Genomic DNA, 72,089 nt, shown 5'->3' with positions numbered 1-72,089 from the left:
TTATAACCATTTTTAAGCAAGACTATAAGCAACAAGATAGTTTCACAGTTAATAGTGAATGTTCTTGACTTAAAGAAAAGCACACAACACAAGAGTTGTGAGTTTAAGTTTTACTTAGGATTTTACTGAGAACCATAGCCCAAGACAGCTCTGAGGAACTGCTGTGAAAATGTTGGAAAAGAACCAGTATACATAAATATATATAAAATTTTTGGCTGGGAAATACATGTAGTCAAGCACACATCTTGGTAAAAGGTTACTGTTAGTCATAAAGAACAAATATCTCCAGTTAATGATCTTAGTGCTTTTCTACGTATGAAAAAACGCAAGACTCTGGAATCATTGGAATCCTTCCAGAAATATATATCTAACCATTTAGGGGCTGCTTATCCAAAACACAGAAGGCCTTATCTTGATTCCACCCAGAATTCTCCCTGGGGGGCAATGTCAGTTGGCAACTGCAGTAGGTTGACCCTTGTAGAACAGAGTGGTGAGCAATTTTCTCTATTCCTCTTTGTTCACAGTATACAAAAGAATATAGTCATGGTCACATTTTGCAGTACAAATACTATAATTCTGTTTGCTGCATTACCATGGTAAAATTTATAGTTGAGACTAACTTCATCCAGAAAAAAAGAAGATTTTATGTGTAGGATTTTTTCCGCTATTCTTCTTATTCTAGGAACTCAAAAAATGCATTTTATATCATAAAATAGCAATTGTTCTTTACACTTCAAAATATCATATAGTTATTTACTTCTCACAGCCCATTGAGGTAGGTTATATAATCCCAATTTTCATGTGAGTAAACTGAACCTGGGAAGACTGCTTGGCCCTCTCTGACAATCACAACTGTACTGTGACAGAGCTGAAGTGTAAACCCCAAATGGATTTCAAGACCTATGGTATAGTACTGCAGTAATTAAATGAGTGTGAAAACATCTTTAAATCTAATTCTAATGTGTTCCCAACTGGAAAAAAAATAGAGATACTCATAAAACTTTATAAGTCTAAATAGTCTAACACCATTTATAATTAAACTTACAGTTCAGAAAAATTTTCAAATAAAATTTTGTATATTACAGTTTGAATGTTGACTATGAATGAATACTTTATTTTTCTTAGTCAGTCAATAGTTATAAAGACAGTTTGCGGTTTCTAGTCAACATAGCCTTAAGGAACAGACAGAATCAAAATGTGCTTATTATTACAGAACTCAAATTTCAGCTTAATTTGCATTGATGTTGTCATGATTCCAAAGAAATATTTATCTCCTAACTATAATCTTAGGATAAGACAGATGATGTGAATGTAATGTTCTCCCTCAGATCTCATCCATAGTAATTAGTTGTATTAAAAAGAGCTGCTTAAAAGTGGAGAAATAGTTTGACTGAAGGCATAGTAATCTTATTCTACATTCATTAATAGAAAATAAAATCTACTTAAAATATAGAAATCTTCTAATTTGAAAAGAATTTGAATCATATAAGGGAAAGGAGTAGTGTGGGAAGAGAAACCATCCCAGCCTCAGTTGTCACAAAACTCAGTTCTGAGCCTGAACTTTTACCACCTAGTTGGTGACTTTGAGAATATCATGTAACTTCTTAAGCATCTTCTTGCTCAGCTATGAAAGAATTAAGAAGGAAGTTTATGGGAGTAGCTTTTAAAATTCTATGATTCTGTCACTGAGAAAAAGGATTACTCAAGTCCATGTATCTAAGCGATGGGGTTAATTTCTTTAGCATATTATAGGGCCATATAATTAGCTTGTCCTGCTCAACTTCTTCAGCAGGTATTTGGATGGAGATGTAGTCTGTTTATCAAATTTCTAGCTGCAACAAAGCCAGGGGAAAGAACTGAATTTAAGGGATGACAAAATTAAAGTCAAAAACAATTGATGGGCTGAAATAACAGGCCAACTCACATCATATGGGATCTGTCCTTATGTGCCTAATTCCTCAACTACACTTCAGGTGTTATACCATAACACTAGCTAATGGCAATGATGGTTATGCAAGCTTATTTGGGATTTGTACATCTATGACCCATCTCTTACTAATATATTTAACATCCTGCTCTTCTCTACCATTTTACATGACTTCCAAATAAAATTGAAGCCTGGAAATTCATTTTTTCTATGTCACCACCCTGTCTCTTGTGGTTCTTTAAAAATAAAGTCATTTAATTGGAAAAGTTATAAACTCATAGTCACCATCTTACTGTGAAAATATCTATGCAGTTCATAAACGTTATGTTTGTTTTTCAGCCTTCTTTCTCAGTCTCCTCAATGACCGTTTTAAATTTCCATATTGCCAAGCCACAGATCATCACTCTCCCTGCAGTCTCAGTGAATGAATTTATATCCTGCTTCTCTGAGAGAAATCATTACCCTTCAATGACATCTCTCAAAACTAACTTTCAGATTCTCATTAATTTATTATTTCTTCTTTCCATACCACAGAGAATATCTAAGCTACTAAGGGTCATTCTTCCACCAATGTGTTGGCTCTTACAGTAGATATCTCTTCTATATTGGATGTCCATCATGTTTAATATCCTTCTATATTTTATAAAATCACATGTTATGAGACTTGCCTCTGTAATGTAACACATGGCTCAAATTTCCACCTGCCTTACAACTTGGACATAAACGTGAGAGGTTCTACCAATCAGGAAAGTGAATTTTGTTTTTTTGCAGCTAAGAACACTAAAATAGTCATCACGTATTTCCCTGCTCCTTTACAGAAGGCTTAAAATGTTCACTCTCCTGTGCCCTCAATTTCTTCAATTCTGCTAGATCCTCTCAATAGCATTTAAACCACTTTAGTCTTCCCATTTAATATGTCATCCCAAGAATCCCATTACTCTTTAGCTACCACCCCATTGCTTTTCTCTCTTCTTCAAAGAAAACACTCATTTATTTGATCTGTTTTAATACTTCTGGTTTCTTACTTCCAAGCTCAGCCAAAAAAAGCTGATCCAGAGCCTTTACATTTTGAGGTTCTCTTTTACCAAAAGACTCCATTTTCTGTTTCTCTAATGCCACACTCCCTTGTGATACCTATTCTCTTAACTATCCCATTTCATTCCTGTTTGTTATTTTCTCTTCCTCTTCACAATTCCTTAGGTCCTGATCTTTCTTTTCTTTAAATTCCACTAAATTTCCACTGGATATATTTTCCAATTTCATTGTTCAGCTTCACCAGCAATATTCCCTTGAGTTTAAAATTTATACCTTCAAAATAAACCATACCTTTGAGCTTCAGGCCCATATGGTCAACACACATTATATAGGCTTCTTCATATGGATTCTCATACACCCACACACGCATACAGAGCCACCATCTGCCAATGTTTTTTATATATGATCTACCTATTTACTCCAATGCTGGACCCAATAAATCATACAATCAGAGGTCAATGCAGAGTTATCTAAGCCTATATCTAAGTAATATAAATATATATTCAGATAATGTACTAAATGTGTTTGTGTGTGTACAGTAAGCCTGCTCTATTAGAACCTTCAAGTTGCAAACTTTCCAGGATGTGAATTTGCATTCAGTTCAGTTCGGTTCAGTTCAGTCTCTCAGTCGTGTCCGACTCTTTGCAACCCCATAAATCGAAGCACGCCAGACCTCCCTGTCCATCACCAAAACCCGGAGTTCACCCAGACTCACGTCCATCAAGTCAGTGATGCCATCCAGCCATCTCATCTTCGGTCGTCCCCTTTTCTTCCTACCCCCAATCCCTCCCACCGTCAGAGTCTTTTCCAATGAGTCAACTCTCCGCATGAGGTGGCCAAAGTACAGGAGTTTCAGCTTCAGCATCATTCCCTCCAAAGAAATCCCAGGGCTGATCTCCTTCAGAATGGACTGGTTGGATTTCCTTGCAGTCCAAAGGACTCTCAAGAGTCGTCTCCAACACCATAGTTCAAAAGCCTCAATTCTTCTGCGCTCAGCCTTCTTCACAGTCCAACTCTCACATCATACATGACCACAGGAAAAGCAATGGCCTTGACTAGACGGACCTTTGTCGGCAAAGCAATGTCTCTGCTTCTGAATATGCCATCTAGGTTGGTCATAACTGTCCTTCCAAGGAGTAAGTGTCTTTTAATTTCATGGCTGCAGTCACCATCTGCAGTGATTTTGGAGCCCAGAAAAATAAAGTCTGACACTATTTCCACTGTTTTCCCATCTATTTCCCATGAAGTGATGGGACCGAATGCCATAATCTTGGTTCTCTGAATGTTGAGTTTTAAGCCAACTTTTTCACTCTCCACTTTCACTTTCATCAAGAGGCTTTTGAGTTCCTCTTCACTTTCTGCCATAAGGGTGGTGTCATCTGCATATCTGAGGTTATTGATATTTCTCCCAGCAATCTTGATACCAGCTTGTGCTTCTTCCAGCCCAGTGTTTCTCATGATGTACTCTATATATAAGTTAAATAAGCAGCATGACAATATACAGCCTTGATGTACTCCTTTTCCTATTTGGAACCAGTGTGTTGTTCCATGTCCAGTTCTAACTCTTGCTTCCTGACTTGCATACAGATTTCTCAGGAGGCAGGTCAGGTGGTCTGATATTCCCATCTCTTTCAGAAATTTCCACAGTTGATTGTGATCCACACAGTCAAAGGCTTTGACATAGTCAATAAAGCAGAAATAGATGCCTTTCTCGAACTCTCTTGCTTTTTTGATGATTCAGCGGATGATGGCAATTTGGTCTCTGGTTCCTCTGCCTTTTCTAAAACCAGCTTGAACATCAGGAAATTCACGGTTCACGTATTACTGAAGCCTGGCTTGGAGAATTTTGAGCATTACTTTACTAGTGTGTGAGATGAGTGCAATTGTGTGGTAGTTTGAGCACTCTTTGGTATTGCCTTTCTTTGGGATTGGAATGAAAACTGACCTTTCCCAGTCCTGTGGCCACTGTTGAGTTTTCCGAATATGCTGGCATATTGAGTGCCACATTTTCACAGCATCATCTTTCAGGATTTGAAATAGCTCAACTGGAATTCCATCACCTCCACTAGCTTTATTCATACTGATGCTTTCCAAGGCCCACTTGACTTCACTTACCAGGATGGCTGGCTCTAGGTCAGTGACCACACCGTCGTGATTATCTGGATCGTGAAGATCTTTTTGTACAGTTCTTCTGTGTATTCTTGCCACCTCTTCTTAATATCTTCTGCTTCTGTTAGGTCTATACCATTTCTGTCCTTTATTGAGCCCATCTTTGCATGAAATGTTCCTTTGGTATCTCTAATTTTCTTGAAGAGATTTCTAGTCTTTCCCATTCTGTTGTTTTCCTCTATTTCTTTGCATTGATCACTGAGGAAGGCTTTCTTATCTCTTCTTGCTATTCTTTGGAAATTTGCATTCAGATACTTATATTTTTCCTTTTCTCTTTTGCTTTTCACTTCCCTTCTTTTCACAGCTATTTGTAAGGCCTCCCCAGATAGCCATTTTGCTTTTCTGCATTTCTTTTCCATGGGAATGGTCTTGATCCCTGTCTCCTAGCTCATCAGGCACTCTATCTATCAGATCTAGGCCCTTAAATATATTTCTCACTTCCACTGTATAATCATAAGGGATTTGATTTAGGTCATACCTGAATGGTCTAGTGATTTTCCCTACTTTCTTCAATTTAAGTTTGAATTTGGTAATAAGGAGTTCATGATCTGAGCCACGGTCAGCCCCTGTCTGGTTTTTGTTGACTATATAGAGCTTCTCCATCTTTGGCTGCAAAGAACATAATCAGTCTGATTTCGGTGTTGACCATCTGGTGATGTCCATGTGTACAGTCTTCTCTTGTGTTGTTGAAAGAGGGTGTTTGCTATGACCAGTGCATTTTTTTGGCAAAACTCTATTAGTCTCTGCTCTGCTTCATTCCATATTCCAAGGCCAAATTTGCCTGTTATTCCAGGTGTTTCTTGACTTCCTACATTTGCCTTCCAGTCCCCTATAATGAAAAGGACATCTTTTTTGGGTGTTAGTTCTAAAAGGTCTTGTAGGTCTTCATAGAACCGTTCAACTTCAGCTTTTTCAGTGTTACTGGTTGGGGCATAGACTTGGATTGCCATGATATTGGATGGTTTGCCTTGGAAACGAACAGAGATCATTCTGTCGTTTTTGAGATTGTATCCAAGTACTGTAGTTCGGATTCTGTTGTTGACCATGTTGGCTACTCCATTTCTTCTGAGGGATTCCTACCCACAGTAGTAGATATAATGGTTATCTGAGTTAAATTCACCCATTCCAGTCCATTTCAGTTCGCTGATTCCTAGAATGTCAACATTCACTCTTGCCATCTCTTGTTTGACCACTTCCAATTTGCCTTGATTCATGAACCTCACATTCCAGGTTCCTATGCAATATTGCTCTTTACAGCATCAGACCTTGCTTCTATCACCAGTCACATCCACAGCTGGGTATTGTTTTTGCTTTGGCTCCATCCCTTCATTCTTTCTGGAGTTATTTCTCCACTGATCTCCAGTAGCATATTGGGCACCTACTGACCTGGGCAGTTCCTTTTTCAGTATCCTATCATTTTGCCTTTTCATACTGTTCATGGGGTTCTCAAGGCAAGAATACTGAAGTGGTTTGCCATTCCCTTCTCCAGTGGACCACATTCTGTCAGATCTCTCCACCATGATCCACCCGTCTTGGGTTGCCCCACAGGCATGGCTTAGTTTCATTGAGTTAGACAAGGCTGTGGTCCTAGTGTGATTAGATTAACTAGTTTTCTGTGAGTATGGTTTCAGTGTGTCTGCCCTCTGATGCCCTCTTGCAACACCTACCATCTTACTTGGGTTTCTCTTACCTTGGACATGGGGTATCTCTTCACGGCTGGTCCAGCAAAGCACAGCTGCTGTTCCTTACCTTGGATGAGGCGTATCTCCTCACCGCCGCCCTTCCTGACCTTCAACGTGGGATAGCGCCTCTAGGCCCTCCTGCGCCTGGGCAGCCACCACTCCTTGGACATGAGTTTGGTCCTTCCGGCCGCCACCCCTGGCCTCAGGTGTGGGGTTGGTCCTCCTGGCCGCCGCTCCTAGCCTCAGGCATGAGGGTGTGGGGTAGCTCCTCCCAGCCGCCGCCCCTGACCTCGGAATCGGGTAGCTCTTCTCTGCCTTTCCTGCGCCGTTGTAGCCTGGCACTCTTGGCCGCTGCCCCTGACCTTGGATGTGGGGTAACTCCTCTTGGCTGCCTCTCTTCGGGCATGGGGTCCTCCCGGCCCCTGACCTCGGACGTGGGGTAGCTCCTCTCAGCTGCGCTTAGTGCACCAGTCGCAGCATTAGCATGTCCAATCCCATAAGTTAGTTTACATATCTGGTGTACGTTGTTATCCTCTACAAGTGGTTACACTTCTGTATACTTTACTTCACAGTACTTCACAGAGTGCTATAGTTCAGTTCAGTTTAGTCCAGCAACTCAGTATGTCCGATTCTCTGCGACCCCATGAATCGCAGCACACCAGGCCTCCCTGTCCATCACCAACTCCCGGACTTCACTCAAACCCATGTGCATCGACTTGGTGATGCTATCCAGCCATCTCATCCTCTGTCGTCACCTTCTTCTACTGACCCCAATCCCTCCCAGCATCAAGATCTTTTGCAGTGAGTCAACTCTTCATGTGAGGTGGCCAGAGTATTGGAGTTTCAGCTTTAGCATCAGTCCTTCCAATGAACACCCAGAACTGATCTCCTTTAGGATGAGCAGGTTGGACCTCCTTGCAGTCTAAGGGCCTTTCAAGAGTCTTCTCCAACATCACAGTTCAAAAGCAACAATTTTTTGGTGCTCAGCTTTCTTCACAGTCCAACTCTCACAATCCATACATGACCACTGGAAAAAACATAACCTTGACTAGATGGACCTTTGTTGGCAAAGTAATGTCTCTGCTTTTGAATATGCTATCTAGGTTGGTCATAACTTTCCTTCCAAGGAGTAAGCGTCTTTTAATTTCATGACTGCAGTCACCATCTGCAGTGATTTTGGAGCCCCCAAAAATAAAGTCTGACACTGTTTCCCCATCTATTTCCCATGAAGTGATGGGACCAGATGCCATGATCTTTGTTTTCTGAATGTTGAGCTTTAAGCCAACTTTTTCACTCTCCACTTTCACTTTCATCAAGAGGCTTTTTAGTTCCTCTTTACTTTCTGCCATAAGGGTGGTGTCATCTGCATATCTGAGGTTATTGATATTTCTCCGAGCAATCTTGATTCCAGCTTGTGCTTCTTTCAGCCCAACATTTCTCTTGATGTGCTCTGAATATAAGTTAAATAAGCAGGGTGACAATATACAGCCATGACGTACTCCTTTTCCTATTTGGAACCAGTCTGTTGTTCCATGTCCACTTCTAACTGTTGCTTCTTGACCTGCATACAGATTTCTCAAGAGGCAGGTCAGGTGGTCTGATATTCCCATCTCTTTCAGAATTTTCCACAGTTGATTGTGATCCACACAGTCAAAGGCTTTGGCATAGTCAATAAAGCAGAAATAGATGCCTTTCTGGAACTCTCTTGCTTTTTCTATGATCCAGCTGATGTTGGCAATTTGATCTCTGGTTCCTCTGCCTTTTCTAAAACCAGTTTGAACATCTGGAAGTTCATGGTTCACATATTGCTGAAGCCTGGCTTGGAGAATTTTGAGCATTACTTTACTAGCGTGTGAGATGAGTGCAATTGTGTGGTAGTTTGAGCATTCTTTGTCATTGCCTTTCTTTGGGATTGGAATGAAAACTGACTTTTTCTAGTCCTGTGGCCACTGCTGAGTTTTCCAAATTTGCTGGCATATTGAGTGCCGAACTACACAGCATCATCTTTCAGGATTTGACATAGCTCAACTGGAATTCCATCACCTCCACTAGCTTTGCTCATAGTGATGTTTTCTAAGGCCCACTTGACTTCACATTCCAGGATGGCTGGCTCTAGGTCAGTGATCACACCACTAGGATTATCTTGGTCATGAAGATCTTTTTGTACAGTTCCTCTGTGTATTCTTGCCACCTCTTCTTAATATCTTCTGCTTCTGTTAGATCCATACCATTTTTGTCCTTTATCGAGCCCATCTTTGCATGAAATGTTCCCTTGGTATCTCTAATTTTCTTGAAGTGGTCTCTAGTCTTTCCCATTCTGTTGTTTTCCTCTATTTCTTTGCACTGATCACTGAGGAAGGCTTTCTTATCTCTCCTTGCTATTCTTTGGAACTCTGCATTCAAATGGAAATATCTTTCCTTTTGTCCTCTGCTTTCACTTCTCTTCTTTTAATTTTTTAAATTTAATTTAATTTAATTTTATTTTATTTTTTAACTTTACAATATTGTATTGGTTTTGCCATATATCAAAATTAATCTGCCACAGATATACATGTGTTCCCCATCCTGAACCCTCCTGCCTCCTCCCTCCCCATACTTCTGTTCTTTTCACAGCTATTTGTAAGACCTCCAAAGATAGCCATTTTGCTTTTTTGCATTTCTTTTCAATGGGGATGGTCTTGATCCCTGTCTCCTGTACAATGTCAGGAACTTCCTTCCATAGTGCATCAGGCACCTTGTTTATCAGGTCTAGTCCCTTAAATCTATTTCTCACTTCCACTGTATAATCATAAGGGATTTGATTTAGCTCATACCTGAATGGTCTAGTGGTTTCCCCTACTTTCTTCAATTTAAGTCTGAATTTGGCAATAAGCAGTTCATGATCTGAGCCACAGTCAGCTCCTGGTCTTGTTTTTGCTGACTGTATAGAGCGTCTTCCTTTTTGGCTGCAAAGAATACAATCATTCTGATTTCAGTGATGACCATCTGGTGATGTCCATATGTAGAGTCTTCTCTTGTGTTGTTGGAAGAGGGTATTTGTTATGACCAGTGTGTTTTCTTGGCAAAACTCTATTAGCCTTTGCCCTGCTTCATTCTGTATTCCAAGGCCAAATTTGCCTGTTACTCCAGGTGTTCCTTGACTTCCTACTTTGCATTCCAGTCCCCTATAATGAAAGGGCATCATTTTTTTGGTTCTATAGTACAGTATCTTTATTCCAAGCCCAGGGTGCCCAAAACCTAATGTAAAAGCAGCAATGATGTAGCTGGTATGGCTAAGGCAAGAGTCACAACAAAGGAAATGGCAAGGGGATTTCTTTATTTGAGGAGGCACTGTTTTTGAGGCACAGGACCCAAACATAGAACAATACATGAAAGTTTCAGCAACCATTCAGAATGCAATCAGTACTATCACCTATGTGATCTGTGTGTCATCTGTGATGAGAAAAAGAGCTACTACCAAAACATAACTGAATCATTTTTTAAGAAGGTATATAGAATTAAATCCAGGAATCTGTGCCATCAGCATTAGACATGAGAGAAATTGCAGCTTGTCTTCCATCTCCTATTGCTAATGATGCTCTAGCTCTACCATCTCCTTTCTCTTCTCCTTCCCCCAGTCAGTAACTCTTCTTGCCAGTTCACTTGATTGTGAACCCCTATATGTGAGCTATTGTACTGTAATCCTTAACATTTTAAGGTACTGTTCAGAACCTAACAGAAACAGAAGACCTTAAGAAGAGGTGGCGAGAATACACAGAAGAACTATACAGAAAAGATCTTAATGACCCAGATAACCATGATGATTTGATCACTCATCTAGAGTCAGATATCCTGGAGAGTAAAGCAAGTGGGCCTTAGAAAGCATCACTACGAAGAAAGTTAATGGAAGTGATGGAATTCCAGCTGAATTATTTCATATCCTAAAAGATGATGGCATTAAAATAGTGCACTCAACATGCTGGTGAATTTGGAAAATTCAGCAGTAGCCACAGGACTGGAAAATGTCAGTTTTCATTCCAATACCAAAGAAGGGCATTGCCAAAGAATGTTCAAACTACTGCACAATTGCACTCATCTCACATTCTAGCAAAATAATGCTTAGAACTCTCCAAGCCAGCCTTCAACAGTATGTTAATGAAGAACTTTCAGATATTCAAGCTGGATTTGGAAAAGACAGAGGAACCAGAGATAGAACTTCCAACATCTATTGGATCATGGAAAAAGCAAGAAAATTTCAGAAAAACAACTGATCTATTGACTACACTAAAGCCTTTGACTGTGTGGATCACAACAAACTGTGGAAAATTCTTCAAGTGATGGGAATACCAGACCACCTTAACTGCCTTCTGAAAATCTGTATGCAGTTTAAGAAGCAGCAGTTAGAACTGGACATGGAACAATAGACTGGTTCTAATTTGGGAAGGGAGTCCATCAACACTGTACATGGCCAGCTTGCTTTTTTTAACTTCAAGGCAGAGTGCTTCTCTTGTGGCTTCCCTTGTGGCTCAGCTGGTAAAGACTCTGCCTGCAATGTGGGACACCTGGGAGTCAATCCCTGGGTTGGGAAGATCCCTGGAGAAAGGAAAGGCTACCCACTCCAGTATTCTGGCTTGGAGAATTCCAGGGACCAGATATTCCATGGGGTTGCAAAGAGTCAGAGACAACTGAGCAACTTTCAATTTCACTTTCATGCAGATTACATCATGCAAAATGCTGGACTGGATGAATCACAAACTTGAATCATGATTGCCAGGAGAAATATTGATTACCTCAGACATGCACATGACACCACCCTTATGGCAGAAATTGAAGAGAAACTAAAGAGCCTCTTGATGAAAGTGAAAAAAGAGAGTGGAAAACCCAGCTTAAAACTCAACATTCAAAAAACTAAGGTCATGGCATCTGGTCCTATCACTTCATGGGAAACAGATGGAGAAACGATGGAAACAGTAACAAACGTTATTTTCTTGGGCTCCAAAATCACTGCAGATGGTGACTGCAGCCATGAAATTAAAAGACACTTGCTCCTTGGAAGAAAAGCTGTGACCAACATAGACAGCATATTAAAAAGCAGAGTTATTACTTTGCAGACAAAGTCCCATCTAGTCAGAGCTTGGAGGGAAAGATTGAAGGCAGGAGGAAAAAGGGACAACAGAGCATGAGTTGGTCAGATGGCATCACTCACTCGATGGACATGAATTTGAGCAAGCTCCAGGAGTTGGTGATGGACAGATCTGGCATGGTGCAGTTCATGGGTTCAGAAAGAGTCAGACACGACTGAGGGACTGAACTAAACTGAGCTATAATATTATAAGTGTTTATTTTTTGTATTTGTTTTTTTATGTATTATTTGCGTGAAAATTATTATGAACCAATTACTGTGAGTACCATATAGCCGATTGTGTTAGTTGGGTACTTAGGCTAATTTTTTTGGAGATTTTTGAACAAACTGGACTTATGAACACAGTCTCAGAAAGGAACTTGTTCATATGGAGAGCACTTCCCATGTGTATAAATATATATTTAATATTTTACTCCATTCTTTACCCCTGATATCTGCATTATTGATATGAAATAAAGTATAGAAAGACAAGGAAGTAAAAAAGTTTCTACATTTCCTCTATGCTTACAATTTTTAAAAAAGATTCTTTAGATTCTGTGTGCACAAAATGCCATTAATCACTGGGTTCATACTGTGTAGCACTTTACAATGTATTTTTATCTTTAATCCAACAGAAGTACATATCCAGTTATAGAAAGAAGACAAAGTGGGCCTACCAGCTAAACAGTATGTTTGCAATCTCTAGCTGTGATTTCAAAAAAGCTTCTTTGGAAGCAGATTTCTATCCCACTAGTTTTTAATGGGAAAGGGAAAATTGGTTTACGATATGAATTTTTAAACTTCCCCTTATTTTCATACCAATTGCTTGCCCCACACTTGAACCCAACAATTTCCCATATATTCAAGTGCTTTTGTACTCATAGTTCTTAGCCAGAATCAAAGCAGTTTGGCTGAATGAGACTGTGCTGTCATATGGGCCATAGATAAAAAAAACCAAGCACATAAGTGGAGGCAATACATGGACTTCCTAATGCATTTTTTTTTTTTCCCAGTTTTGAGCTTATTGAACTAAATGTCTGAACGTTTTTAGGTTTATCTCTGGATTTTGACCTTCATGTGTCCAAGTTTTTATTGAACTTTGAGGCATTTCAACTCATGTAGTTATATAGCTGAAATAGTATGCTCCTGTAGTTATAGTCAATTCCTTACTATTTGTAGTAATTTATTCCTTAACTTTTTCAGAATTGGTGATTATTTTCAATGCTTGATATAACTTCCTAATTATATCATTGATATTATATCAGAGACTTCAAAATTACTATGGGGTACATGCATGCTCAATTGTGTTCAGCTCTTTATCACCCCATGGATTATAGCCCTCCATGCTCCTCTGGCCATGGGATTTTCCAGGCAAGAATACTGGAGTGTGTTTCCATTTTCTTCTCTAGGGGATTTTCCTGCTCCAGAGATCGAATCCATGTCTCCTGTGCCTCTTACTTTGGCAGGCAGATTCTTCACCACTAGCACCACCTGGGAAGCCGCTAAATAACTATAGGTGGCTAAAAATTGTGTTCATATTATGTTGCTATCTAGTCCTTAAAAACGCCAATGCAAGTTATAAGAAAAATAAAGGAATATTAGAAGGACCAATAAATGAGACAAAGAGTTGAATAATGAAAACTAAATGAGAGACTTAGAATAACACGGAATGCCAAGTTGTAGTAGGGTTAGAAGAACAGACTATCTTATGCCTGTGATGCTTTCATAAAATTGTATCATGGGCTGAAGTTGAGGAGGAAAGATGTAGTAATGTTAGACTAATGAGCAGTGTTTCCAGAGATAGATATTTTATTTTCAAAGCTGGGAAAACACAAAACAGTTTACTTTCTTCCTTGAGTTCTTGCAAACATGTGTGTATGCATGGCACATGTGTGTGTGAATGCACACATATAATTTTTATCATCTACTTGTTACTTCTACATAGATACCACATTTGTATAACAGAATCAAATATACAGACTGACTCTATCACCCTTCCCACTGCTAATCCTTTTTCCTGAGTTTCCTGCTTTAGTTTCTATCCCTTCTGTTACTATCCAGATTACTCAGACTTGAAAGCATTACTTTCCCTATTGAGATCTCATTTCACCTTAACCTACAGTTTACCCATTTCCAAGTCCTGTCCCTTCTTATTCAGAATATCTTCCCCATCTGTTCCTCCTTTCTTTTACTATTGCTATCATCCTTGATTTGACCCTGAATTTCACCACCTGAGCTATTGCTATACTTGTTGAATCTGAATTCACTACATCTCACTCTTCCTAATGCAAGCTATCTGTACATTGCTGGGAGATTTGCATTCCTGAAGGTCTACTTTTCTGTTTCTTTGCTCATAAAAGTTTAGTATCGCTGGCTGCAGAATGAAGTTTCATCTCTCTATTCTGGCATGCCAGCCTATAGGAGGCTTCTCCAAGTCTATTTTCTGTTACATAGTCTGCCCTTCTGGTAACCTGAACTAGACTTTTCTCTCCAGGCTATTCCATTGTTGCCTTTACTCATGTTCTTACCTCTTTCTCATGATATAACATGCTCATTATTTGCTGAATGAACTAATCAATTAATTATTTCAATATTGTTTCCAGTTATAATGGAAGCTCAATGAATTAAGGATCTATATTTGATGCATTTGTATCCCCCCATATTTTGAGCAAAGTTGACTTGAAATACTTTTAAACAAACAACTGTTAAGTTATGTAATCTCGATTAAGCTCAACATTCAAAAAACTAAGATCATGGCATCCAGTCCCATCACTTCATGGCAAATAGATGGGAAAACAATGGAAACAGTGACAGACTATTTTCTTGTGCTCCAAAATCACTGCAGATGGTGACTGCAGCCATGAAATTAAAAGAAAATTACACCTTGGAAGAAAATCTATGACAAATCTAGGCAGCATATTAAAAATCAGAGACATTACTTTTCCAACAAATGTTTGTACAGTGAAAGCTATGTTTTTTCCAGTAATCATGTATGGAGAGTTGGAACATAAAGAAAGCTCAACACCAAAGAATAGATGCTTTTGAACTGTGGTGTTGGAGAAGAGTCCTGAGAGTCCCTTGGACTGCAAGGATATAAAACCAGTCAATCCTAAAGTAAATCAATCCTGAATATTCATTGGAAGGACTGATGCTGATGCCAGAGCTCCAATACTTTGACCATTTGATGCAAAGAACTGACTCATTGGAAAAGACCCTGATGCTGGGAAATACTGAAGGGGAAGACAGAGGATAAGATACTTGGATATCATCACCTACTCAGTAGACATGAGTTTGATCAAACTCTGGGAGATGGTGAAGGACAGGGAAGCCTAGAGCATTGCAGTCCATGGGATCACAAAGATTTGGACTCGACTGAGTGACTGAAAAACAACAACAACAATGAGACATAAGACCTGCACTGAGAAACTGCCAGACACTGATGAAAGACACTGAAGACTACACAAGCAGATGGAAAGGTACACCATGTTCGTGAATTGGAAAAATTAATGTTTTTACAATGACCAAACATTTTATGCAAAGCAATTTGCCTGTTCAATGCAATTCCCATCAAAATACTAATAGCACTGTTCAGAGAACTAGAACACAAAATTTTAAAATTTGTATGGAAATGTAAAAAACCTAGAGTAGTTAAAACAATCTTGAAAAAGAAAATAAACCTGAAGATATACCCCTCATTTCAAACAGTACTACAAAATTGAACAGTATGATACTCGCACAAAAACATACACATAGACGAATGTAACAGAGTAGAGAACTCAGATAAATTATCAAGAAAACAAAAAACCTACTTTATGACTAGAGAAGATATTCAATAAAAGCCTAATATCCATAATATACAAAGAACTGGTGCAATTCAACATTAAAAAAATAAAACATAAACAATCAAACTTAAAAAGGGGCAGAGACTTCTCTGGCAGTCAAGTGGCTAAGACTGAAAGGTTGTTGTTGAATCACCTGAAGACGCTGGGATTCTTGGCCCCAGAGGAGAATAATTCAATCCGGGGCCAGAGACGAGGCTTGATCTCTCAGAGCTTTTGTGTAATAAAGTTTTATTAAAGTATAAAGGAGATAGAGAAAGCTTCTGACATAGGCATCAGAAGGGGACATAAAGAGTACCCCCCGCTGCTAGTCTTCAGCTGGATGTTATATAGTTACTAGCAGTCTGTTAATGAAAGAAAGGAATGTCTTAAAACTCAGAATGGCACCAGGCCCCTCACCCATAACATGCATTTTGAGATAATCTTGGCATCAAATAGTTCATCCTGGGTCATAAAATGATTAACTTGAATCTTGAAGAAGGGCAGATCACCATACAAATAGTTTCGTTTACATAGATTAGAGGACCAATATCTGAGTATAACATACTGGTTTGTCAAGTAGGTTCTGAGCCAAGAGGCAGAACCAACTTGAAGACAGAGTTTGGGGTAAATGCACAGTACATTAGCACAAGCCAGGCTTCAGCAATACGTGAACTGTGAACTTCTAGATGTTCAAGCTGGTTGTAGAAAAGGCAGAGGAACCAGAGATCAAATTGCCAACATCCGCTGGATCATCAGAAAAGCAAGAGAGTTCCAGAAAAACATCTATTTCTGCTTGATTGACTATACCAAAGCCTTTGACTGTGTGGATCACAATAAACTGTGGAAAATTCTGAAAGACATGGGAATACTAGACTACCTTACCTGCCTCTTGAGAAATTTGTATGCAGGTCAAGAAGCAACAGTTAGAACTGGACATGGAACAACAGACTGGTTCCAAATAGGAAAAGGAGTACGTCAAGGCTGTATATTGTCACCCTCCTTATTTAACTTATATGCAGAGCACATCATGAGAAACGCTGGGCTGGAAGAAGCACAAGCTGGAATCAAGATTGCCGGGAGAAATATCAATAACCTCAGATATGCAGATGACACCACCCTTATGTCAGAAAGTGAAGAGGAACTAAAAAGCCTCTTGACAAAGGTGAAAGAGGAGAGTGGAAAAGTTGGCTTAAAACACAATATTCAGAAAACGAAGATCATGGCATCTGGTTCCATCACTTCATGGGAAATAGATAGGGAAACGGTGGAAACGTTTGTTTTTTGGGGCTCCAAAATCACTGCAGATGGTGACTGCTGCCATGAAATTAAAAGACGCTTACTCCTTGGAAGGAAAGTTATGACCAACCTAGATAGCATGTTCAAAAGCAGAGACATTACTTTGCCAACAAAGGTCTGTCTAGTCAAGGCTATGGTTTTTCCTGTGGTCATGTATGGATGTGAGTGTTGGACTGTGAAGAAAGTTGAGCGCCAAAGAATTGATGCTTTTGAACTGTGGTGTTGGAGAAGACTCTTGAGAGTCCCCTGGACTGCAAGGAGATCCAACCAGTCCATTCTGAAGGAGATCAGCCCTGGGATTTCTTTGGAAGGCATGTTGCTAAAGCTGAAACTCCAGTACTTTGGCCACCTCATGCGAATAGTTGACTCATTGGAAAAGACTCTGATGGTGGGAAGGATTGGGGGCAGGAGGAGAAGGGGATGACAGAGGATGAGATGGCTGGATGGCATCACTGACTTGATGGACGTGAGTCTGAGTGAACTCCGGGAGTTGGTAATGGACAGGGAGGCCTGGCATGCTGCGATTCATGGGGTTGCAAAGAGTAGGACACGACTGAGTGACTGAACTGATCTGAACTGAAGATTAACATTTCCATAAGAAAAAGGCATTGGTTAACTTCAGGTGAAACCAGGTGTCATTATGGCAACACAGTATTTTAAGAGAAACCTCCTTTTAAATTTGTATAGAGAAGGAAAAAATATTGTGTCTGTTTCCTCCTGCTGCTTAAGAGAGATAAAAATGTCTGACACTTGCAGGCTATTTCCTCCGTTTGGAGACCCCTGGCCTTCCTGCCTGTTACCCTCTCATTCCCCCCTTTTCTTTTAGGAGAATTATGTTGCCTAGGGAAAAGGGGCGTTGTTCTCATTCCATAACTGCTTCCGAGCTGACAAGGGACGTTGTCCCTAAATTGGTGAGGCAACATATTCTCCTAATCCTCATATTGAGGATATCTGATCCAGGGGCCCCAAATAGTAGTTGGAGGAAGCTGCAGCAGTAGCAGGAATTTGAGCAACCATTTGTAACTTAAAAGCTTTCATGCGGCTAGAAACAAATCCAGTTATACAGTTACAGACGCAAGGAGCAAACAGCAAAAACAAAACAATCAGAATTATTGTAATTAAGATAGTTGTCTACCATGGGGAACTAGTTAATCTTTCCCAAAGTGAGGCAATTGAGGCTTCAGGAGTATCCATGGCCCCAGTCATCTTGTTCATGTGTTTAATAAAATGAGTAACATTCGTGCTCATATCAGGTGTATATGTACAGCATTGTGTATGAATAATGGCACACATTTCTCCTTGTGCAGCTGCCAGAATATCTAAAGCCAATCTGTTTTGTAAAACCACCTTTCTAATTTGTGCTTGTTTAACATTAAGAGCTGAAATAGCCTTTTAAGAATCTTGTAATGCCTGTTGAAAAACTAGTGAAAGCATCCACTCGTAGCATAACATCTGTAGTTCCCAAAGAGGGAACAAACACTGCAGCCAAATAATCATACCAGTGAAATACAGATCTTGCCCACCGAGTTTTACGGTGGGGTAAATTAGCAGGCTTTTCTGGAAGCTCTGAAAATATAAAGCCGTGAATAAGGGCTAGACCCAGTGTGCATCTCCCTATCCAACCAGGGGAAAGCCATGCCCATAGGTAAGAGCCATATATCCAGTAAGTCCCGTTTGGAGCAAGCCAGTGTGACTGAGATATCCAGTCCCAATTCGTGCCTGGTCAGACAAAGGGAGGACCTCAACTGGGGTTGGAAAACACAGGAATGATTACATTGCATATTTCCTGAGGCAAAAATCCCAATTGTTTCCAATCATTGTAATTACGTTGTTGGCTGACTTTTGGGGATGGCTCTGTTTGTTCCCAACATATAGGGGCAGTATATATTAAATGTCATTTTTCAGGAGTTAGCCAAATAACCTCATCCCATATTTGATAAACATCAGGTAAAAAACCATTCGATCTAGACCTATTTTCCTTATGTGTAGCAAAATAGTCATTGAATCGAGACAATGTATAATCAAAATTTAAAGTCACATTATGTCCATAGTTAAAGTACAAAGTGTTGCACCAGTCCATTTTAGGGTTGGTAGATGTCATCAGATGAAGAAGAGGCATCGCATGTGATTGTTGTCGAAGGTATTCACAGACTTGGAGAAAGTCTTTTCCTTGAAGTGGTCCACCACGGGAAGCCTTCCACTAATGAAGAGGGGAGTGCTCCACAGACCCAGCAGTTAGACCGATTGTGGAATGCAGCGTAGGAGTGAGTCCAGGACAGGAAGGCATTGTCTTGAGGATTAAACAGCAGACTCAGGATTTTTGGAGTCAGCAGAAGTAGGCTCACATAGATTATCAGGCCCATCTGAAAAGTACAAAGTCAGAGCATAGAAAGTACAGATATAAAATGAAGTCACTTAGTCTCGGTCAGGTTGCTACCTCTTAATTCGAGTGTGATGTACCTACAAATCAATTCCTGGCACTTTGACAGCTGTGGGAGAAGAAAGAATAACCTGGTAAGGGCCTTCCCAGAGGGGCTCAAGGGATGGGCCCCCAGATCCCAATGTTTTTATGAGGACCTCTGTTCCTGGCTCAAATAGAGGCTTGCTTGACTCAGAGGCGGAGTCAGAAGTCGTCTCCCGGAGTTCTGTTAATGCCTGCTGAAAAGCTGAGAGCTGAGTTACATAACTAGTTAATTCCAAGTCTTCGGGGTCTATAACAAAGTCTGTGCATAAGAAAGACCTTCCATAAATACATTCAAAGGGGGACGTGTGTGTGTTAGTCACTCAGTCGTGTCCGACTCTTTGCGACCCCACAGACTGTAGCTCACCAGGCTTCTCTGTCCATGGAATTCTCCAGGCAAGAATACTGGAGTGGATTGCCATTCCATTCTCCAGAGGAACTTCCCAACCCAAGAATTGAACCCTGGTCTCCTGCATGGTAGGCAGATTCTTTACCGTTTGAGCTATGGGGAAGTTTCTTGGGGCAGTTCGAGCCCTCATTAAAGCTATGGGGAGGACTTTAATCCAATTGTCCCGTGTCTCTTGAGTTAATTTGCGCAAATGTCTTTTGATAATGTCATTAGCTCTGTCAGCCTTTCCTGAGGATTGGGGTCTCCAGGAACAGTGTAAGTGATATTCTATTCCTAGAGCTTTAGATACTCCCTGAGTTACAGCAGCTTTAAAGGCGGAGCCATTGTCACTGAAGGCTCCAAGGCAGCCCAAACCTGGGGATAATTTCATGGATTAAAATCTTTATAACCTCCTTAGTCTGTTCACTACAACAGGGGAAAGCCTCAATCCAACCAGTAAAAGTATCTACCCAAATTTGTAAGCAAGAATATCCATTAGCTTTTGGCATATGAGTAAAATCAATTTCCCAGTCCTCTCCAGGATACTTCACACTTCGTTGTAATCCAGATTTTGCTAGCTTTTCAGTCTTTGGGTTATTTTTCTGACAAACCTCACACCTTTTGATAATATTCTTTAAATTTTTCATTACATTTTAACATTCAAACAAACGAGAAGCCATTTGGTAAGTACTCTCTGCACCCAAATGAAAACTCTGATGTAAACCCTTAAGAATTTTCCACGGAGCATTTTCAGGAATTATTAATCGTCCATCCTCGGACTGCAACCATCCTTTATCAGTAACCTTGCTCCTCGTTTCTCATATCTTTCTAATTCTTCCTCAGTATATTGTGTTTTTTCCTGCTCCACAGGACGTGTCCAGATCAAAGCCCTCTGCAGTGAAAGGGTTTCGTAAAGTGCCGCTTTTCTGGCTTGACAATCAACCAACTGATTACCTTGGGCTACTTTACTCCCATCCCTGCTGCGCCCTTTGCAATGCATAACAGCTACTTCTTTAGGACAATATATAGCAGTTAAAAGTCTCTCGATCTCTCTGAAATACTTAATAGGTTCTCCCGTTGCTGTTTTAAACTTTCTTTCCATATTGCAGCATGAGCATATAAAGTCAAGTAAGCATACTTAGAATCAGTGTATATATTTACCTGCTACCCTTTGCTTAACTTTAGAGCTTGGGTCAGAGCCATAAGTTCCACTAACTGAGCACTGATTTCTTGGGGGGGAGATTTTGCTTCCAAAACCTGTTCGGCAGTCACCATGGCATAACCTGCTTTACGCTTTCCATCCCAAACAAGAGAACTGCCATCTGTAAATATTTCTATGTCAGGATTGTCTAATGGGGTATCCATTAGATCTTCCCGAGCTGCATAGTTTAAAGTGAGGAATTGGGAACAATCGTGATCAGGTGTTTCATTTTCCTTCTCAGGAAGGTAAGTGGCAGGATTTAAATTTCCACAAACTTTGAGTTTAGTTACGGGTCCTTCTAACAACCGTGACTGATATTTAAGAAGCCTACTGTCTGTCATCCAAATATTAACCTTAGAATTTAAGATTCCACTCACATCATGAGAAGTCAGTACAGTAAGTTTTCATCCATTAATTATTTTTAAAGCTTCAGGTGCTAATAAAGCCACTGCCCCAATTACTCTTAGGCAGTGGGGCCACCCACGTGAAATTATGTCTAATTCTCTGCTTAGATAAGCAATAGGTTGCTGGTAAAGCCCTTGGGGTTGTGTCAAAACTCCTAAGGCCATACCTTTTCTTTCAGTGACAAAAAAATTAAATTCTGACCCTGTGGGCAAGGTTAGAGCGGGAGCTTGCAGGACAGCAATCTGAAGAACCTTAAAAGCCTTTTGAGTTTCTGGAGACCAAACCAGTTTGTCAGTTTGGGCCTGCTGAGTTTCAGCTATAAGTTTATATAAAGGCTGGGCATGTTCCCCATAACCTGGAATCCAAATGCTACAGTAACCTATGATTCCCCCAAATCCTGTCAATTGTCTTAAAGTCATAGGTAGAGGATGATTTAGTATAGGTTTATTTCTCTCAGGGCCTATGGCGCTAGTCCCTTCTGATATGATTAGGCCCAGATATCTAACCGATTGTTGACAAAGCTGAGCCTTTTCTCTTGATGCCTTGTAACCACAGCCTGCCAGAAAGTTTAAGAAATCTTCTGAGGCTCGTGAACAAGCTTCCTCTGTTTCAACACAGAGCAAACTATCATGTACATGTTGTAACACCACTGCTTCAGAGCTATTAAAGTTTTGTAGATCCCGTGACAAACTTTGTTCAAACAAGTGAGGACTGTCACGAAATCCCTGGGGCAAAACTGTCCAGGTTAACTGTGCAGCTGGCTGCATAGGGTCTTCAAAAGCAAATAGAAATTGACTTTCTTCCACCAAAGGCACTGAATAGAAGACATCTTTCAAATCAACTACTGAGAAATATTTGGCTCGTTCAGGAATTTCAGACAATAGAGTATAAGGATTAGGCACCACGGGGTGTAAAGGAACTACAGCCTCATTTATTATATGTAAATCTTGAACTAGTCTCCATTTACCATTTGATTTCTTTATACCCAAAATAGGAGTGTTGCAAGGACTGTTACAGGGAATTAATAGTCCTTGCTCCTTTAAATTTTTGATGAAAAAAAGGCCACAGCTCCATCTCTATAGAGTTTCATCATTCTATTTTAATTATAAGAATGTCTTTCTGTCCTATTTTTTCCAAAACTCCCACAAATGAAAAATTTAGCAATAGTTTTATTTGTCTAAGGATGACTTTGTTGAAAATGTATGAAAAGTGTTATGACATAGAGAACTGAATGGGTGAATTTAATTCAGATGACCATTATATCCTTCCCTTAGAAGAAATGGAATAGCGCTTATTGGCAACAAGAGTCTAAAGTACAGTACTTGGGTGCAATCTCAAAAATAACAAAATGACCTTGGTTTGTTTCCAAGGAAAACCATTCAATATCACAGTAATCCAAGTCTATGTCCCAACTACGAATGCCAAAGAAGCTGAAGTTGAATGGTTCTGTGAAGACCTACAAGACCTTCCAGAACTCACATCAAAAAAAGAAGTCCTTTTCATCACAGAGGACTGGAATGCAAAAGTAAGAAGTCAAGAGATACCTGGAGTAACAGGCAAATTTGACCTTGAAGTACAGAATGAAGCAAGGCAAAGGCTAACAGAGTTTCACCAAAAGAATGCACTAGTCATAGAAAACACCCTCTTCCAACAACACAAGGAATGATTCTACACATGGAAATTGCAAAATGGTCAATATCAAACTGAGATTGATTATATTCTTTGCAGCCAAAGATGGAGAAGCTCTACACAACAAAAACAAGACTGGGATCTGACTGTGGCTCAGATCATGAGCTCCTAATTGCAAAATTCAGATTTAAATTGAAGAAAGTAGGGAAAACCACTGGAGAAGGCAATGGCAACCCACTCCAGTACTCTTGCCTGGAGAATCCCATGGATGGCGGAGCCTGGTGGCTGCCATCTATGGGGTCACACAGAGTTGGACACGACTGAAGCAACTTAGCAGCAGCAGCAGCAGCAGGGAAAGCCACTAGACCATTCAGGTATGACCTAAATCATATCCCTATGATTATACAGTGGATGTGACAAATAGATTTAAGGGATTAGATCTGATAGAGTACCTGAAGAACTATGGATGGATGTTCGTAACGTTGTATGGGACAAGGTGACCAAAACCATCACCAAGAAAAAGAAATACAAAAAGGCAAAATAGTTTTCTACAGAAGACTTACAAATAGCTGAGAAAAGGAGAGAAGCAAAACGCAAAGGAGAAAAGGAAAGATATACTCATTCAAATGCAGAGTTCCAAAGAATAGCAAGAAGAGATAAGAAAACCTTAAGTGAACAATGCAAAGAAATACATGAGAAAAATGGAATAGAACAGACTAGCAATCTCTTCAAGAAAATTAGAGATACAAAGGGAACATTTCATGCAAAAATGGACACAATAAAGGACAGAAACGGTGAGGACCTAACAGAAGCAGAAAATAAGAAGAGGTGGCAAGAATACACAGAAGAACTGTACAAAAGAGGTCTCAATAACACAGAAAACCACTACTGTGTGGTCACTCACCCAGAGCCAGACATCCTGGAGTATAAAGTCAAGTGGGCCTTAGGGAGCATTACTACCAACAAAGCTAGTGGAGGTGATGGAATTCCAGTTGAGCTATTTCATATCCTAAAAGATGATGGTGTTAAAGTGGTGCACTCAATATGCTGGTGAACTTGGAAAACTCAGCAGTGGCCACAGGACTGGAAAAGGTTAGTTTTTATTCCAGTCCCAAAGAAGGCAATGCAAAAAAAAAAAAAAAAGTTCAAAGTACAACAAGAGTCTGTATAAAGTGAAAAATCAGAGTAGGGCCAAGTTAAAGATGTGGGGCTAAAGTCCTAAAAAATTGCAGCTGGCCAAGTGTGTCTAAAGATTACACAAACGCTCACGAATCACAGTTGCCAGATGTAAAAAGTTAAAACATAGAACATTCAGTTAAGTTAGAATCTCAAATAAACAACACGTAGTTTTTTCATATAAGTTTATCTCATGCAATGTTTGGGACTTACTTACACTGAAAAATTATGTGTTATTTATCTGAAATTGAAATTTAACTGAGCATCCTATATTTTATATGACATCCTTACTGTAAGAAAAACAGTTTTAGACATCTGTTCTTCTTGGAGAGCAAAGGACTGTTTGTTTTTAACAGTATTGATGGCCACATCTAACACCTACTCTTTACCATGAACTCTATTTCCTTTCCACCCACTTCACCTTCTCTTCAAAGCTGAAAGTACCTAAAACAGAAGCTAGCTTGAGGGGAGACCCTAGGAGAAAAAGAACAGGAACTAGCTTCCTCCTGCCCCTAAAGACAGCTGATTTCAAGCGCTCTGCAGGCCTTGGCTAGTGGAGGGGGCTGCGGAAGTCAGGTCTCTGAAGGGAAACTTAAGTGCTGATAAATGTCTTAGCTTAGTTTATCTCTGTATCACTGTATAACTCAGAAAGAATGTAGGACTTACAGGCACTGCCAAGTTTTCCTCCAGAGATAGATAAAATTACCCCCATTGTGAGAGACACAAAACATAAGGTTGGATTTCTGACATCCCATGTATTACACTTGTTCAGTATATCAAGCACATATGACAATAAAATACTTTGCAAATTTTATGTGCTTCAAGATTTCATGAGATTAATTCATTTAAAATAATAATTGTAAAAGGATAACTCAAAACTTAGTAATACTACTTATAAAGTATTTAAGTATCATTAAAAATATTATATTACTGAATATGAATAGCCCCACTATGTAACAAATTTATAATCTCTTTGTGTTACAGAGTTTTAGCTTCTTTATTGAAGTGTGATTACATTAAATAAAATTCAAAAATTTTTAGTGTGTAATTTGATGTACTGCCATTTGGATCAGAATATTTTAAAAATCTAATGAAAACTGTTATTTCATATATGCAGGGACACAGATTTTTTTCTACACAATTTTAGGGTGCTTTATCACTCATTCAAAATTTTTGCTTAAAGTTTTTTCCTACAGACTGACTTAATTATTCAAGACAATGACTTTACAAATGTATTATACTTATATATCTAAATTTCTTGAGATTGGACCAAATATTTATTTTCTTAATTGATCAATTTATTTTAACTGGAGGATAATTACTTTACAATATTGTGATGGTTTTTGCCATACATCTACATGAATCAGCCACAGGTATACATGTGTGCCCCCACCCCCACCATCCTGAACCTCCCTCCCATTCCCTTCTACTCTATTCCTCTGGGTTGTCTCAGAGCACTGGCTTTGGGAGCCCTGTTTCATGCATCAAACTTGCACTGGTCATCTATTTTACATATGGTAACATACATGTTTCAATACTATTCCCTCAAAGCATCCCACCCTCACCTTCTTGTGCCAAATATTTATAAATATTAGTGTTACTGTTTTAATGAACGTTAACTATCAATGCTATATTCTCATCTACTTGATTAGCAATAGAATGCTATTAGAATATACTCATATAATTTTTTTTTAGATGTAGATTTATGTTTTCCATATTTCAATGGGGATTCCTACTTAGAACTGACTTTTTTACAACCCTGGAGAAGGAACATAACAGAATCATTAACATCTACTTGAGTATAACAACAAAGGCTTTGAATGGTACAATTCCCTACAGAGAGTATTAAAAGTTTGACCTTCTGTATTTCATGTTTCTTTCTCAAATGTTAACCTACTAAATTACTGAAGTATTCATTTAAATGTTTGGGAGAAACCTTTCTAGCCCAGTGTATGAAGTAATACTAAAGTGAAATGTTGGTTCTTTCTAGTTTTCTTTAAAATTTCTTCAATTTATGAGTTAGTTATGAATCATGACTTACAAACAGGCTCTGAACCAGCAAGAAAGATATAGCGAGCATATGTAAGTGATGGCATATGGCTATGGCAGGGAAACAGTAATGTGGAAAATGTTTCAGATGGCACATTTTTGTAACATAAATAACCAAACATGAAATGTATTCATGCTTGGTAACTTGGAAAAAGGCATTTCAAACATGGTATTCATTTAAAAATTGGGAAAATTCCTATTACTCTTAAAGCACTATCATAAAATTAGCTGTCTTTAAAAAAAATAGTATTAACAATATTTTTTTTTAAGGAAATACTTCCATGTGCAGGGTTCTCTACCTTATGGTCTCTGACATTTATGGATGAATACCACTAAAGTGTGTTGCTTGCAGTGTTCCAAATGTGACAATTGCTTTCTCTCTTTTGAAATGAATATACCATACTTCAAATACTTCCCTACGTTGGAGATGTTATGTCTTCAGTACTTGGTCCGATGATCCATTTCAAGGCAACTCATTTCCCAAGTGAGTTTCTCATCTACTTTAAAGTATTTTGGAAACTGATTCATCATTCTGTACTTTTAAACACAATTTAACCTCTTTTGTTATTTGAATATGAGAAAAATTCTTTAAAGTAGCATTTTTGGAAAACGAGATACAGTTAAAAGTTTTGAACATTAAGTTAAAACTGAGAATTTCTGTTATATTTTAGAAAGAAATTAATTATGTCAGCCTTGTTTATTTCCCAGGAGTGTAAGCACTCATGTTTAAGTAATGGCTTTAGAATACTTGATTATGTTATAAGAGAGAAGATTTTAAAAAAAAGAAAAACTGAGTTTTATATGGGAAACCTAAGTGGTATTAGTTGACCATGAAATTTGGAGGTAATAGTGCATTGCTGGAGAAACAAAAAAATCAAAACCTAGAACAAAGGAGACAAACATTACACTTTAAAGCCACAAAGAAAGCAAAGTGATTTTCTGGCTTTGCAATGTTTTGAATTACATAGACTTGGAAGGTTAAAAAGTGTGTTTTAACCATCTAAAAACAGCTTATAGCCAAAGAAACAACCAACCTATGGGAATTCGCTTCCTCTGGTCTCATGCTGCAGGCCCAGTTCCACACTGTCACTCAAAGTGTTCTTTTTGAAGGCTATGAAGGTACATGCCATGTGTGCTTGCTCTGTTCAGGCTGGTGCTCTAAACGGGTAAACCCAAGCTGACATCAGTGTCATACAAGGACTTTTGTCTTTTGTAGACAATGACCTACCAAAAGTCAAATGAGAGATTATTAGTGAGAAAAAGTGCCCATGGAATGACAAACAGCCTGTATCTTTGTCTCACATAATTGTTGCTGTCACTGTGATGGATACACAGAAGAACTGTACAAAAAAGATCTTCATGACCCAGATAATCACGAAGCTGTGACCAGTCATCTAGAGCCAGACATCCTGGAATGTGAAGTCAAGTGCACCTTAGGAAGTATGACTCTGAGCAAAGCTAGTGAAGGTGATGGAATTCCAGTTGAGCTATTTCCAATCCTAAAGATGATGCTGTGAAAGTGCGGCATTCAATATGCCAGCAAATTTGGAAAACTCAGCAGTGGCCACAGGACTGGAAAAGGTCAGTTTTCATTCCAATCCCAAAGAAAGGCAATCCCAAAGAATGCTCAAACTACCACACAATTTAATTTGTCTCATGCGCTAGTAAAGTAATGCTCAAAATTCTCCAAGCCAGGCTTCAAAAATATGTGAACCGTGAACTTCCAGATGTTAAAGCTGGTTTTAGACAAGGCAGAGGAACCAGAGATCAGATTGCCAACATCTGCTGGATCATCAAAAAGCAAGAGAATTCCAGAAAAATATCTATCCCTGCTTTATTGACTATGCCAAAGCCTTTGACTATGTGGATCACAATAAACTGTGGAAAATTCTGAAAGAGATGGGAATACCAGACCACCTGACCTGCCTCTTGAGGAATCTGTATGTAGGTCCGGAAGAACAGTTAGAACTGGACATGGAACAACAGACTGGTTCCAAATAGGAAAAGGAGTACGTCAAGGCTGTATATTGTCACTCTGCTTATTTAACTTATATGCAGATTACATCATGAGAAACTCTGGGCTGGATGAAGCACAAGCTGGAATCAAGATTGCTGGGAGAAATATCAATAACCTCACATATGCAGATGACACCACTGTTTTGGCAGAAAGCAAAGAAGAGCTAAAAAGCCTCTTGATGAAATGGAAAGAGAAGAGTCAAAAAGTTGGCTTAAAGCTCAAAATTCAGAAAACTAAGATCATGGCATCCAGTCCCATCACTTCATGGGAAATAGATGGGGAAACAGTGGAAACAGTGGCAGACTTTATTACTGGGGGCTCCAAAATCACTGCAGATGGTGATTGAAGCCATGAAATTAAAAGACACTTAATCCTTGGCAGAAAAGTTAGAAAGCATATTAAAAAGCAGAGACATTACTTTGCCAACAAAGGTCCATCTAGTCAAGGCTATGATTTTTCCAGTGGTCATGTGTGGATGTGAGAGTTGAACTGTAAAGAAAGCTGAACACTGAAGAATTGATGTTTTTGAACTGTGATGTTGGAGAAGACTTTTGAGAGTCCCTTGGACTACAAGGAGACCCAACCAGTCCATCCTAAAGGAAATCAGTCCTGGGTGTTCGTTCGAAGGAGTGATGTTGAAGCTGAAATTCTAATACTTTGGCCACCTGATGGGAAGAACTGACTCATTTGATACGACCTGATGCTGGGAAAGATTGAAGGCAGGTGAAGAAGGGGACCCAGAGGATGACATGGTTGGATGGTATCTCCAATTAATGGACATGAATTTGGGTAAACTCCAGGAGTTGGTGATGGACAGGGAGGCCTAGCCTGCTGCCATCCATGGGGTCGCAAAGAGTCAGACATGACTGAGCAGCTGAACTGAAATGACTGAACTGAAGATCTTGTTTGTGTAGTTCTTCTGTGTATTCTTGCCACTTCTTCTTAATATCTTCTGCTTCTGTTAGGTCCATACCATTTCTGTCCTTTATTGTGCCCATCTTTGCTTGAAATGTGCCTTTGCTATCTCTAATTTTCTTAAAGGGATCTCTAGTCTGTCCCATTCTATTGTTTTCCACTATTTTGTTGGATATATCACTTAGGAAGGCTTTCTTGCCTCTCCTTGCTATTCTTGGGAACTCTGCTTTCAAATGGACTTAACTTTCCTTTCCTCCTTTGTCTTTTGCTTGTCTTTTTTTCTCAGCTATTTGTAAGGCCTCCTCAGACAACCACTTTGCCTTTTTGCATTTCTTTTTCTTGGGGGTGATTAACAAACTTCTGTCCACAGTTTTCCAAGTACTGTATCTAATCCCTTGAATCTATTGGTCACTTTCACTGTATAATCTTAAGGGATTTGATTTAGGTCATGCTAGAATGGTTTAGTAATATTATGTGTAGAATCAATTAAATGTTGTGAGGAAATTAAAACAGATGTTTCATATTAGATTGTAACAGAAAATTTTGGTTTGATTTTTGGTTTTTGCATGTATAGGGGAATTTGCTTTTTGTTTTGCTAATTTTTCTATTCCTGAACATATTAGCAAAAACTGAATTTCTTTTCACAAACATTTGTTGATCATTTGTACTTTGTATCATCAACTATTAAAGGGAAAAAAATAAAGAAATATCAGGTTGATTAGTCAATGCCAACTTTGAATTATATTCCTCGTTCAAAACTGTAGATTTATCTCAATTTGCCTCAACTAACTGATCTTGAAAATGAACAAAAGAGAAATAAACCTTGAACCCTTATGGGGTTACAGTAAAATTCCTTCAAAAGGATAGTTTTAAAAGAACTCTCTGTGGGAGAGAGACAGCTTTGAGAACAGTAGTCAAGATAGGAAAGAAAGCTTTTGAAACTGCCACTGAACAATTCAGAATTCAAGAGTCCAGCAGAGGAGCTGCTGATATGTCACGGGGTGGGGGCGGGGCCCACAGAACCCTCTGTTTGTACTACCAGGGGATGGTGCCTGGTCAGCAAGCAGCACCAGTCAGGTTTTGTCATGGGGCCCATTACCATGCAGGTTAATCCATCCTGTGCTTTTACTTTGAGAGGAAAGAAGCAGGCCTTTGGAAGGATATGATCTGAGAACTAGGCACAGACATCTGACTGAGTTGCTGGAAGAAATTCCATGAGCAGCTCTAGTAGGAGAACAGAATTCGGAAATAATTTTTCTTATTAGTGCTTGCATTAAGAAAGAGAGTAAAAGGACTGGTCTTAGGAACTTATTCCTGGTAGGAATTGATAGAACAGATAAAATTACTGGGGCCTCCTTTTTGGTGTATCTAGGAAGGAATGATGGAGAAGGAAATGATAACCCACTCCAGTATTTGTGCCTGGAGAATCTACAGTCCATGGGGTCACAAGAGTCAGGCACAATTTAGTGACTAAAGAGAGAAAGAGAGAGAGGAAGGATTGAAAGAAGAGATTTTTTATATTACTGAAGAGAAGAAAATTAAACTTTAAGATTAAAATTAAACAGAATCATAACCTGTCTTTCTCTATAAAATGACTCCCAGAAGAACACACAATATCTTTATTAGATATCTTTCATGTCAAGGCCAATGAAATCCCACACTACTTCCTGACACTATATTAAAAACATCTTTGCCTATAGAAAGTTTGCTATGTTTTTTTTTAAATCAGTTTTACAACATGTACTTTAAACATCCTTGAATATCTTTGCCCCTCCTTACTAGCTCCTGATGGAGCTTGGAAAGAGTGGAGTTGAGGGCAGGGGTAGAAGAAGTCATGCATTACCATTCATAAAATACACAAACACCGCTTTAATTGTAACATTGTTTCTGATAGCAAAATCAAATTCAACAAATTTTGACTGAGTGCCTGTAAAGTGCACCTCACTCTGCTAGGCCCTACGGGGTATTTAGATGAATAAGATATGGTCTGTGTCCTATATCTAATCATTCAATGGAGAGATCCTATGAGCCTAACTCCATGAGAGAGCTAACTGTGAAGATTTTCTAACAGCAGTACACAGTAAGAATAAGCACTGAGTGGAGATTCACCATACCAGGAATCTGGGCTTATGTTTCTTCTCTAACTAGGGAATATCTCATTTTCCCAGTTGGATTTTACATCTATTTCACCTACCCACTCAAGTACTTCAACCACAGCATAGATATATCAACACCTGATTAGAATAGTTCTTAAAGTTCTGTTTGTGAGTTACTCAACTTTGATAGTTGCAATAAAAAATTAGTAGTAATTGAAACTTTACTTTAGGAAATCATTCTGTTAACCATCGCTATACTTTCTTCCAACAAAAGGACATAGATTTTCAAGGTTTAGTCAAAACAGAGCTTGAATCAAACATAATTTTTTTCCTTAGGTCTACTTCAACAATCAAGAGCAGAATGGGGGTTGGTAAATTTTTCTGTAATAACCAGAGAGCAAACTTTTTTGCAGGCCAGACAGTGTCTGTCACAAATGCTCAGCTCTGCCAGTGTAACCTGAAAGTGGCCATAAAGAAAGTAAATAAATCAATGTTGGGTTCCAAAAACATTCTTTTACAAAACCAGATGGAAAAATTTGGTCCATGGGTGAAAGTTTGCCAAGCCTTGACCTAGAACAATATGATTCATTAAGCATCCCTTTAAAGAGAAGAATTGTGTTAAGGACAGTTAGATTGATTCTATTTCTATGACTAAATTTTATGAAGAAATAAATCAGTGAGCAATTCAACTCTGCTTCCTATATTATTACAAAGGGAATGGACCAATAAGGAACAAGTTCACTTCTGGTAGACAGAGGAAGGGGCAGAAAGAAATGAATGAGCCCAGTCAGGACTGAATTTCCAGCCATGCTCAGTTCAAGAGCAGTGTGATCTGGGATTAGGAAAATTACTGTGGAGCTGCTCCACATGGCTCTGTCATTTGGCACATTACTGAACATCTCTGTAAAATGGAATCCTATTAATAATGACAATGCCAAAGATGTTTAAATAGTTATTGTTAGGATTGAGAGAGTTACCATATTTAATGTGCTTAATACTGTGGTTGAGCACACGATAAATTGCATAAGAGCTCAAACACTCTATTCAGATAGGCTTCAATCTCTCCTTCCTCATGCATTCCTGATGAGGACTCTAGGAATGGGAGACCCAGGATATTTTGTTTGAATGAATGTCACTCATGTTGCATCTGTTTGGTAGACATATCTACCATGAAAAAGAAGAATTTGACCACGAAAAATTCTAAATCAGAAATGCTACAGTAGTGGGATTAAATTGGTATAATATTTAGTTTCCATTCTTATCCATTTCTTCCAAATGAAGATGCATTTCCTCTAAGACTCTCCTTTACTGATTAAGCACAGCTACCAGGCTTGGAAAAATTAAAATAGGTTCTCTTTAAATTTCATAAACTGTCCCACTCTGCAGCAGCATGTGGGAAACAAGCAATAATTAGGTATGCATGCCAGCCTGCCTGAAGGCTCCTTTGCTCTTTTCAGAGCTTCTCTGCATGTTGTCTGTCCAGGGACCAGCCAGCTCACCCCAACCACATCCTAGATAAATATCACTGCCCACGTTGCTACCTGTGCTCCATGCTATCTGCAAACCCTGAACTGCTGAGGTTGCTGTTGGTTTGCTTCTGTGGACAAATACAGGCCTTTCAGGACAGCAAAAGTGGAGTCCTAGAGCTGCAGCAAGAGCCTGTGTTCAACAGAGAACTCAGGGCAAACTTGGAGAACAGTCTTTATCACATTCACCCAGGTGGCAGGCACCAGGGAAGAAGAGATCATCAGCTGCTGGCACAGGCAGTTCCGATTCAAGTGTACGGAGGGGAAAAAATTACCCAAGACTTGAGCCCAAGTTTAGTTATGAGCCAGCTGTACAACATAGAGTCAATCAATTAAACTTCCTGTATTTCTGACTACAAGCAAGCAGGTGTAAATTTTACAATCAAATTCACAAAGTTTGAAACAATGTACATAAACGTGTTCTGAAAAATACAAAGTACCATGAAAATTGTGTGTGTGTGTGTGTTTATGGGACATGGTATTATAGAAATCCATGTCACTTTATGGAAATTTTTTAATTTGACTACCTGTATACCTGATTTAAGAAACATATTATCTGTATTCATCACCATCAATTCTATAAGTTTTATTTTAATTCAATTCAATTAATTTAATTCAATTTAATTCAATTCTATGAGTTTTAATTTTATTTCAATTCTATGAGTTTTATTTTAATTCAAAATGATGATGGTGAATCTCTTCTTATCACTTGTTTATACATGATCTCATATCAAGCTGTCATTCATGTTTGGGAGCATTTATAAGAATAGTTCAAATAGAGAAAAACTCATTTTTAGTGGAAGTAGTAAACCATATAATCATATAAACCATAAATACCTTCAATATTTCAGTGAAGTGATGAAGTATTGATGCTTAGAAAATCGCATATCTATAACCCAATTCAATATACAAGCAAACCAACTTTTTTTTTTAAATTGAGTAGGCTATCATTCTTTCTCTTTGACTTATTTCATTATTATTCCTTTCTTATGAAATTAATAACATATGCATGTGCAATATATACTGTGACATATTTAAATATGTACTATATACACAAAACACATAAATTTTACTCAAGATTATTAGAATTATCTCTTGAAAAGAGATGTATAGAAACTAGAATCCACTGTTTTACAAATAAAAATTACATTTCTTCATTTTAAGTAGCATTTCTTATAGTTAATAAATCTTAATTGGGTAACAAATCAATAATTTCATTAAGATAAACAAAATTTCATAATTTTAGACTTTATAGAATTTCAAAATATTTTCTGGATAAATATCCAAAAAAGCTCAATACATTCAAGATTTATTGAAACAAATTATTACACAACTTAAAAGCATAAAGAATTATTTCAGAAAAATATAGGTTCATTTTTCTGTATTAATCATTAAGCATCTTTTCAGTGAAGCAACTGAATGACATTTTTTTTTTTTATGGTAGTAAGCATATAGGATTTATTAGAGAGAAGGAAAGTACAAAGTTCTCAGCATAGACACTGAGAGCAGGTAAAGAGTCCCCCAAAAGGCAAGGATTACAGCAGATTTATATCGTTGCCAGTAATAATCTGTACATTTGTGTTGGCTGCCATCCTTAAAATATGTTATTTCTAACCAATCAGTTTAAAGGTCAAAGTGTTTAACTTAACATCAGAATGACTTAAGCAACAGAATGACTTTTCTTCAATGGCTTAATAATGAACTCTTCTAGAGTTTTCAACTCCTGTCCAAAGGTAGCATGAACTGGGATAAAATGGAGAAAGAGATACAGGAGAGATTCATATTTGCTTTTTACCTTTGGGTTCAGTGAGCAATGATGAACTAAATTCAATGTGGCATATGGATTACTCAATCCTTAAGGTATAATATAAAAATGTATCTAAGAGTTGTCATTACTTATAATTTTCTTTAATATTTCTATTTGAAAATCTTATATTTTAGTACTCATTTACTAATTGTAACTAATTTTTCAATTCTAAAAGTCAAATAATTTAACATAATTGTGTTTGAAGTATAATGTCTTTAGTACTGTTTGTGAAAACTAAAGAATTCCTCTAAGTTTTGTGATACAAAATTAAATGATTCAGAAGTGAAGGTGCCAATCAAACATTAAGACTCATATTTGTTGAATAATTTACTGTTAAATCATGTAAATATATCAGTAGATGCAGGTCTTCCATTTCCAAACCCACCATTACATGTTACTAGCAAATCTGAATTTCTTTATGGGATTTCCCTAGTAGCTCAGAGAGTAAAGAATTTGCCTATAATGTGGGAGACATGGGTTTGATTCCTGGGCTTGGAAGATCCCCTGGGAAATGAACTGGCTACCCACTCCTGTATTCTTGCCTAGAGAATTCCATGGACAGAGGAGCCTCGCAAGCTATAGTCCAAGGGGTTGCAAAGAGTCAGACACCACTGAGTGACTTTCACTTTCACTTTCACCATTATATAGTAATAAATTGCTTATTAATAAAGCAGTATAATGAATCAAAACCTATTACTCTTCAGCAGACTATAGGCAGAACTAAGCTTAACTGTTTATTTTTATTTTCATTCTTATTACCTATATGAAAGCAGCCTTAATCATGTATTATAATACCAGGTACCTATGGTTCACAGTGGGATGTTGATATACTTAGAAGGCATGAATCACTGACTCAATGGACATGAGTTTGAGCAAGCGCCGGGAGTTGGTGATGGACAGGGAGGCTTGGCATGCTGCAGTCAATGGGGTCACAAAGAATTGGACAGGACTGAGCAACTGAACTGAACTGAACTGAACTGAAACTTAGATAAGACTGTTCATCCTTGTCAGTGATGTTAATGGCTGAGCTTCATTTATAAGCAACTTATTCCTGCACGGTGCTACATAAATCTTGCTTAAAGTACATAATCAATTTTTAAAATTCAGTTTTTGAAGCTTTGAAAAACAAACCTGTGCATGTGGCACAACAGTTTGACCTAAATTTTCAGTTCTGTTCCATATTGCTCTATATACCATATTTCTAAGTTGTATCTCAAAAATACATCTGAAATGGTAACATAAAGCAATTTATAAATATACTAAACAATATAAACTTCTGAATAAAAAGAGTGGATGGAGCAGGGTACAGACTGTCCATTTGTGCATAATAAAATAAACCATCCTCCCCCCTGCCAAAAGGATTAGGGTGGAGAACAGGCTAACAATTCAAGAGAGAAGAACAAACCAATGTCATTTTATGACACAACCTTTTATGTATTCAAGAGCAGAAAACACAAGATGCTGGTACAGAGGTCAATATTCTAAATGTGCTCCCATTTCCCCTAACTGCCTCCTCCCAGTAAAAAGAGGAGTTAAAAATAATACTATAATAAAAAGTTTAATTATACTCTCAAATTCAAAAGAAAAACAGCCTGAGAAATTGATCAGGAAGTCATGGGTAAAATAAGGGAAAAACACTAAAAATCAAAGCCTAAAGAACTGCCAATGGATCTCAGGAGATGTGGAAAAGGTAAAAGTGCATTTTTCTCTGTTGGGCAGGGGTTAATTTGGAGAATTGTTTAGATGAAGCCCTCAGAAATATGATAAAAATTTGGATGGACTGAGTGTACTCTAGTAAGGAACATTTAGGATGATCTCAAAAGAATGATTTTCAACTATGTTTACCCTGTCCTTTGCTACTCATATTTCATACTTATATCTTTTTTAATTTATGTATTTTTGATTGGAGGATAATTGCTTTACAATATTGTGTTGGTTTCTGCTGTACATCAACATCAGTCATAGGCATATGTATGTCCCCTCCCTCGGGAACCTCCCTCCCAACTCCCACCTCATCCCTGCTTCTAAATTATCACAGAGCAACAGAGCACTCTGTTACACAGCAAATTCCCACTGGCTATCTGTTTTACTTATGGCAATGCATATGTTTCAATGCTACTCTCTCTATTTGCCTTACCCTCTTCATCCCCCACTGAGTCCACAAAAGTATTGTCCATGTCTATGTCCATTGCTCCTCATGATTAAATCTTTAGTGCTGTTCTTTTGTCCAGTTTGTTTGCTTACTTCTGCAATATTGATTTACTCTATTTTATATTTTCATTTTGTGTTATTCTTTTACTGGATTTATAGTCTCAATAGGTTCTATAGCTTGGAGCACTCATGGAATATCTGTTTCTATTTTTTAGATATCAGTCTATTTTGTAGATTGTATTTTTTAGACATCTGTTTCTATTATTTAGATACCAATCTGATCTCACTGCTATAAGATTCTTTAATTGTATTTTGAATTCTTCCTTGTTTTTCTTCCCAATCTTGATTGTCTGTGATGGTGGGCATTGCTGTCCAGTTTAAGATTTCTAACTTGCTTAATACCAGGGGAACTAATTCACATTGCATTTGATGAAATTTTTCTCCTTGAAGTTGATTTTCATTTTATTTACTCTAATATAATGTGAATCATTTCTCCTGATGTACCTAATAATTTCAGAAACTGAAATTAGCTTATTTTCCTTTGTTAAAGGACACTTCAAAAAGACATATAAAATGAGCTCAAGTCAAAGATTTTATTTAACATATAATTAATGATGGCACTGGTAAGACATTACAGCCAGTGCAAAGGAAAATTCAAAGAGTAAAGTAAAACTTGCCAAAAGATGGAAAGCAGTTTTAGGGTAATAAGCAATTGCATTTTACTAGACACAATTAGTTTGCATTCTATAGACAAGAATTATTTCAAATATTATTCATATTCTCCAACTTCAGTTCAGTTCAATTCAGTTCAGTAGCTCAGCCGTGTCCAACTCTTTGTGACCCCATGATTTGCAGCATGCCAGGCCTCCCTGTCCATCACCAACTCCCAGCTCAAAGATAAAAGTGACAAGAAGCTGAATGGATGAGCTAGAATTTTTCGTTTGTATTTTAATTTCTTTCACAATCTTTTCTGGCACTTTTCTCTGAACCATTCTTGAGATCTGAGTGTTGTTTTATTCCATTCTTATAGAGCCTGAGGCTTAAACCTCATGGCATTCTTGCTGAGATGTTAAAGAAACATTTGTCTGAGATTAAGCAATACCTTTGAGCATTATGTTACCTTTGGCAATACCTTTGGCATTGCCATTCTTTGAGATTGGAATGAAAACTGACATTTTCCAGTCCTATGGCCACTGTTGAGTTTTCCAAATTTGCTGACATATTGAGCAGCACTTGAACAGCATCATCTTTTCAAATTTGAAAAAGCTCAGCTGGAATTCCATCACCTTCACTAGCTTTGTTCATAGTGATGCTTCCTAAGTCCCACTTGAATTCACATTCCAGGATGTCTGACTCAGGGTGAGTGATCACACTGTAGTGGTTATCCAGATCATTAAGATAATTGTTTAATATCTTAAAAGATATCTTTTTCAAGAAGATATTAAGTTCTTCTTTGTATTCTTGTCACCTCTTCTTAATCTCTTCTGGTTCTTCAGGTCCATACCATTTCTGTCCTTTATTGAGCCCATCTTTGCATGAAATGTTCCCTTGGTATCTCTAACTTTCTTGAAGAGATCTCTAGTCTTTCCCATTCTATTGTTTTCCTCTATTTCTTTGCATGGATCACTTATGAAGGCTTTCTTCTCTCTCCTTGCTCTTCTTTGGAACTCTGCATTCAGATGGATATATCTTTCCTTTTCTCCTTTGCCTCTCACTTCTCTTTTCTCAGCTGTTTGTAAGGTCTCCTAAGGCAATGGTTTTGCCTTGTTGCATTTCTTTTTCTTGGGGATGGTTTGATCACTGCCTCCTGTACAATGTTATGAACCTCTGTCCATAGTTCTTCCAGTACTTTATCAGATCTAATCCCTTGAATCTATTTGCCACTGCCACTGTATAGTTATAAGGGATTTGACTTAGATCATACCTGAATGCCCTGGTGATTTTCCTTGCATTCTCCAATTTAAGTCTGAGTTTTGCAATAAGGAGTTTGTGACCTGAGCCACAGTCAGTTTCTGGTCTAGTTTCACTCTATGTTTTTTCTTTTAAATTGATTGAACTGTAATACAGATATTATTCAAATTTATCCAGATTCCTGAGTATCTTCACAACCCTTTCAGGTTTCCATAATATCTAGTTTTTTTTGTTTGTTTGTTTGTTTGTTTTTTACCTAAACTAAGCCATTTGTCTTTTTCACTGTGGTGATGTTTTTACTCATGATACAAAGGTCAGAATGGATGAAGCTTCTGGCAATGGCCCCGAATTGTATTTGTTCATTTTATTCTACTCCACTATGGACTCAAAGTACAAATAGACACAGAAATATCCTTAAATGGTGCAGGAAAATGAATTCACTTTTTAAAATTCTCAATCCTTGTGTGTGAAACTCTAATTTTCTATGTATAAAAGGTGAAGTATACATAAAGCAAGTCTGTTACATACTATTGATACATGTTGCACAATAAAGTACAATAACTTATTTGAGGAAAAGATCATGTGCATCTTTTAAGCTGCTAATTGAAGCAGCTACAATGAAACTATGATGTGAAAAATGACTAAAAGATAACCTATAATTACTTAGAGTTGTGTATTTTACAGTATTTTTCCCAAAAATTAACAAAGTAAGCTTATTATTTTAAGTTAAGCACTAACAATATCTGTTGACAATGATAAAACTCAAGTTTCCTAAGAAAAATTGCAGTTTTAGTAAACTTACCTTCTCTATGATAAGCTTCAAAATTTCCCAATACTGTCTGATGAGTTCAGTAGTTATATCAATGAATTTTTTTAAAATATATTATATAGTAAAATATGTCAACATTTAAAAGATTTATTCAACCTATGAGCTAACGTTTTTCAAGTAGTTAATGCACGATATTATAAAATCATGCACAAGTAGAATATCCATTCAAAGTGCAAGAAAGACCAATGGAATTTTAATATAACAGAGTATGTAGTGAGAAGGCAATGGCAACCCACTCCAGTACTCTTGCCTGGAAAAGCAAGAAAAGTGGGTCCTCCTGGATCAAAGAGCCTGGTGGGCTGCAGTCCATGGGGTCACGAAGAGTCGAACATGACTGAGCAACTTCACTTTCACTTTTCACTTTCATGCATTGGATAAGGAAATGGCAACCCACTCCAATGTTCTTCCCTGGAGAATCCCAGGGACGGGGGAGCCTGGTGGCCTGCTGTCTCTGGGGTCACACAGAGTTAGACACGACTGAAGCGACGCAGCAGCAGCAGCAGCAGCAGCAGTAGCAACCATTAACATAGTTTCAGATTCCTCTTTGCAACTAAACTTTAAGGAATTACTATTTGTCCAATTTGTCTGTATTTAAAAAGCTACTAAACTAGTCCTTTCTTTCCAACTACATTCTTTGTGAGGCTAGAATGCCTATACATCAACCAAAGCAATAATTTGCAACAGATTGAATACAGATGTAGATATAAGAATCCATCTGTCTTTTATTAAGCATTACATTAAATATATTTGCAAAAGTATAGAATAATACTTCTCCTCTGATTATTTCATTTTTGTTTTGGAAAATGCAATGCTTTTCACAAAATATGTTTATTTAGGTTATAAGTCATAGATTTTACTATTACTTTTAACTAAACTAATCAGAAAATACTTGAAAATTTTCTCAGTTTTAAATTCTAATCCAGTTAAGTATTAAGAGATAGAAACCTTGTAAACCAAAGCTTTTGGAACTTCTCAGTAGATTTTAAGTATGCTAAATGGTACTTCAGATGGTAAAGAAACTGCCTGCAGTGCAAGAGACTCAGGTTTTATCCCTGGGCCAGGAAGATCCCCTGGAGAAGAAAATGGCAACCCACTTCAGTCTTCTTGCCTGGAGAATTCCATGGACAGAAGAGCCTGGTGGATGATAGTCCATGAAGTCACAAAGAGTCAAACACGATTGAGCAGCTAACACTTTCACTTTTTACTTTCCACTTTCAAAGCGTTCTTAGACCTGAAAGTTTGAAAACTACTGATATAATGTAATTTTCATTTTAAAATCCATAGAAAATATGATTTTCCTTCAATAAAAAGAAAAAAACTTTTCTACATATTCATCTATCCAGTTACTACCTTCATATCTATGGAAGTGTTCACCAAATATTAATGCTGGTCATTTATTTTTTATTTATGGAAGTACAGTTGATTTACAAAGTTGTTACTTTTATGTGTACAGAAAGTTAATTCAGTTATATTCTCTTTCAGATTCTTCTCCTTTGTAAGTTATTAAAAGATATTTAATATAGTCCCTTGTGTTATACAATAAGTCCTTGTTGTTTATCTTTTATATGGTAGTATTTATATGTTATTACCAAATTCCTAATGTATCCTCCCAACTTTTCCCCTATCCTGTTTTATATTCTGTGTCTATGAATCTATTTCAGCTTTGTAAATAAGTTTAATTGTATCATTTTTTTTTTTAGATTCCACACATAATTGATGTCATATATTTGGCTTTGTCTGGCTTACTTCACATAGTATGATAATTTCAAGTGAAAAAGTTAGCTTAAAACTCAACATTCCAAAAACTAAGATCATGCCATCCAGTCCCATTACTTCATGGCACATAGATGGGGAAACAATGGAAACAGTGACAGATTTGATTTTGGAGGGAGCTCCAAAATCACTGTGGATGGTGAAAGCAGCCATGAAATTAAAAGATGCTTGCTCCTTGGAAGAAAAACGATGACCAAACTAGACAGAATACTAAAAAGCAGAGACATTACTTTGTTGACAAAGGTCTGTCTAGTCAAAGCTACGGTTTTTCCAGTAGTCATGTATGGATGTGGGAGTTGGAGTGTAAAGAAAGCTGAGTGCTGAAGAATTGATGCTTTTGAACTTTGGTGTTGAAGACTCTTGAGAGTCCCTTGGACTGCAAGGAGACCCAACCAGTCAATCTTAAAGAAAATCAGTCCTGAATATTCACTGGAAGGACTGAAGTTGACGCTGAAGCTTCAATAATTTGGCCACTTGATACAAAGAGCTGGCTCACTGGAAAAGACCCTGATGCTGGACAAGATGGAAGGCAGGAGGAGAAGGGGATGGCATCACTGACTCAGTGGACATGAGTTTGAGCAAGCACAGGGAAGCCTGGCGTGGTGCAGTCCATGGGGTTACAAAGAGTCAGACAAAACTGAGTGACTGAACTGAAATTATATATGTCTGATTTATCTGTCAATGGACACATATGTTAATTATATGTCCTGGCTATTGCAAATAGTGTTGCAGTGACATTGGGGCACATGTATCTTTTCAAATTGTGGTTTTCGCTAGATATATGATCAGGAGTAGGATTGCAGTATCATACAATAGCTCTACTTTTAGTTTTGTGAGTAACCTCCATACTGTTCTCCACAGTGACTGTTCTAATTTACATTCCTGGCAACAGTGTAGGAGGGTTCTCTTCTCTCTACACACTCTCCAATGTCTAATCACTTCTGACAGTTGTACTTTCAGTTTTTAGTGCACTTTCATGTTTATTTTTTATATTGCTTGAGTAAAAAGTAAACAATAAAAGCATTATCTTAAATGTATATATTCACAAAAATAAGTAAATGTTAAAAAGAATAGAGTGGGGATACTAGAAATTTAAAAATATATATTCCATAAATATCTGAGAATTCAATAAAAACATCATGAGAATTATTTGCTTTGATGATTTTGGATCAATTGGAAATCAAGAGAAAAAATTGAAAATTGACCTTTTGTATTAATTCCTTGTTGCTGCTGTAACAAATTACCATGACTAAGTGGTTTAAAACCACAAAAATGTATTCTTTTACAGTTCTGGAGAGCAGAAGCATAAAATGTGTCTTATTAAGATCAAGTTGTTAGCAGAACCGGTTCCTTCTGCAAACTCCAGAGAAGTTATTCCTTGCTTCTGATGGCTGCTGTCATTTTCTGGCTTGTGACTACATCACTTCAATCCCTGCTTCTATAGTCATATAACGTGCCACTTCCACTGTCAAATCTCCCTCTGACTCCCTTTTAAAAGGACGCTTTTGACTAATTTTATGACCCAATCAGAATAATCTCCCCATCTCAAGATCTTTAATCTGCAAAGTCCCTTTGCAAAGTCACCTGCAAAGTCCCTTTGCACTTTTATATTCACAGATTCCAACTGTTAGGACATGAGTGTCTTTTGGAGCCATTATTCAACATACCACAACACCTTATTTCACGTCATATACAAAAGTCAATTCTAAGTAAAGTGTAGATCCTAAATAAAGCTTATACAAGATAACAGGAGAGAAAAACTTTGTGACATTAGGCAGGCAAAGATATCTTAAAGATGGTATAGAAAGGACTAATTATGACCACAAAGAAAACAATTGATAAATTGATTCATGCTAAAATTAAGAATGTATGTTCATCAAAAGTGACCCCTTATAAGAGAATGGCCAGATGGTCAGACTTATGATTGACAAAGAGCTTGTATGCTCTTTTATCTGTATACACTGTTGTTGCTGTTTTTGTTTAGTCACTCAGTTGAATCCGACTCTTTGTGATGCCATGGACTGCAACACATCAGGCTTCCTTGTCCTTCACCATCTCCCAGAGCTTGCTCAAACTCATGTCCATTGAGTTGGTGATGCCATCGAACCATCTCCTCATTTCCAAACACATTCTATGAAGCCACCATCACCCCAATACCAAAACCAGACAAAGAAAACACTAAAAAGAAAACTGCAGGCCAATATCACTGATGAACATAAATGCAAAAATCCTCAACAAAAATTTTAGCAAACAGAATTCAGCAACACATCAAAAAGCTCATACACCATGATCAAGTTGGGTTTATTCCAGGGGTGCAAGGATTTTTCAGTATATGCAAATAAATCATGTGATACAGCATATTAACAAATTGAAAGATAAAAACCATACGATCATCTCAATAGATGCAGAAAAAACCTTTGACAAAATTCAGAGCCTATTTATGATTCAAACTCTTCAAAAAATGGGCATAGAAGGAACTTACATCAACATAGTAAAGGCCATATATGATAAACCTACAGCAAATATTATTCTCAATGGTGAGAAACTGAAAACATTCCCCCCAAAATCAGGAACCAGACAAGGGTGTCCACTTTCACCACTATTATTCAGCATAGTTCCGGAAGTCCCAGCTACAGCAATCCAAGAAGAAAAAGAAAAAAAAAAAAAAGGATACATATCAGAAAAGAAGTAAAGCTCTCACTGTTTGCTGAGGACATAATACTGTACAGAGAAAACCCTAAAGATAGTATTAGAAAATTACTAGAGATAATCAGTGAATTTAGCAAAGTTTCAGGATACAAAATCTATACACAGAAATCACTTGCATTTCTATATACTAACAATGAAAAATCAGAAAGATAAATTAAGGGATCAATCCCATTCACCATTGCAACAAAAATAAATATCTAGGAATAAACTTACCTAAGGAGACAAAAGAACTGTACACAGAAAACTATAAGACACTAATGATGACATAAACAGATGAAGAGATATTCCATGTTCCTGGGTAGGAAGAATCAATATTGTGAAAATAACTATACTACCAAATGCAATCTACAGATTTAATGCAATCCCTATCAAAATTGCCAATGGTATTTTTCACAGAACTGGAAACAAAATTTCACATTCATATGGAAACACAAAAGACCCTAAATATCCAAAGCAGTCTTGAGAAAGAAGAATGGAGCTGGAGGAATCAACCTTCCTGACTTCAGATTATACTACAAAGCTACAGTAATCAAGACAGTATGGTACTGGCACAAAAACAGAAATATAGATCAATGGAGCAAGATAGAAAGCCCAGAAATAAACTAATGCACCTATGGGTACCTTATTTTTGACAAAGAAGGCAAGAATATACAATAGGGCAAAGACAGCCTCTTCAATAAATTGTGCTGGGAAAACTGGGCAACTAAGTGTAAAAGAATGAAATTAGAACACTTCCTAACACCATACACAAAGATAAGCTCAAAATGAATTAAAGACCTAAATGTAAGACCAAAATCTATAAAACCCCTAGAGGAAAATATAGTCAGAACACTCGATGACATAAATCAAAGCAAGATCCTCTATGACCCACCTCTTAGAGTAACAGAAATAAAAACAAAAGTAAACAGGTGGGACTGATTAAACTTAAAAGCTTTTGCAGAAAAGGAAACTACAACCCTCAGAAAGTAGAAAGAAAAAGCAAATAAAAATAACCTTCAGAATGGGAGAAAATAATAGACAATGAAACAACTGACAAAGGACTAATTTCCAAGATATACAAGCAACTCATACAACTCAATACCAGAGAAACAAACAACCCAATCAAAAAGTGGGGAAAAGACCTTAATAGACATTTCTCCACAGAAGACTTAAAGGTGGCTAACAAACACATGAAAAGATGTTTGACATCGCTCATTATTAGAGAAATGCAAATCAAAACTACAATGACATATCACCTCATGCCAGTCAGAATGGCCATCACCAAAAAGTCTACAAACAATAAATGCTGGAGAGGGTGGGGAGAAAAGGGAACACTCTTGCACTGTTGGTGGGAATGTAAATTATACAGCCAGAATGGAAGAGGGTATGTTGATTCCTTTAAAAACTAGTAATAAAACCACCATATGACCCAGCAATCCCACTCCTAGACATATATCTCAAGGAAACCAAAATTGAAAGAGACACATGTACCCCACTGTTCATTGAAGCACTATTTACAATAGCTCAAACATGGAAGCAACCTAGATCTCCATCGACAGATGAATGGATAAAGTAGTGGTATATATAAACAATGAAGTATTACTCAGCTATAAAAAGGAACACATTTGAGTCAGTTCTAATCAGGTGGTTGAACCTAGAACCTATTACCAGAAAGAGAAAGATATATACTGTATTCTAACACATATATATGAATCTAGAAAAATGGTACTGAATAATTTATTTATAGGGCAATAATGGAGAAACAGACTTAGGGAATAGACTTATGGACATGAGGAGAGGGGAGGGGAGGATGAGATGTATGGAAAGAGTAACACGGAAACTTACATTACCATATGTAAAATATATAACCAGTAGGAATTTGCTGTATGGCTCAGGAAACTCAAACAGGGGCTCTGTATCAACCCAGAGGGGTAGGACTGGGAGGTAGATGGGAGGGAGTTTCGAAAGGGAGGAGATATATGTGTACATATGGCTGATTCATGTTGAGGTTTGACAGAAAACAGAAAAATTCTGTAAAGCAATTATCCTTCAAAAAAACAATTACACTTAATCATATCAAAAAAGGATAAAATGCCTAAAAATAAATCTAATTATGGAGATAAAATATTTATACTTGAACTATAAGACACTGAAATATCTACTGTGTCCATGGTTTGGAAAATTAAAACAATCATACTACCCAAGGCTATTTAAAGGTTCAGTGCATTTCCTGCCAAAACACCAATGACACTTTATAGAACTAAGGCAAAGAATTCTAAAATGTGTATGGAAACACAAAAGAACCCAAATATCCAAAACAATCCTGAGAAAAAGGAATGTAACTGGAATTATCTTACTCCATGGTTTCAAACTTGTACTAAAAAATATGTAATAACAGAACTAGTATAATCAGAACAGTACATTACTGGCACCAAAACAAACAAACAAATGAAACCAGTGAGACAGAAGAGAAAGCCCAGAAATGAACCTAGGCTTCTCTGGTTATTTAATCTACAACAGAGGAGACAAAAATATATAATGATGGGGAAAAAAAGTCCCTTTAATAAAGGGTGTTGGGAGAACTGGTCAGTTACATGCAAGAGAATCAAACCGGACTACTCTTTCACACCACACACAAAAATCCACGCACAATGGATTAAAGACTTAAATGTAAGACCTAAAACCATAAAGCTGCTAGAAAAAAAAAAATAGTAATAATAATAAGTAGTCTGACACAGATCTTAGTAATAATTTTTAAAATAGGTTATATATTCTCAGGCAAAGAAAACAAAAGCAAAAATAAAGAAATGGTACTGCATCAAATTAAAATATTTTTACAGAGTGAAGCAAATTATCAGCAAAATTAAAAGGCTAACTACTGAAAAAGAAAAGATATTTGCAAATAATGTGTCCAATAAGGAGTCAATATACAAAACATACAAAGAACCTGTACTACACAACATCAAATAATAATAATAATAATCTGACTAAAAATTGGGCAGAGAATCTGAATAGACATTTTTCCAAAGAAAACATATAGATGACCAACAGACACATGAAATAATGCTCAACACCACTAATCAACAGGGGTTTGCAAATCAAAACCACAATGAGATATCATCCCACACCTGTCAGAAAGATTATTATCAAAAAGACAACAAATTACAAGCACACAAACACATACACACAAGCACAATTAAATAGTACTTAGCCATAAAAAAGAATGAAATATTGTCATTGGCAGCAACTAAGTTGGGCCTAGAGAATATTATGCAAGGTGAATTAGGTCAGACAAAGAGAGACAAATACTGTATGACTTCACTTACATATGAAATCTAAAAAACAAACCAAAGGAGCAAACATAGCAAAATAAAGTCATAGATACAGAGGACAAATAGGTGGTTGCCAGAATGGAACAGGTTGGTGGGAAGGATAGAAATAGGTGAGAGAGATTAAGAGGCACAAACTTCCATCTGCAAAATAAATGAATCATGATTATTAAATGTACAGTGTGGGGAAAACAGTCAGTTACTTGTGGTTTTCAGAGGCAAGGAATGGGGGAGGGGAGTTGGATGAAGGCAGTCAAAAGGTACAAATTTTAAGTTACAAATAAGGAAATAATGTGATAAATGATAAATATGATTAGCACTGCTGTATGTTATATACGAAATTTGTTGAGATTAAATCCTAAGACTTCTCATCACAAAGAAAATTTTCCTCTATTTCTTTAATTTTATATTTATACAAGATGATGAACATTCAGTTCAGTTCAGTTGCTCAGTCATGTCTGACTTTTCGTGACCCCATGAATTGCAGCATGCCAGGCCTCCCTGTCCATCACCAACTCCCAGAGTTCACTCAGACTCACGTCCATCGAGTCAGTGATGCCATCCAGCCATCTCATCCTCTGTCATCCCCTTCTCCTCCTGCTCCCAGTCCCTCCCAGCATCAGAGTCTTTTCCAGTGAGTCAACTCTTCACATGAGGTGGCCAAAGTACTGGAGTTTCAGCTTCAGCATCATTCCCTCCAAACAAATCCCAGGGCTGATCTCCTTCAGAATGGACTGGTTGAATCTCCTTGCAGTTCAAGGGACTCTCAAGAGTCTTCTCCAATACCACAGTTCAAAAGCATCAATTCTTCAGCGCTCAGCCTTCTTCACAGTCCAAATCTCACATCCATACATGACCACAGGGAAAACCATAGCCTTGACTAAATGGACCTTTGTTGGCAAAGTAATGTCTCTGCTTTTGAATTTGCTATCTAGATTGGTCATAACTTTCCTTCCAAGGAGTAAGCGTCTTTTAATTTTATGGCTGCGGTCACCATCTGCAGTGATTCTGGAGCCCAAAAAAATAAAGTCTGACACTGTTTCTGCTGTTTCCCCATCTATTTCCCATGAAGTGATGGGACCAGATGCCATGATCTTTGTTTTCTGAATGTTGAGCCTAAAGCCAACTTTTTCACTCTCCACTTTCACTTTCATCAAGACACTTTTTAGTTCCTCTTCACTTTCTGCCATAAGGGTGGTGTCATCTGCATATCTGAGGTTATTGATATTTCTCCCGGCAATCTTGATTCCAGCTCGTGTTTCTCCAAATCCAGCGTTTCTCATGATGTACTCTGCATATAATTTAAATAAGCAGGGTGACAATACACAACCTTGACGTACTCCTTTTCCTATTTGGAACCAGTCTGTTGTTCCATGTCCAGTTCTAACTGTTGCCTCCTGACCTGCATACAGATTTCTCAAAAGGCAGGTCAGGTGGTCTGGTATTCGCATCTCTTTCAGAATTTTCCACAGTTTATTGTGATGCACACAGTCAAAGGCTTTGGCATAGTCAATAAAGCAGAAATAGATGGGCATTAGCTAAACTTATTGAGATAATCATTTCATGATGTGTTTAAGTCAAATCACTTTGCTGTACACCTTAATTTCATACAGTGCTCTATGTCAATTAGACCTCAACAAACCTAAAAGGAAAAACACCTAATTAGGAGTAAGGTATCAAAGCAAAAGAGAGGTATCAGAAATGAATACACATCTTCTGTTGTGCAACTGCATAGATTTTAGCAAACAATGCAAGAAAATCATTTTTGATACAGAAGATTGCTAATGGTTGAACATTGATGAAATTAGGTGGCTTGATACATCAAAGTGGAGTTTACAAGTTGTGTACATGGATACAACACTCAGAAGAGAAGCTAATATTTCATGCCTGAGTAGAAGAAGATGACATTATAAAAGAATCTGAGAAGGAGTACCAGTCTGAGAAGTAGGAAGCAAACAAAAGGAGTAGAGTGCCAGGGAAAGCAGTGGAAAGGTTTATGAAATGCTCTGATAGTCCATTGAACTGTCTGCATGATTCCATGCCCTGAAGACATTATTGCAGGAAGATACAGTAAGACAGATTGGAGGAAATTGAAATAACAAGTATAGACAGCTTTCAAAAAGTTTTACTGTGAAATATCAAAAAGGTAATATGAGATCTAGAGAGAGGTGAGAAATTAAGAGAGAAAAAATATAAGATGAAAGAGATTTGAGCATATTTAATTGCCAACTGGAATTATTAGAGAGGAAGGTGTTTAATACATGCAAAAATAAAGAACAACTGAAAACAGCAATTCCTTTAGAATTCTGGAGCCAGGAGATGAAATATACGTGAGAAAAGACTCCTGGCAGAAAAGCAAGGAAGTGGTGAAACATGTAGACATTAAGGCTGTTATTTCTGACTTCCAGTAAAATTTTGGCCTATGACTGCCTTGATTTATCTCAATTTATTCAGTGATTTATGCCTCATTCTCACTCCATCTTGTGTGCTTCACTTCTATCTCTTCATCCTTGAAGTAGTGAAAGTCATTCAATCATGCCTGACTCTGCGACCCCATGGACTAGACAGTTCATGGAATTCTCCAGGCCGGAATACTGGAGTGGGTAGCCTTTCCCTTCTCCAGGAGATCTTCCCAACCCAGGTCTCCCACATTGCAGGTGGATTATTTACCAGCTGAGCCACCAGGGAAGCCCAAGAATACTGGAGGGGGTAGCTTATCCCTCCTCCAGAGGATCTTCCTGACCCAGCAATTGAACCAGAGTCTCCTGCATTGCAGGTGGATTTTTACCAACTGAGCTATCAGGAAAGCCTGACAAGTGCGTACTTTAGAATTGAAATCATGAGTTCTTACTAACAGAGGTCTTTCTACACAAAGTCAGAACAGATCCTAAAAAGCATGCAGAAAATGTTCCTTTTTAATTATATAAATGTTGATGAAATTTGTCTTCTGTATTTAAGAGTTTGTGAAGATAAAATACCATAACATGGTTGATAAGAACTTATTTTCAAAACTTAATGGAATGAGCTCAAAGATAAACACGTAAAATATGGCTTTGATTTTTATTTTGTTATGTCACTACTTCCTCCAACTAAATCTGCATCATATCTGTAGGAGAGGAGATGGCAGAGTAGAACAAACTTGAATAAGCCACTTTCAGTGATTGAAGTCAATTCAATATCAAGATAGAAGTTCTTCTTAAATGAAATGGAGCAGAGTACACAGTTCTACAGATACATTGTAATTCATACTCATGCACAGTTTGTCTTTCACTTCAACAAATTTTGAAAGGGATCACAGAAAATCTTGGTTTCCACAAGGTCTATTCTCCTTTAGGGAAGTTTAAAAAGTGTCTTACTATATATATATCTTCTAAGTTTAATTTTTTTTGGTACCTTTTGTGTCTGTTGTATACAAAAGCTGACTTATTATTCATTACTTTTTTTTCCCCCTAAAGAACCCCTATGTCCTTTCTTCTAAGGAATTTACTGTGGTATCTGCATGTTTTAGAACCCCATACCCTCTTCTGCCTTCCCTAGTTCACCATTCCAAATACCTGACAACATTTTCTCAAATATGTATCCAAAGGTGTAAAGTTATCCATGTACATCTCAGGCACACTCTAGTATCTAATCATTCATTTTGGTTAAGTTCTGGGTAGACAAAGCAAAGTAGGTATTGGCCAAGAATTGTATGAATGTCAGGACTATACATACACATCTTTGTCAGCAACTTGTTATTAGCAAGTTGGTGTAAAGGAATTAATGCTTGGTTTAAGGCCAGAACAGAGGCTGGAAAAATTCCTAATAATTAGATAGCAAGAACCTGAGTACTTGAGAAAGCTCAAACAAATGGTAAGGAAAACCATTGCAAGCATTTCTGTCACACTGGAGGTTTAGTCACTAAGTCATGTCTAACTCTTGAGACACGAGTCAGATCACCCATGTTGGTGGCTCAGACAGTAAAAACTCCACCTGCAATGCAAGAGACACAGGTTCAGTCCCTGAGTTGAAAAGATCCCCTGGAGAAGGGAATGACTACCCACTTCAGTATTCTTGCCTGGAGAACTCCATGGACAGAAGAGCCTGGTGGGTGACAGTCCATGGGGTCGCAAAGAGTTAGACATGACTGAGTGACTAACACAGACTTTGTCACAATACTGTCCTAGATACTTTGTCAGAAAACAAAATAATCTAATAAAAACTGCTATTGAGTTTTATAAGTGGATTGATTTTTACCTCTTTTTTGATCTTATTAATTTCTATGAGATAAAATCTTCATACAGGTAGATGTATATCTATGTGTGAGGGAAATAGAAAGGTAGAATACATTTTATTTTATTAGTTCATTTCCAACAGTTGTTTGATTAGGAAAGTAGATAAAAAATTTATTATAATGCAAAACCAGAATTAACTTAAAAAAATAGGAAGTAAAAAGAATTCTGATTAGGATTGATTTTGGCTATATCAGATGAATAAATTTACTAGTAAATAGTTTATGAAAAAATAAGAAAGGAGCAAACAACAACTTCTTACAATACCTGCATTTAATTGTCAAAGGCCTTACAGACAATTCTGCTCAAAATCAGATTGCAGTACTTTGCTATATTCCCATGTAAATTTTCTGCATTACAACTCAGCTGGTACTGACCTATAATTCCAAATAGAAAATGAGCAGAAGACCACCCAAGTTCATGTAAGAAGAATATTCATAATGGACTGTCAGATATAATTTTGAGAATAACTCAAAATATTCTTTATGTTTGTTATTTTCAAAAATATATAGAAATTTTCACACATTCCTAACAGTTAATATTATATAAGCTAGGATTCCATGACTTTAGTCTTAGAGCCAAGAAACTATGCAATAATGAGAACCTTCACTTCCTAAAACAGAAGGTAATTTTTGAACTTTGATAAATCTATAAGATATTAGATTTATTCATTAAACATTGCCATGTCAATGGAAAGTTTGACAAGCTTTTCATCTTAAAAAGGTCAGACTTCATCATTTCAATATTAATTTCCTTATCTTCTCCATCAGCTCCTTCATCTGGTATTTCCTAGAGAAAACTGGAGCTCAGTATAGAAAATACACCATAATATTTTGTTACTACTTTGACAAGTATATAAACACACCGATTTAACCATTGCTTTTGCTCTTTCACCTATACAACACACACTAATCATACATAATATGTGCATGCATAACATACATCAATATTAGCTATACAGCAATCTATAATGCTATCTATCCACTGCAAACCTAAGATTTCTTTAAGTAAATTAAAGAAAATCTTTAAAGAATGCCCTTGAGTCTAGAAGTTGGTGTAAAGGGTTAAGATTACTGCATAGACTCCTCTGTTAACTTTCATATGTATTTTGAGAAGCAAAGAAGTTAAATATCAGTTTGGTACTTGGTGATGCAGAAACAGAGTTTTCTGAGAAAAGACATCATAATTTGAATATGAACCTGAGTCTTCACAATATGTTCACTGAACAATATATCAATAGATTTGATCAGTATATATAAATTTAGTGTAATCTAAAAAATTTCAAGTGATTATAATCACATATTTGTTCTTCTTAAATGCACATTCAGTTCAAATTCCTCAAATGAAATGGCTAGCAGCAAAGTTACAGAAGTGAAGACTCAGGACCACAGCTTCTCATTTTCCTGTGTTGAGATACCAGAGAACTGGCCAACTCTTGAGTCCTGACAGCAGCACAAAGGCTCCACCTAAGAGGAAGAGAGATGCAGTCAGCAACTGCATCTATAAAATGGAGAACAGAGGAGGAAATGAGCTGGATTTGCAAGGAGAATTAGGAATTTACCAGGGGCCAGCATGTGGAAAGGATCAGCAAAGACATCATGGTGAAGAGTAATAACATCACTTGTGAGGAAATTGTATAGAGATGGGGTATAATGAGGACATAAAGTTCAAGGTACAAAACCACTTCGCTCTTCAGCAAATCACATCAAACATTGTAATTTCCAGTGCAAGAAATAACAATAAATTAAAATAAAGGCAAAAAAAATCGTTTAAAGGTTAACAACATACACTGAGGAATGCTTCAGACACTTTTTCATCCTTTACTGTTAGTGGTAGATTTTTTTAACTGTCAAAGGAGCTACTGAGGAAGTTTGAATTACTCTTACGTGGTGGCAGAGTATATAGCAAAATAGACTTCAGCCTCTAAAAGTCTTCTGTCTGTACAATTCTAAAATGCATTAGTGTAAGGTTATATAAGAAAGCAAAAGGAAGCAAATGAAGACTTAATGGTGAATTAAATATATAGTAATTTAAGCAGAAATCATGATTGATAGTATCAGAAAACACTTCTTGCCACTCAAGACAGTTAAATAAGGGGATTTAATATGTTGAAATATGCCTCTTGATATTATGTAAAGGGACTTAATAGTAAATCCCTTTAATGTTAAATATTAAATAAAGGGATTTAATAAATTAAATAAAGATGAATTAAATTTAAAAAATAAGTAAATAATAAATTAAATAAATATATTAAATAAAGGGATTTAGCATGTTGAAAGGTTCCCTGGTGGCTTAGATGGTAAAGCATCTGTCTACAATGTGGGAAACCCGGGTTCAATCCCTGGGTCAGGAAGATATATTGGAGAAGGAAATGGCAACCCACTTCAGTATTCTTGCCTGGAAAATCCCATGGATGGAGGAGCCTGGTAGGCTACAGTCCATGGGGTCGCAAAGAGTCGGACACCACTGAGCGACTTCACTTTCACTTTACTTTCACTTTTCAGTATGTTGAAATATGCTTCTTGATAATATGTCTTTTTGAAAGAAGACAGTGAAAACGTTGGCTTAAAATGCAGCATTCAGAAAACTAAGATCATGGCATCCAGTCCCATCACTTCATGTCAAACAGATGGGAAAACAATGGAAACAGTGACAGATTTTATTTTTTTAGGCTCCAAAATCACCGCAGATGATGAGTGCAGCCATGAAATTAAAAGATGCTTGCTCTTGGAAGAAAAACTATGACCGAAGTAGACAGCCTGTTAAAAAGCAGAGACATTACTTTGCCAACAAAGGTCTGTCTAGTCAAAGCTGTAGTTTTTCCAGGAGTCATTTTGAATGTGAGAGTTGGACTATAAAGAAAGCCGAGCACTGAAGAACTGATGCTTTTGAACTATAGTGTTGGAGATGACACCTGAGAGTCCCTTGGATGGCAAGAAGATCCAACCAGTCCATCCTAAGTGAAATCAGTCCTGAATGTTCACTGGAAGGACTGATGCTGAAGCTGAAATTCCAATACTTTGGCCACCTGATGCGAAGAACTGACTCATTTGAAAAGACACTGATGCTGGGAAATTGAGGGTGGGAGGAGAAGGGGACACCAGATGTTAAGATGGTTGGCTGGCATCACCGTCTTGATGGACTATGGGTTTGAGTAGGCTGTGGGCATTGGTGATGGACAGAGAAGCCTGGTGTGCTGTAGTCTGTGGGGTCACAAAGAGTTAGACATGACTGAGTGACTGAACTGAACTGAACATATCGATATAAACTATTTCACAATTTAAACCTGTGAACTCTGTTCTGACTCATGCAGACTTGTTTAAGAGTAGCTTAAGACTTTTTAAAAGATTTGCTAAAATTTTATTTTGAAAGCTGGTTTCATAGCTAGGCATTAGTACCGGGGCCATTGTTGTTCTAATTCAACAAATATAGAACAATAACTTTTAATATTTCTTCAGATAATTGCTCTAGTGCCATCATGAGACAGTTAATTCCTATCTTATGGTGTTTGATATCAAATTCTGTCCTGGTCCTTCCTACTTCTTAGCTTTGTAATAGTTGGCTTAATGTTAATTGCCACTAATATCAGAATCCCAATCCTGCCTTCAAAGACAAAAATATTACACAGATAAAAAGAAGGAGATTCCAGGACAACACCCTATGTCAAATACCCTAAAAATTTACATACGGGCTTATTACTCACCTCAGTAAAGTTCCCACTGATTGAAGGACAGAAATTTTCAATTATAGGTTTTGAAAAAGGATGAACTCAACCCAGTGCTCTCCTATCTTCCAAATGAATAAAACAGCAAAGGAACATTCTCCTGTTTTCATTGTGTTAGCAATGACACTCATCCTTGTTACCAGGGTGCAGTAGCAGAGATTGTGCTGAAGAAGAATTCCACCTGCTCTAGCACACAGTGCTCAAATAAAAGTAATAAAAACACAATTCTAGTCAGCATAGCCTTTGTGGAGAATTACTGGAATAAGAAAAAGTAAAGGTTTGGATTGGCGATGCCCAGAAATCAAAAATGAATAAGTCTGCTACTTGAACATCCCACGTGCAAGCAGTCCTGAGGATTCCTAAAAATATTTACAGAGGGAAATTGAATACATGATTTAACTCCTGCAATTAGTAGAGTTGGTTCTCAGCCATCAAAATTTAATAAATAGTGTCTTAGGTCAGGATCCTTGGAAATAGACGGTGGAGATTTGCTTGCAAAGAAGTTTATTAGGGAGAGCTCATCTGTAAGGCAGTAAGAAGGGCAACATTGACAAAAGGTAGAAATTGAATTGCAAAACAGTCCCAGCAAGACTACAACTGACCCTAAAGGGAGCTCCAGAGAAAGGGTGCTCATAGTTTCCTGAAGTGAGTCAAGCAATCCAGGGCAGCACCCACAGCACCCACTGCAACTGGGGAATCTCACGGCTACATCCGGACTCAGAGGTTGATGAACCACAAAGCACTTGAGTTTGACTGACACCTAAACCAGCTAGTGTTGTTTTATACTGAGATGGACATACCAGGCCACTTGACCTGTCTCCTGAGAAATCTTTATGCAGGCCAAGAAGCAACAGTTAGAACTGGATATGGAACCACAGACTGGTTCCAAATTGGGAAAGAAGTATGTCAAGGCTGTATACGGTCACCCTGCTTAATTTATATGCATAGTGCTGTACTTAGTCACTCAGTAGTGTCAGACTCTTAGTGACCCCATGGACTGTAGCCTGCCAGGCTCCTCTGTCCATGGGATTTCCCAGGCAAGAGTGCTGGAGTGGGTTGCCATTTTCTTTTCCAGTGGATCTTTTCCACCCAGGGATCAAACCCACATCTCTTTCATCTCTTGCACTGAAGATACATTCTTTATCACTGAGCCACATGGAGAAGTTCCCTATATGCACAGTACATGCAAAATACCAGGCTGGATGAATCACAAGCTGGAATAAGATTGCTGGGAGAAATAGCTAATCTCAGATATGCAGATGATACTATCCTAATGGCAGAAAGTAAAGAGGAAATAAAAGCCTCTTGATGAAAGTGAAAAAGCTTGCTTAAAATTCAGCATTCAAAAATTTAAGATCATGCATCCAGTCCCATAACTTCATGGCAAATAGATGGGGAAACAATGGAAACAGTGGCAAATTTTATTTTGTTCGTCTTGCAAATCACTGCAGATGGTGACTGCAGCCATGAAATTAAAAGACATTTGCTCCTTGGAAGAAAAGCTGTGACACATCTAGACAATATATTAAAAATCAGATACATCACTTTATGACAAAGTTTATATAGTGAAAGCTATTATTTTTCCCATAGTCATGTATGGTTGTGAGAGTTGGACCATAAAGAAGGCTGAGCACCACAGAACTGATGCTTTTGAACTGTGGTACTGGAGAAGACTCTTGAGAGTCTCTTTGATTGTAAGGAGATCAAACGAGTCAATCCTAAAGGAGATCAATCCCGAATATACATTGGAAGGAGTAATGTTGAAGCTGAAGCTCCAATACTTTGGCCACCTGATGCAGAGAGCTGACTCATTGGAAAAGGCCCTGATACTGGGAAAGATTGAAGGCAGGAGGAGAAGGGGGCAACAAAGGATGCGATGGTTGGATCACCGATTCAATGCACAAAAGTTTGAGCAAACTCCAGGAGACAGTGACCAACAGGGGTCATAAACACACATGACTTAGTGACTGAACAACAATGATAAGACATGTATTGCCACATCCTCTATAACATCCAGCACAGTAACTAGCAGGCTGAGTTCCCCTTGTTAATGACATGGTTCCACTGTTTCTTGTCAGGGGTGATCTGAATAAATAGTGATTGTTAGGAAGAAAAGCTGAATACTAATCACATCAAAATCCCAAAATGCCAATGTTGGAAATGTACAGTAGTGTGGACACAGAAAACTGCAAATGATGCCATTCATTGATGTATCATCAAAACATAGAGCAATGCCCATTAGGCTATATCTTGATATAGAGTAAAATCATAGGTCTTTGCATGTTCATCATGATTCAAAATGAAGCTACAACATAAAAGGAAATAAAATAATACCATGTGCAGCAACACTGGTAGATGTTTATCATAGAGGTTCCTTTACCTCCAGCTTATCATACTAAGTGATATCAGAAAGAGAAAGACAAATACCATACAACATCACGTATATATGGAATCTAGAATATGACACAGATAAACTTATTTACAAATCAGAAATATATCCATAGACATAGAAAACAGACTTGTGGTTGCAAGAGGAAGGGGATGGGAGAGGGATAAACTGAGAGTTTGTGACTAGCAGATGTAAACTATTGTATATAGAATGGATAAACAACAAAGTTCTACTGTAAAACACCAGTAACTATATTTGATAGTCTATAATAATTTGATGCATGATACAGGATGCTTGGGGCTGGTGCACTGGGATGACCCAGAAGGATGGTACGAGGAGGGAGGTGGGAAGGAGGTTCAGGATAGGTAACACATGTACACCCATGGTGGATTCATGTTGATGTATGTCAAAATGAATACAATATTGTAAAGTAATTAGCCTCCAATTAAAATAGATAAATTTATATTAAATAATAATAATAATATAAATAAACCATAATAGAAAAGAATATGTAAAATAATATATATATGTATATATGTGTCTGTGTATAACTAAATCATTTTGCGGTATACCTGAAACTAACATAACATTGTAAATCAACTATACTTCAAGATAAATTTAAAAATTCAAAAAATAATATAAAAGTTTAAACAAATGAAGGCACAAGACACCTTATGGGCAAAATCCTGTGAATGGGAAGTGAGGTAGCAAAGCACTGTCCATATAACTCCAAAGAAGGATTTTACCCTCTGTTCTTTTCTTTGAAACATAAAGATAATATCACCCATTTTCTGCTATGCAGGCCTCTGTGAGTATCATACATATGAAAGTTCTTTGAAGCATCAAGTGTCCCTCAAATGTGTAGTATTATTATAATGATTTATCATCCATAAAAATCTATTTCTTCTATTGCTGCCCTTGGACTAGCAAAAATCCTCACTACTTTTTATTTTTTGTCATCTCATTAAAACTCTTCATAAAAGTATAATGAAGTTTTCTATGGATATTTCTCCTTCCAATTAAATAAACTTACTTCCTCATGTTTTTGTCCCTGAATCATTTGGTTGTTTAATGGCACTATATTTAGGCATTATATTAATATTTTAGACACTATATTTAATTATATTTAGGCACCTCTTACCAGGTATCTCTAGTGGCAAAGAAAGCACCTGCCAATGCAGGAGACGTAACAGGCACAGGGTTCAATCCCTGGATCAGGAAGATCCCTTGGAGAAGGGCATGGCAACCTACTCCAGTATTCTTGCCCGCAGAATTCCAAAGACAGAGGAGCCTGGTGAGCTACAGTCCATAGGGTCACAAACAGTCAGACACAACTGAGACGACTTCGCATGCACTATATTCTGAATTTCCTCCAAAGTTTTCCTAAGATCTATTAGTTGAATTTTATGGCTGATTCTGTTTTTACATGGACAGGAGGATCAAAGTCATTCATATGTTTCTTCTTATGGAATTTTCCTATGGATTATTAACAACATATTTTTTAATCAACAGGCAGGTCTAAAAATTATATATATATATATATGTATAAATATATACACAATATATTTATCAGTTTAGATTTATTAAATGTTCATTATAGGTATTATTCAAGGAATATATTAAGGAGATAACAATATGTTTAGTGAAAGTAAAAATCTTCTCTATATCTTTTCACTTCTCTTTCAACATATATTCATTTTCAGCTTGTCTGTTTCTTGAAAAGATTGGAAAGTCTTTCAACAGATTTACACAATATATATTTCAACATATCTTTAAAAATCTGCTAAAGAAGTTTTTTTTTATTTTTATTTACTTTATTTTTTAAGTTATTTACTTTAATTGGAGGCTAAGTACTTTACAATATTTTAGTGGTTTTTGCCATACAGTGACATGAATCAGCCATGCGTGTACATGTGTTCCCCATCCTGAACCTCCCTCTCACCTACCTCCACCTCCCTTCCCAGCCCATCCCTCAGGGTCATCCCAGGGCACCAGCCCTGAGCACCCTGTGACATCCATCAAACCTGGACTGAAAATCTATTTCACATATGATAATACACATGTTTCAATACTATTTGGAGGAAGCTGATATGTATTTTGTGTGATATAGGAGATACAGTGGCTTATTCTGAAGGCTACTGTCTTTGCACTGCAAATTAGACAGTAGGATAATTAATCCACTACCCTCTGGTGGAAATGTGTTTGAGAAGTTCCTTACTTATTAAGGTTGCCTCCTTTTAGAGTTTCATGGGTGGGAAAGTGATAAGCCTGGAGCTATCAGAGGCAGACTGTGGTATACAGTATAAAAAGAAGATGAGTAGAATAGTAGACCAAGCACACACACAAAAAGTCTGTACCATGAAAGGCAGATTTATTTCCATGACAGTAGAGAAGGTTGTCCAGGTGACTGTGAAATGGACATGTCTGCTAAGTTTTGGGTGGATCCAACAAACAAAATTTTATCTACAAGGGCATGCTAGAAACTTCACTTGCATAACAATAATCTCCATCTAGTTATTTACTCATGCCCATTAATAGCTATATAATAATGATACATATTTTGCACTATAATACATCCTTTTACATACAATCTCATTTTGTCTTGACAATATATTGCAGAGGTAGTTACTTCTATGACACCTACTTAAAAGATGAAAAAACTGGGGCTTAAAGAGATGAAGTAATTTATCATAAGGTCATGCAATGAGTACTTAAAAGCAGTACTTAGACAGTTTTACTCTAGATTCCCTGTTTAGTGGTGTTCATATTTTCCTTCCTGAAATACTCCTAAAACAAAATCATCTCAAGTCAAAGCGTCTATGAGTTCCTCCTTTATCCTTTATCATTTCAAGGACAAATCATGAGGCTTAGAATCAAGGTCATTTTCAGCTTCTTTTCTTCGTGATGCAGCATGGACTATCCAATTCTATTAAAGTCACAGCTCTTAACTACTCCAAACACAATCCTAACCTTTTCCTACATTGCTAGTTTCTCCGCTGAAATTCTCTCCTGAATTGTACAATATGCTCCTGGACGGTAGTCTAGACTGGCCCCAACTCACACTCCTCTTCTTTACTGTCAATTCCTGGCATGCTCATGTCTTGTGATACTCTCCGTCGGTCTTTTGGATAGATTCATCTTCAAAACCAAAAATTTATTCCCTTTGTCACACTTAAAGTACTATAAAAAATTCTAGGAATACAGTAAGTATTTAGTAAGTAAGTAAATGGCCCCCAAAATGACCAGTGAAATGAATCAACCGAGTATAAGCAAGCATGTAAAGGTTGAGTATATGACAAGTGAGAGAAAATCAATTAGACGGCATCATGAAAATCTTACCAAAGGAGATTAGGTAAGTAGATGAATGTTGTGGAAATATAGCTTCTTAAAGAAAATATTTAGGCATTGGGTTTGGCATAGACAAATTCACAGTCGATCAAAATGTTCATATGAGAAATTAGAAAATTGACTTAAGCCTAAAGAGAACTCCAGAAGTTGTGCTGCAAAAGAATAAATGGCCTTGAAGATTAGATAGAGAAGCAATTGATTCTAATTTCTTCTTGAAAAAATGTCCAAATCATAATGTTAATAATGAAATAGCTACCACTAACTAAGCTCCTAGTACTTTGTAAACACATTTTTAGGCTCTTTACCTAGATTTAATTATTTATTGTAAACCATCCATTGAGGTTCTATTATACTCATTTTAAAGAGGAGTACAGGAAGGCACCAGAGCCTTGGGGCAGTGGGAAAGCATAGAGAGAGGTTTCCAAGTTCAGAAGGTCTGAATCCAGAGGCTACCGCTAATCACAACCCAGCATACCATGTACTATATTATACGTAACAAATATAGGTAAAATGTTTTTTACTTTGCACATTTCATGAAACAAGACATATTCAAAATTCTCTATCTTTGTAACTTTAAAATATGCTTTAGCAAATTAGTAAGTATAACAGTTTTGAAAACTAGACTATTATAAAAATAAAAAGTATACAAAATCTAAAACTTCTTTGAGTTTCTATTTTCAACTTTGACTTATTCAATTACTATTTTCCTTCTTAGGGTATTTCACAAAGTGAAGTTGAGTGAAAATTATATTTAATTGTGATGACATACTGAAACAAAAAGTGGAATTAGTACATCATCAGTCAATTCTGCAATTAATAAGAGGAGTAGATAGATTATAAATTTTTTTCAGGCTACAAAATATGTAGATGTAGTAAACTTAAAGATATTTTGAAGATACTCATGAATTGTCATACGCTGTTGTACTTATTGTAAATTAAAATTTTAATGCCTTTGTTATTGTGAAAAAGCCATCCCATTTTGTTACAAATTCATTAGGCTACAATTATTGGGTACTATACAAAAAGCTTTTAGAAAGGATAATTTTCATCCTTGAAAATTACATAGGCCAATTATATTCTATTGTAGGCACATCTTTTTAAGAAGTCTAAAATAGCAAGAATGTTCAGCACAATATCCTACTGTGTAATGAAAGGAGGAATAGTATAATAAAATTAGTATTTCTTATTAAAAGACTGATACAAACAAATATATCTTTTTCAGATTTTTCTCAAGCAAGAATAGTGTGTTCTTTCAGATATGCATTGCCTCTGAAATCACCAATTTTGTTGAAATGGATTTCAGATATCCAATTCACAGAATAAAACAGAGGAATACAAGCTGCAATAATATTTATTATTTGAGAGAATAACTGCTTTAAAATATCACATGCAAGCTATTTGAAAATATTTCTAAATGTTTATTCAAAGACTTTTCATTGCTGAATTTATTGCCAGATTCAAGAACCAAAAGAGCAGTATTTTTTATATGTGATGATTCTAATTGATCCACTGAGATGACACATTTTATTTCCAAAATGCTATCTTAATGGTCCAAAAAATTTAGTTAAATATCCTTTTTTTTTTTTTTTATGGGATCCTCTTTTTCTTTTTTTTAAAATTTTATTTCATTTTTAAAATTTACATAATTGTATTAGTTTTGCCAAACATCAAAACGAATCCACCACAGGTACACATGTGTTCCCCACCCTGAACCCTCCTCCCTCCTCCCTCCCCATACCATCCCTCTGGGTCGTCCCAATGCACTAGCCCCAAGCGTCCAGTATCGTGCATCGAACCTGGACTGGCATCTCGTTTCATACATGATATTTTACATGTTTCAATGCCATTCTCCCAAATCTTCCCACCCTCTCCCTCTCCCACAGAGTCCATAACACTGTTCTATACATCACTGTCTCTTTTGCTGTCTCGTTCGCAGGGTTATTGTTACCATCTTTCTAAATTCCATATATATGCATTAGTATACTGTATTGGTGTTTTTCCTTCTGGCTTACTTCACTCTGTATAATAGACTCCAGTTTCATCCACCTCATTAGAATTGATTCAAATGTATTCTTTTTAATTGCTGAGTAATACTCCATTGTGTATAATAATATTGGAAATAAAAGCAAAAATAAACAAATGGGACCTAATTAACCTTAAAAGCTTCTGCACATCAAAGGAAACTATTAGCAAGGTGAAAAGACAGCCTTCAGAATGGGAGAAAATAATAGCAAATGAAGCAACTGACAAACAACTAATCTCAAAAATATACAAGCAACTCCTACAGCTCAACTCCAGAAAAATAAATGACCCAATCAAAAAATGGGCCAAAGAACTAAATAGACATTTCTCCAAAGAAGACATACAGATGGCTAACAAACACATGAAAAGATGCTCAACATCACTCATTATCAGAGAAATGCAAATCAAAACCACTATGAGGTACCATTTCACGCCAGTCAGAATGGCTGCGATCCAAAAGTCTACAAGCAATAAATGCTGGAGAGGGTGTGGAGAAAAGGGAACCCTCTTACACTGTTGGTGGGAATGCAAACTAGTACAGCCACTATGGAGAACAGTGTGGAGATTCCTTAAAAAACTGGAAATAGAACTGCCTTATGATCCAGCAATCCCACTGCTAGGCATACACACTGAGGAAACCAGAAGGGAAAGAGACACGTGTACCCCAATGTTCATCGCAGCACTGTTTATAATAGCCAGGACATGGAAGCAACCTAGATGCCCATCAGCAGATGAATGGATAAGAAAGCTTTGGTACATATACACAATGGAGTATTACTCAGCAATTAAAAAGTTAAATATCCTTACAAAATATGCATTTAATGCTTTCTGAAGTGTTTAAACATGAGACTAAAAAGTTGCATTAGAGATAATAATATAATCCCTCATTTTTCTGCTGAAGAAATTTCATGCCAGAGAGGAAAAGGGACTTGCTTGGAGCCATGAGACTCAGGGGAAAATCAGAAATTTAGAAAAAGAGTCACACTTGACACCCTTTCTGCTGCACCCATTGTTGTCTACTTTTGTAGGTGACATGCTCCTGCCTTAATCTTTGCCTTATGTGACCTAGATTACATTTCCTGTTAAGAGAGTTGTCAGCTGTTCATTCTTCATGTGAGGCTCCTCAGGACCCTTCATCCTTTCCTTTTTTTTAAATATAAATTTATTTATTTTAATTGGAGGCTAATTACTTTACAATATTGTATTGGTTTTGCCATACATCAACATGAATCTGCCATGGGTGTACACGTGTTCCCCATCCTGAACCCCCCTCCCACCTCTCTCCCAGTACCATCCCTCTGGGTCATCCCAGTGCACCAGCCACAAGCATCCTGCATCCTGGATCAAACCTGGACTGGCGATTCGTTTCATAAAAGGATCAAGAAGTCCAAATCAAATGACTCCTTTTTTATAAACATGACCTGAAGAAACAATTGTGCTCATTTCTCTGGTCATCATAAGTGAAAATTTGTGATCTTGACTAACAAAGATTTATAGAATTTATGGACAAGTTTCTGTTTTTGTCCCCAGTGCCAATGGACTCTCATCTACAGCCACCTTGAACCTTGCTAGTATTAAGTAAATATTATCAATAATGGGAACTTGCCATCCCAGAAATCATCTTATTCTAGGTTTTCCTACTCTGTAAATGTTAGAGACTTATTTAGATCAAGTAAATGTATTTTTATGCAATTTTGTGTGTATTGGTCCTTTATCTGCTCTTTTAAGACAAAGAAAAGGAAAAGAATATATTTTTTTTTCTGCCTAATAGTCTTTATTTCCTTTTCTACCTGATCATCTTTATTTCCTTAACTATGGAATCTAAGTTCTCTGTGAATAGGACTACTTTGATTTTTTTTTTGTTTCTACTTTGATTTTCATCGCCATTTTCCCCCAGCTCCTAATTTAGTGCTAGCATATATTAGGTGGTCAATAGTTATTTTCAAATAGATGAAACAATTTTACTGATCTTCCCTAAGTCTTTTCTTCTGCAAACTAAATATTTCCAACTCCTAAGTGATTCTTCAACTGACATAATCTGAGAGAGCTTCACACCCTAATCATTCTCTGCATTCTTCAGTATGTCAACTACCATATAAATTGTCAGAGTCAATGAAAATCAGCATTCCCTGTGTACTGTAAACATGCACAATGTCAGTTAAGGCTATATTGCACTCAAAGAAGAAGTAACTAACTTTTCTCAATTTTAAGGGCATTCAGATTTTGTTTTTATTTAGCTAAATCCCTGGATCTTTTTTCATATAAACTGCCTGAAATTATTTCGGTTGCTTAATCACACTGCCAGAGTTTACTACTTTTGATAATATGTAAACATCCTTAGGAGATTTAATACATTAAGCAAGCCTCTCAATCACTCACAGCTTGTGATCAATTTCCTCCATTAGATCTAGTCATCTCATAACCTCTAGCTGAGACCAGCATGCTAAAGGTGTGGGAGTTTTCAGAGATGGGGTAGATGATTTTGTAACTTGTGGCACAGTTCAGAGAGTCAAGTCTGAGTGCAGGTCCACTGAGGGTAAATATTAGGTAAGTATTAGGATTCAAAAAAGGCAGAGGAACCAGAGATCAAATTGCCAATATCTGTTGGATCACAAAAAAGAAAGGGAATTCTGGAAAAACATCTACTTTTGCTTCATTGACTATGCTAAAGATTTTGAATGTATGGATCATAAAAAACCTGTGGCGGATTCATTTTGATATTTGGCAAAACTAATACAATTATGTAAAGTTTAAAAATAAAATAAAATTAGGAAAAAAAAAAAAAGATTACCTAGATAAAGTACTTTGCAGAATGCCTAGGAAATGGCAAGAGTTCAATAAAGTCTAACTCTAAGTAAAAAAAAAAAAAAAAAAAAGCTTGGAAATTCTTTAAGAGATGGGAACACCAGACCATCTTACCTGCTTCCTTAAAAAACCCATATGCAGGTTAAGTACCAACAGTTAGAACCAGACATGGAACAAAGGACTGGTTCAAAACCAGGAAAGGAGTATATATCAAGGCTGTATATTGTCACCCTGCTTATTTAACTTCTGTGTAGAGTACATCATGCAGAATGCCAGGTTGGATGAAACTAAAGCAGGAAACAAGATCACCCGGAGAAATATCAATAACTTCAGATAAGCAGATGACACCACTCTTATGGCAGAAAATGAAAAGTAACTAAAGAGCCTCTCTATGAAGGTGAAAAAGAAGCGTGAAAAAGCTAGCTTAAAACTCAACATTCATAAAACTAAAATCATGGCATGTAGTCCCCTATCGTCATTGCAAACATATGGGGCGGGGAATGGAAATAGCGACAGATCTTATTTCCTTGGGCTTAAAAATCACTGTGGACGGTGACTGCAGCTCTGAAATTAAAAGACACTTTTTTGCTCCTTGGAAGAAAAATTATGACACACCTAAACAGCATATTAAAAATCAGAGACTACTTCTCTGGCAAAGGTCCATATAGTCAAAGCTATGGTTTTTCCAGTAGTCATGTGTGGATATGAGAGTTGGACCATAAAGAAGGCTGAGTGGTTAAGAATTGATGCTTTCAAACTGTGGCATTGGAGAAGATTCTTGAGAGTTCCTTGGACTACAAGGAGCTCAAACCAGTCAATACTAAAGGAAATCAACCCTGAATATTCATTGGAAGGACTGATGCTGAAACTGAAGCTCTTGTACTTTGGACACCTGATACAAAGAGCCAGCTCATTAGAAAAGACACTGATGCTGGGTAAGATTGAAGGCAGGAGGAGAAGGGGACGACAGAAGATGAGATGATTGGAAGGTATCACCAACTAAGTGAACATGAGTTTGATCAGACTCTTGGAGATGGTGAAGGACAGGTGAACCTGGCATACTGCAGTCCATGGGACTGCAAAGAGTCAGACATGACTGAGCAATTGAACAACAATAAAAGAAATGTATTTCCATTTATTTATCTTTACTTTTGTTTCCCTTGCTTGAGGAAACACGTCCAGAAAGACTACATCAAACTAAAAAGCTTCTGTTCACCAAAGGAAATATTCAATAAACCAGAACGATAGCTTCCCAAATGGAAGAAGATACTTGCAAATCATATATGATTATATATCCAAAATATATAAAGAACTCATATACTTCAACAACACCAGAAATCAAACAACTGTAATTTCAAACTAGCAGAGGAGCTGGATAAACATTTTTGCAAAAAAGACATGCAGATGACTAACAAGTACATGAAAAAATACTCAACATCATTAGTTAGTAGAAAAATGGAAGTCAAACCATAATGAAATATCACCTTATGTGATATCACCTTATATATCACCTTATGCTTGTCAGAATGGCTATCATTTTAAAAAAAAAACAAAAAACAATAAATAACAAGTGGTGATGAGAATGCAGAGAAAATGGGACTCTCATATACTGTGGTGGGAATGTAAATTGGTACAGCCACTATGGTAAGTACTATGCAGCTTTAAAAAAAAAATGAAAAACAAAATAGCTTTCAAAAAAATGAAGAACAGAACCACTATATGATCCAGTAATTACACTCCTGGGTATTTATCTGAAAAAACAACAACAACAACAACAACAACTCCCCACTACCTAGAAAAGATGTATGCACCACTATGTTCATTGCAGGATTATTCACAATAGCCAAGATATTGAAACAACATAAATGTCCATTAACAGATGAAAGGATAAAGAAGATGTGGTAACTGCATACAATGGAACAGTACCCAGCCATTAGAAAGATGAAATCTTGCCATTTGCTACAACATGGATGAATCTTGAGGGTATTTCACGAAATGAAATGTCAGACAAAGGAAGACAAATACAGCAAGATTACACTCTTATATGAAAACAAAAATAAACAAAATAAATGAATAAGCCAAACTAAGCAAAAAGAGACATGTAGAACAAGATAATACAGTAGTGACTGCCAGAACAAGGGAGGTCACAGGCGAGGACAAAATGGGTACATGAATCAAGTATATGGTGACAAATGGAAACTATATTTTTGGTGGTGAGCATGCTATAGTTTATACAGAAGTATAAACAGCGTTATGTGGATGAAATGTGTAATGTTATAAGCCAACAATACCTCAATAAAAAGTATCTGGAAGTGGAGAAGGAAGAAGGCCTGCATAGGTAGGGCTCAAATGCAGAAAGGACATTTGGAACAATACTGGAACAAATTTTCCCCTATTCATATTTATTTGTATCTATAATTCAATACATTTTCATAAGGGGTCTGTTATGGATCAAGCTCTCTAAGAGCCTATCATTGCACAGGGGAATGGGAAAATGTGATTCTAGAGTTATAAAATTTTAGGTAGAAAGATAAGAAATAGGTTAAAAAGGATACAGTAAGTAATTGTGTTGGGCTTCCAGGTAAAATAGAATGCAGTGATAGAATGTCATCCAGAAAGTGGCTTTTCTTGTCAATATAAGGACCAAGAGAGGACTCTCCAAAAAGATGATGACCAGAGATACATGAATGAAAGATGAAGGGATATAGATATAAATGTATAACACCTAAATAAGTCAGGGTGAATAATGGTTATGACAATAACATTTTGCTGTACTATGCTCAGTCACTTCAGTCATGCCTGACTCTTTGTGACCTCATGGACCCCACCAGGCTCCTCTGTCTAAGGAGGATTCTCCAGGCAAGAATACTGGAGTGGGGTGCCATACCCTCCTCCAGGGGATCTTCTCAATCTTGGAATCTAACCTGTATCTCCTCCAAATCAGAAAGTCACTGCCTACACTGGTTCAGAGCAGTTTCCTCACGGATTCTTCTGCTTGGGCCCAAAGTGTCTCTTTCAGTTCAGTTCAGTGGCTCAGTCATGTCCGACTCTTTGCAACCCCATGAATCGCATCACACCAGGCCTCCTTGTCCATCACCAACTCCCGGAGTTCACTCAGACTCACGTCCATCGAGTCAGTGACGCCATCCAACCATCTCATCGTCTGTCGTCCCCTTCTCCTCCTGCTCTCAATCCCTCCCAGCATCAGAGTCTTTTCCAGTGAGTCAACTCTTCACATGAGGTGGCCAAAACACTGGGGTTTCGGCTTTAGCATCACTCCTTCCAAAGAAATCCCAGAGCTGATCTTCAGGATGGACTGGTTGAATCTCCTTGCAGTCCAAGTGACTCACAAGAGTCTTCTCCAACACCACAGTTCAAAAGCATCAATTCTTCGGCGCTCAGCTTTCTTCACAGTCTAGCTCTCACATCCATATATGACCACTGGAAAAACCATAGCCTTGACTAAATGGACCTTTGTTGGCAAAGTAATGTCTCTGCTTTTGAATATGCTATCTAGGTTGGTCATAACTTTTCTTCCAAGGAGTAAGCGTCTTTTAATTTCATGGCTGCAGTCACCATCTGCAGTGATTTTGGAGCCCAGAAAAATAAAATCTGACACTATTTCCACTGTTTCCCCATCTATTTCCCATGAAGTGATGGGACCAGATGCCATGATCTTGGTTTTCTGAATGTTGAGCTTTAAGCCAACTTTTTCACTCTCCTCTTTTACCTTCATCAAGAGGCTTTTTAGTTCCTCTTCACTTTCTTCCATAAGGGTGGTGTCATCTGCATATCTGAGGTTATTGATATTTTTCCCGGCAATCTTGATTCCAGCTTGTGCTTCTTCCAGTCCAGCATTTCTCATGATGTACTCTGCATATAAGTTAAATAAGCAGGGTGACAATATACATCCTTGACGTACTGCTTTTCCTATTTGGAACCAGTCTGTTGTTCCATGTCCAGTTCTAACTGTTGCTTCCTGATCTGCATACAAATTTCTCAAGAGGCACGTCAGGTGGTCTGATATTCCCATCTCTTTCAGAATTTTCCACAGTTTATTGTGATCCACACAGTCAAAGGTTTTGGCATAGTCAATAAAGCAGAAATAGATGTTTTTCTGGAACTCTCTTGCTTTTTCGATGATCCAGCAGATGTTGGCGATTTGGTCTCTGGTTCCTCTGCCTTTTCTGAAACCAGCTTGAACATGTGGAAGTTCACGGTTCACATATTGCTGAGTGTGTGCTATTCTGTGAAAGAATTAAGAGTGAACCCAACTAACTGTAATAAAGCTGTATGAGCTGCTGCACAGGCACCCATTTTCTGCCTTTTGTGGCTATTTTATTATCTCATTTCAATGTATCTTTAGAGAAACTGGGTTGTCCTTCTCTTCTTTATTAAGCACTCGGTGTAAGTAGCACCATGTCAGTACTCCAGTCAGTCAGATGGTGGCCTGTCTGGTCTCTTTGCCAACTGCCTTCCAAAACTTTGCCTGAGCAACACCTAAAATATATTCCATAGTTCACAAGTTGGACTGGTTCAAACTATGCATTAATATGTCTCTTCCCAGCTCCACAAGACTCACCCACATCCATGTTCCTCTGAGCCTCCAAAAACTATTTATCTGGGCTTCCACACTTTTAGATTCCAGTGAATTTCAAAGTGCTGTCTAAATTCAACCCAATATGAAAATATTGATGTTCTAATGAATGGTCAGTACTCAACAGAGAACTGTGAAGTAGTGAAAAATTAGTAAAAAAACAATGTGAAAAATTGGCGACTCTAGTGAGAGGCATGCTAAATTGTTGGAGATGAAGCATGCTGATGTCTGCAACTTATTTCTCAATGTATCACAAAAAAATAAGGTGAAACAATGGAAGGATGGAAGGATATACTGAGGGGATATATACATGATAAAGTGAATATAGCAAAATTTTAACTATAAGATCAAGGTATGTGCATGACTGTTCACACCGTGAAATATCTCTATTTTGTGTTTAAATTTTTGACAATAAAATATTGGGGGGAAAGCAGTTGATCACTGTTTACCTGAATCTTACCACTCATGTATGAATTTAAATACTCACATGTGAAACAATTACTATACTGTGAGGCCCTGATTGGAGAGCATTAGGCGTTCAAATAGAAATCAGCATGGATTGATATATAATGAAGGAGGACCACTTAAGACTTGAAAGTGTAGGATTGTAAAAGATGAAGTGGGAGAGGGAGAGCATTCCAAGGGGGTAACAGCAGGAACATGTGTTGGATCATGCAGAAATCAAGGCTTCAGGAGAAAAAGACAACTGGGCCTGGTGTCAGAAATGGCTTTGGATACACATGGCAAAGCTAGAATATGGCAGGTAACAATGGGTAGAAAAACATGTGGTCCCGTCTCTTAAAGGGCCAATAATATACAGGCTCAATAAGAGAAAATAAAAACAGATTTATGAACAAAACAATCAGACAATCTTATAGACATTTACAAAGAGACTTATCAGGATGAACATAAGCACTTAAACAAATGCTACAGACTCTACAGATAATCATTACTTTGATGACACAAATAATTGGGTGAAGAAAGTTTAAGGCCACCTCTATCAGCATGATTTTATTGTATTAGAGAAATCAAGTGTCAGGTCTGTACTGGGCCTTCCAAGTCCTCCCTTTCCCAAGACAAAGGATTCCAGCAATTCCCCATTTCCTGGGCCAACTCAGGTAGAATGTAGGGGACCTTGACAAGTGCATGCCAACCTTTCACCCAAGCAGAGAACTGAAGGGCTAAAGTCACAATGGAAAAAACAGAATGTAATGGAAAGGTACAGAGTAGCTCAAGAACTGAAATGAAATCTCAAAAATCAGGCTCAGAGAGAATTTACAGTAGGGTATCTTCCAGGGATCCAGGTCAGCCTTTTCAGGGTGCAATGTTGATGAATTTCAATAGTTTGAGATTTAAATTTCAAAATCGAGGGACTTCCCTGTCAGTCCAGTGGTAAGGAATCTGGGCTTCTACTACAAGGGAATAGGTTGCATCTCTGGTCAGGGAAGTAAGATCCCACATTCCACATGGTGCATCCAAAAATAAATAAATTTCAAAATAAAGAATGCATCTGAGAATAGCAACTTGTGTTTCTGCTCACTCCTTGGCCAG

Source organism: Bos javanicus, chromosome 9 (genome assembly GCF_032452875.1).
Source record: "Bos javanicus breed banteng chromosome 9, ARS-OSU_banteng_1.0, whole genome shotgun sequence".
NCBI classification, from domain to species: Eukaryota; Metazoa; Chordata; class Mammalia; order Artiodactyla; family Bovidae; genus Bos; species Bos javanicus.
This window is presented reverse-complemented; position numbering follows the sequence as displayed.